This window comes from Prionailurus bengalensis, chromosome A2 (genome assembly GCF_016509475.1).
Source record: "Prionailurus bengalensis isolate Pbe53 chromosome A2, Fcat_Pben_1.1_paternal_pri, whole genome shotgun sequence".
Classification (NCBI taxonomy): Eukaryota; Metazoa; Chordata; class Mammalia; order Carnivora; family Felidae; genus Prionailurus; species Prionailurus bengalensis.
In genome coordinates this window covers 2,114,652-2,186,120 of record NC_057348.1, presented here as the reverse complement: position 1 = coordinate 2,186,120, position 71,469 = coordinate 2,114,652, and the positions used below count along the sequence as shown (strand labels likewise).

Here is a 71,469-nt window from a genome sequence, read left to right as displayed (position 1 = left end):
GAACGTCCTTGTAAATCGCATGTGTGGTAAGACTTTATCCTGCAGAATACACAAAGAACTCCTATCTGAATGACAAAAACTCATCGCCGTCAGAAAGGGAGCAAAACCTTGATCAGACATTTCTCTTAAGATGACGCACAAATGTCTAATAGACACATGAAACGATCCTCCCATCAGGACGATGCGAGTCAGAATCACGATGAGATGCCACTTCCCACTCACGAGGACGGCTAAGAGCCAGAATCCAGAAAGACGCGGCGGCCAGGATGTGGATGGAGAAAGCGGAACCCTGTGCTTGGCTGGTGGGAGTGTCAGGGCAGCTGATGTGGAAAAGAGTTTGGTGGTTCCTCAAAAAGTGAAACACAGAATGGCAGTGTGACCCAAGTGTTCCAGGCCTACGTAAACGGAAACAGACACTCAGATGTGTGCACACGAATGCCAGGTGCAAAACTGTGCGTTCCCCGCAAAAGAGGGAAACGTCCCAAGTGTCCCCGGTGTGTGGATGGATGAACCGGGTGCGGCATAGACACAGGACGGACAGTGATTCAGCCCCAGAGAGGAATGAAGGACAGACACATCATGCACGTGAACGTATGGTGACAGTGTTATACCACGTGGAAGACACCAGCCACACGAGGCCACGTGGTGTGAGTCACTTACATTAAATAGGCAGAGTGGGCAAATCCGCAGAGACGCGAAGTATTTCAACAGTGCCCAGGAGGCATGATTTCCTGGCTATTGTGGCCTTTAAATTTGTTTAGGAAAATGGAGATATTCACATCCCATAGGGCTCACGCTTTTAAGAGTAAAACTCAGTGTTCTTTTTTTTTTTTTTTTTTGTATGTTCTCAGAGCTGTCCCACATCAATGCACCACCTGAAGAAGGAAATGGAACCTTTACATTTCTCATTTACAGGGTCTGATTACAAACTGGATGTGCTGTGACTTTCCTTGCAGAATATAACGCAAACCTGAGGGTTGTAACGTGTCACACCTGTGGCTGTGGGCCGCTGGGGCCGCGGGGTCCCACGTCCCTTGATGGCTGAGGCCCCAGGACACTTTTTATTGACCTGAGGCCTGAGAAGTGGAGGTCGGTTCAGAGGGCGGGGCCTCACGCTTTCAAAGGGCCAGGTCAACACCCAAGGAGGTCTATTTCCCCTTAGGTGAGCTCACACAGTGAGCTGTTCTGTCTCTCTCTCTCTCTCTCTTTTTTTTAATTTTTAATGTTCATTTATTTTTGGAAGACAGAGAGCACAAGCGGGGGAGGGACAGAGAAAGAGGGAGACACCGAATCTGAAGCAGGCTGCAGGCTCTGAGGCACCCCATCGGTGAGCTGTTCTTAAACACAGGGGACAAGCGCACCGTCACCCTGTAGGGGCCATGGACTGAAGGCTCATCGGGTCCTTCTGTTCTGTCGCGTCCCGATGCGACGCTGGACAAGGGAGGCTAGTCGGAAACTGAACCAGATTCCTGACACAGAAGAAGGAGGCAGGCGGCTCAGCCGGTCCCGAGCGCATTCTGCTGAGAGCCGATCCTGGCAGGCGGATTGGACACGTGTCTACCGCCAGCCTGTCACTCAGGGGGCAGGAGGCGGGACTGCGGGGTGGGGGGTGGGGAATCTGCCCAATTTGCGGCCACAATGGGCGGTGCCAGGATTACCCTCCAATCACAACGTGAAGGGCCGAAGGCTGTCCTATCAGGGCGCGGAAGCGAAGTGTCTCGGTGATGTCCAATCAGGATCGGGGGAGTTATCTTCGGAGCGCCATCCAATCAGATCGCAGGTACTGAAGGATCGCCCAATTAGGGCACGGGACCTGTACACCACCCAATCAGGCCCGAGCGAGAGCCCGGTGGGTGTGATTCTCAGCTGGGGCGGCTGGCGCAGTAGGATCCTGCGCTGCCACGGTTGCGGGTGTGCGCGGCGTAGGAGGGCACCCCGAGGGCGCGGAGCGGGGCCCCGAGATGGTGAGTGCGTGGGCCGGAGGGGCGGATGGGACCCGCCGGAACTAGGTGGAAGCGTCCGCGGCGGGGTGTCCCCCTCCCTAGGGTTGGCACCTGGGTCCTGGGCGGATGGAACTGGGAAGGGAGGCTGGGGGAGGGCAGGGGGAGGCCTGGGATTCGGGGAGCGTGTGCGACGACCTGACTAAGCAGGAGTTTTGCTCCTCGGTGGGGGACAGTAGAGACTGTCCGGGTGAGTTGTCTCATAAAGGAAACTGTTTGCAGCCCTAAAGAGGCCGCAGGGAATAGCTTCCGAATCCGCGACTCCCCGGGGGGGGGGGGTCTTTTTTGGAGGGTGAGGATGAATATTCAGAAAGGGGAGCTTTGTCGGGGGCGGTCTAGGCGGGCGTGAGGTTGCTCGGGCCGAGCTGGAAGACGTGCCCAGAAAGCACGCGTGCAGTGTGACGGTCACGGAGCCTGAGCTGCTCGCGGGGGCTGAGACTTGGACGTTAGAATCCAGCGGAGGTAAGTGTGGGACGTGGGGCCGGGGCTGAGCGCGCGCTGAGGGAGCAGGTGCACGCGCATGGGGTCCTGGGCTGCGATCTCGGGTAAGAAATGCAGGGTTTTCTCGCTTTGGAAACGGCGCGGAGAGTTTCACGGGTTTGGCTGTTTCCTGGCCTGGTGCAGACACCCGCTGTTCCCTTCAAGTCGTAAATGGCTGAGATTGGTTTTCTGTTTTTCCATTCCTTTGTGATTGTGACCCGGACCAGGAAGTTCTGCAAGGGGTGTGCTGGGCAATTAGAGCCGGAGAGGCGTAGATCACGGAATGGAGCGGGGGTCCTAAAACGATTGCTTTTCTGGGCACCCCCTAAACCCGCTGAGCTTCCAGGGGGACCCACGGTGGACCTGTCACCCAACCAACCTGAGTTCTCTGCTTGGTGAGTCAGAAACTGCTCCACACTGAGCAGTCCCAGGCAGAAAACTTTATTAGCAGCAGATACAGAGATCAGTAGATCACAGGAAATAACTTCAAAGCCCTGACTCCCCGGAGGGAGGGTGGATGGGCTCTTCTGGTTTAGGGCTGGGATGGATATTTCCATGGGGAAGCCTCCTCGTCCTGTGTGGGGTGGGAGGAGGGGTGATGGAGGTGGGCCTTAGGGCCGCAGGCCTGTCCCCAGGAAGTAAGTCATGTACAGGAGGCTGTGCTCCTCCCCCAGTGGAGACTTCAGTGTGATAATGAGGTAAAGGTAATTGGTGGTCATTCCAGAGGTCCCTCCAGGTCCCTCTGCACAGACAGGAATCCCCGGGCTCCTCAAACTGGTCGGGGAGGTTGGGGCCCTGGAGGTCTGGTGAGGGCAGTGGGTCTGCTCCAGGGGCGGGTTCCTGTCATTTGCCTGCGTTAAAAGGACAGCTGGAAAGGACAGCTTAGAGAAACGTGGGGCAAAGTTCTGTGAGTACAAGCTCATCAGCTTGAGGTCTAGCTGAGGTGACAGACTTGGGAGATGACCTCAAATCTGCACCTGGCTGAGGACAGTTTATTACAATCGGTTCCAACAGGGACCAGCTCCCATCTCAGGGACCCTCCAGTGAAAGAGAACGAGGCTTGGCTGTTCTGCAGGAGGCGGATGGGCAGGAAGGCCCAGTGTCAGGATCCCACCCTTGTGGTGGAGGAAGGCCTCATTGGCTCAGGTCCCCAGGGCCTTGTTCCTCAGCTCAGTGGATGTTCAGAGTGTGGGCCACCTGCAGTTCAGGGATCTGTGGGGAGGACAGCAGCCTGGGTAAAGTTTGGGTAGGAAAGGGGTGGTTGTGGACAGTTGGTCAAACCAGGTTCAAAGGAAAAATACGAATTGAGTAAGGAGAGACATGTATTGACAACAATGATTGCAAAGGTGGGGGAGGGGATTGTTGCACTAGGGGGCAGGGGCCTTGCAGGGGACAGGGGCTGCTGCTGCCGGCAGTGTGGCCTTGTCTCCAGGGTAAATGCCTCATAAGTCCTTCTGTGCTGGGGGGGACATTGCATATTGTAGCTCGTGAATAAGTTACACGTCAGCAGGAAACGAGGAGCGGAGTGTGAACCATATGTCGGTTCTGGGTCCCGTCACTTGCGACTTCATGGTGTCCAGCTCGAGTGTGTCACATGGGGTCTCCTGGACGTCACACGTTGGTTTATCTGATTCCCTCAGGGCTGAACATTTCTCATGTGTGGGATTCCCTCTTCTGTGGGAGCATTTCCAGCATGTTGTGACCTGTAACTCACATGTCTTCTTCCTGATGTTCTGTTTCCTTCACGTCCTGGGGACATTCAGGCTGTTTCATTTCAGCATGTTGTGTTTTCTCCACGTCAGGGTGTATCCTTTCTCTGGGTTGTCTGCGTGGATGGATCCTTCACATTGTTAGTAGACTTGTACTTCCCCGTCTCTTCCTCTGTAGATGACCGTCTTTTGTTCCGTGCGAAAACTACATCACGCGGGTCATAATCACACATGCTGGAACTCTCTCTCCATGTGTTCCTCTTGTTTCCGCGACAGATAAATCCACAACACTCAGTTATTGTCTGTGGAGCTGATGAGTCCTTTTCCTCCACAGATGTCTAATCTTTCCTGGCCCTGTGTGTCCTAGTGTCTCCATCTCGGCCACTGGTCTTGGGCACCTGCCTGGTAGACATCCACTTGCTGAAACCAGGGGCGCATGATGTCTCCCCTTAACGATATATTACGGGAATCAATAGCAAATGGGAGATACTTGTTGTGGGAGATAAGGGCATCCCCACATGTGTCATCCAGTCCAAGATCAGGAATGTGATCCCATCTATTATTTCCACAAGTCCATAGTTAATCCCATGGAGTGGGGTATACTCTGGGTTTTAAGGAGTGATTTTCCTTACACATTCATGCAGAATTGGTCAAGGTGATAGTTGAGTCATGCATTTGGGGAGTCCTTCCCATTTTCCAGCTGTTCAAATAATCCTGTGTCCCTGGGGTCTTATTATTTTCCTGACAGAGTAACAAGCATGGAGATTCTCTATCATGAGCTGTTGTGGAAATTTCTCTAAATTTCACCTCAAGTTGTCTAGCATTGGTATTCAGAATTTTAAGAGAAACAGTTTTAATTTTTAATGACTTTAGGTCATGACAAAGGAAGATTCAAAACCTTAGTTTGGAGATCTATGGCCAGGTATTTGAGGAACCAGAAGAATTCAGGATCTAATCTGGTTTATAAGAAATACTATCAAATTCCAATATCTCCAAAGAGGTGGTTTTGAAACATAATTATTTTCTCTCTGAATTCACTCCTGTTTCCAAAGATAGCCAAATCAAGACTGATGGTTTGTGAAACAAGTTCAGTTTTAACAGTCATTGCCTAGTTACTTACAAAAGCTCAGGAAGAACAGTGATTGGCCAAAAAGGTTTTTCAAGAAGCTTGCTTTGCTCAAAATTGTTATCAGGAATCTCTGGATTGAACTTTTATAGCCCCTTGAGGCCAGAAGACAAGCCAAATATTTGTCACCAGACTTGTCTGCAAGACCTGTAGATTTATGTGATTTCTTCTTCTCAAGGTCCCCAAACCATCCTGAGGTTTCCGGCACCTGCCAGGAGTTGACTTGACTCACCTGGTAAGGCTGCTGGGAACTCTGTCAGCAAGGCATCAGGCCAGTATTTCCAGGGGGGTTGATTGGCTCCACAAAGTCCACCTTAATTCCTTCAAGCTGTCTGGTTATTTCTGGGTCTTTGCAGGTCTGTCTCAAATCCGACATTCCTGTCAAATCTTTGGTGAAATAACCAATGTGTCCAATGGTGTCTTGTTACAAGGAGAACAGATTCTCATTGTACTTAAGCAAAAAGGAGGGGAGGGCTCAGCACTCAGATGTGTAGGAATGTGTTTGCTTGTAGATCAAGATGGCAGCTGCATACATGGGAACCAAGGAGTTAAGGGGGGAATCTGACAGAAGCAAGGCTGCCGAGACTCAGCCAGCATCAGGAAAGGGTCCCAGCTGAGTCCTTCACATGTGCGGATTCACCACGGCCGAGCTGCCACTCGTTGGGAATAGACCTTGGGAACAGAGTGGAGAAGAGAGGAAAGGGGTCATTCGCCCATACAGGCCCGAATGGTCTGACCTTGTTCACCCTCAGACCCATAGACCATACCAGGGACCCCCTTGGATAGAGAACTTTGGCTGCCTGGTGAGGACTGTGGTTACACCTGCCAAAGGGCAAAAAGAAAGGAGAAGGAGTCAAGGATCCCCCCTGAAGGGCAAGAGGGGAAATCCCTCATCCTGTTGGGCAAGGGGTGCCCCATAGACGCCCCCTGGGACTTGGGATCCTCACCAAGGAGGAACCTCTCAGGTGGAGGTTGTCAGCTGCCCAGAGAACACTTAGAGTCAGTCCACCAAGGGAAACTCGCAAGAAATTCCTAGGAAATCCCAGGAGAGGCCGAGTACAGCAGAGGGTCCCTGTGAAGGCCATCAAATGTGGGGTGACCCGATCAGGGGGAGACCCGCAGCTCAGGGGGTGAGAGAATTCCCCCCAAGGCAGAACAGAAAAGATAGAAGTTTACTGAATACCCTGCGAGGGAGCAGCGGGCAGGACAGCAAAGAAGAGACCATCTGTCGGGAGGCGGGGCTACAGTTATGGGGTCATGAGGGAGCATGAGAACCTTTGGAATGCTCCCTGTGTGGGACCTGTGCCCGGTTGTAAGTATCCAGGGGTTAGTTAGGGCCTGTGGCCATTTCGAGGCAGGTCACTCAGGAGCCCGTGTGCATTCAGCTGTGTGCTCACTGCGCCCTTTGTTGCGTATCTTTCCATCACTCAGGCCTGTTGCCTAAAAACGGTCCATACACTGTGATTCTTCCTCCTGTGTTTAACGTGAGCGGTGGCTGTGTCCCCATCAATCCCTTAGGGACTCTTCCTTCTGGTGCCCTTTTCCTTGAATTCTGGGCCCTAGGTTAAATGTTTGAGCGGCCCTGCTGACTTCCACGTTTCTTAAGGCCCCGGACTCGTCTTACACATCAGGTGTGCCAGGCGCCTGGGCCCTGGCCTGTGTCCGTGCCCAGAGCCCAACTAATCTGGGGAAAGGGTCGTGTCTGCCTGTCGGAAGAGAGGGGACGCCACCAGGCTTCTTGCCCTTGTTCCTTCCAGGGCGAGAGCTGCTCCCATCAAGCAGCCCTGGAATCTGAGTGTCCACAGCATCCTGACATTCTGGTTCCAGTTCTTGGAGCTGATGATGAAGCATAATTGTCTTAGAGCAAGCCAAACGTGTGTCCTCTGGTCTGTGTGTTGTCCGAGTGAATATTTCAGTTTTCGGTCTGTACAGTACTGGTCTGCTCAGATCTGTCTCACTGTAAATGCCCCAGTAAATTGGGTGTGTATAAGTTCATGTCAGCTGTTGTCCTCACCCTCTGTTGTGACTCAGGGATCCTAGGAATGGAATGCAGCTCCCCGCCTGTCACCCTTCATCCTCCCACACACATGGGTGATGATGGTGCTTTGCAGCAATAGAGTATGTGGTATGTTTCAGGCCTCTGTGGTCTTTGAGGATGTGGCTGTGAAGTTCACCCCAGAAGAGTGGGCTTTGCTGGATCGTGGTCAGAAGAAGCTTTACAGAGATGTGATGCTGGAGACCTGCAGGAACCTGTCCTCCCTGGGTAAGGATGGCTCCATACCTTCACTGGTCTTTTCAGGAGGAGGAAGAAAAGCTCAATATTTGCAAATCACATGAGACTGTACATAGAATATCCTTAGGACTTTACCAAATACTAATAGAACTAATACATGGATTTAGTAACGTTGCAGAACACAAATTAATATTCCAAAATCTGTTCCATTTCTATATTTACTACCAGAACAGCAGAGAAATTAAGAAAACAAACCCATATTCAGTTACTTCAAAAACTACAGAATACTGTCTTAAAAGTAACCAAGGAAGTTGAAAGATTTGTACTCTGGCAGGTATAAAACATTTAATGAAAGACATTGAAGATGACACAATAAAGGGAATGTTACACCTTTGTCATGGATAGTATGGACCAATTGTTTTGCAAATGCCTGTACTATGAAAAGTGCTCTACATACTCAGTGCAATCCCTATCAATATATTGATAGTATTTTTCAAAGAACTATAGCAAGAAATTCTAAATTCTGTGTGGAACAGAAAAGATTCCAAATAACCAAAGCAGTTTTGAGAAGGCATACCAAAGTTGAATAAAACAGTCCCGATTTTAAACTATACTCAACAAAACAGTATAGTACTGGCACAAATCCAGACACCAACATCAAGGCAACAGAATAGAGAGTCCAGAAATGAACCCTTGTATATATGGTCAAAGAGTCTCTAAAGAAGGAGCAGAGAATATACACGGGGGAAAAGACTGTCTTTTCAATAAGTGGTGTTGGGAAAATGAGGCAGCTACTTGTAAGGAGGTGAAACTGGGCCAGCTTCATACCCCTTACCTGAAAGGAAACTCAATATGGATTAAACACCTCGGTGCAGGACTTGAACCCATACACGTCTTAAGACTAAACGGAGGCACTGAACTCATGGACATCAGCCTTAGCATTATTTTTGTGGACTCATCCCTTCAGGTAAGGGAAACAAAAGGAAAAATAAAAAATTGAAAGGGGAACATAACAGACATTTTCCCACAGAAAATAATAGAGATGGCCTCTTGGCACATGAAAAGCTGCTCAGTATCACTAATCCTCAGGGAAGTGCACATCGAAACCACAATGAGCTGTCCCCTCACAGCAGCCAGAACGGCTAGTGTCAACAAGACAGGAAATACGAGTTTGGTGAGGATGTGGAGAAAAGGAAACTCCTCGTCTGTGGGTTTTTTTTTATTTTAACGTTTATTTTTGGGACAGAGAGAGACAGAGCATGAACGGGGGAGGGGCAGAGAGAGAGGGAGACACAGAATCGGAAACAGGCTCCAGGCTCCGAGCCATCAGCCCAGAGCCTGACGCGGGGCTCGAACTCACGGACCGCGAGATCGTGACCTGGCTGAAGTCGGACGCTTAACCGACTGCGCCACCCAGGCGCCCCTCGTCTGTGGGGTTTAAATGGGTGCAACCAGCTTGGCAAACAGTTTGGAATTTCCACAATAAAATGAAACACAACAGTACCATGTAGTCCATAATTCCACTTCTGGATAGTTCACCAAAGAAAAAAAGCCAGCACGATAAGACATGTGCACCCCCTGGTTCACCAGACTTACTCGCTGTACTCAACATAGGGAAGCAATGCAGGTGTCCTTCAACAGATGAATGGATAATGAAGACGTTGTATCTACATACAAGGGACTATCCCTCAGTAATACAAAAGGGACAAATTTGTGATGTTTGTGACAACGTGGATGGACCTAGAGAGTATTATACCAAGTAAATAAGTCCGACAGAGAGACCAACAAAACACGTTACTTACATGTGGAATATGTGGAATCTAAATGACAAAATGAACAGACAACAGAAAATAGGAACAGACTTAAAACCGTAGACAACAAATTGGTGTTTGTGAGATTGGAAGGGCATTGAGAGACAGGTGAAATCATGGAGGGGATTGAGAAGAACAGATTTGCACTTAATTGAATAAGTCACGGGAAGGAAAAGTAGAGCACAGGGAATACGGTCGATAGTTGTGTAGTTGTGTATAGTGACAGCAGTTACACTTCTTACGGTGAGCATTTTGTAATGTATGGAATCGTTGAGTCCCCGTGTTGCACACCTGACACGAATATATAGGTCAGTATGCTTCTACCAAAAAATGAGTGAGTGAATGAGTGAATGAATGAATGAATAATAAAAGGTCCCACAATTATCAGTCATCATGACTGTGAAGACGAAAGTTAGGCCCATCTTCCAGATTGCTTGTTGCCCTTCAGATCCTCCCTTCTGCTGAGCTCTTTTCAGGGTCAGGGCAGCAGCCACACACACACCATCTAATCTCCTAATGGCAGCTGGGGCAGTGCAGGCAGCCTCCACTGAGGGCCTATGTGCCTTCAGAACAGGCCAACCGTCAGGTGGACCAGGTTCTGGAGAAGGGATTGGCGTTTGGACACATCCATTAGAAACGTGACTCAGTCTTTGTTTGAGCAGGGTGATGTCTGCCATTCACCTGTCCTCCCTGTTGGACTTTGCATCCACCGTAGCCCACGTGGCCAGTCTTTCTGTCTTCCTGTAGAGGTAGGGTGTGGATGTGTGTGTCTTGCCCAGTTCCTTCCTACTTGGCTCTTCTGATAATTCTTAACTCCACATTAGTGTCCATCTAGTTTGAAGTATTTCTGAATGAACGGGCTGCCATTTCAGACACTTTCTCTATTATTGCCAAAGTCTCGAGTCACAAGGGTCCTCGGAATTTTTTGGTCACATGACCATTCTTCCTCATGAAGTTCATTTCCATTTCGGGATCAGTATATAAATAGAGATACATGGTCTGTTTTCTTACCTTACATATCAGGTCATTTCCACGAAATTCAACTAGGCTCCCGATTCTTTTGGTTTTTTTAAAAATTTTTTTAATGTTTTTATTTATTTTTGAGACAGAGAGAGACAGAGCATGAGCAGGGGAGGGGCAGAGAGAGAGGGAGACACAGAATCGGAAGCAGGCTCCAGGCTCCGAGCTGTCAGCACAGAGCCCGACGCGGGGCTCGAACTCACGGACTGTGAGACTTGACCTGAGCTGGTCAGACGCCTAACTGACCGAGCCACCCAGGTGCCCCCTAGGCTCCCACTTCTTGTAGTTCCTCCCAGTCAAGGTAAAATGAGTGGGTCAGAGACTCAGCGGAATTCTTTGCAGAACGAGCCTCTGAGTGAAGAGAAGATACTAATGTTTACAAAAAACGATTCCCGTTCTGTGTTTGTAGAGAAGCAGGAGTTTCACAGCAGTGGAGATCTGACCCGAATGCAGCAAGGGCTTTTGAGGTGAGTGACACTTGTAAGGGAGGAAGGGGGGGATGTTGGCGATTGTGAGACTGACCTGAAATTAGAGAACAGTTGCAAACCTAGCGCAACAATCGTGTAGTCGAAATTTTCACAAGAAATTTTTATAAATTTATTCTAGGTATTGATCATGTGAAAAAACATTGCGTTGGAAAAAATGGTCAGAGAAAACTGTATGTACGAACCCCCAAATGTTATGACTCTGTTTGAGTTGTCAGCCAGAGATTATGGCATAAGCATGATGGGTTTTAGGCTTTTACCATTTTGTAAACATGCAGACAGTGCCACAAACATCACTATTCATTGACAGTGGCCATTATATAGTGCAATAATGATTAACAAACATCAATAGATCGTTAATTAAGAGATAGTTTCTAATCATCATTTCCTAACCATGTACCTTCCTATTTTGAACAGAAGTCCTTTGGTGGAGAGTGTCTGTGAACGTATTGAAGGAGATCAATGTGGAGAAACGCTGAACCCAAGTAACACAAGTCTTACTGTGCATGAGGGGTGTCCTACTGGAGGCAAATCCTGTGAATGCACTAAGTGTAGAGAAGCCTTTGCAGATGGTTCCTTACTAGAGAAGCCGCGAAAACCTCACCCACAACTCAAACCTAGTCCTAGTGAGGAGTGTGGGCAGGCTTGCAGCTCTGTTACAAGCCTCAACACTCATGTGGACACAGACCTTGTAGAGAAACCCTGTGAAGGTCAGGTCACCGGGAGAGCATCGGAGACATATGCGAAGAGTCTCCGTAGTAAAAAGTCTATAGAGTGCAAGAAATGTGGAAAAACTTTCACTTGCACAGCTTCCTTTAAACGTCATGTGCAAGGTCACTGTGGACAGAGAGTCCATGTGTGTGACACGTGTGGGAAAACCTTCGTGTATCACTGCTACCTTACACGTCATGTGAGAATTCACACTGGGGTGAGACCCTATGAATGTCAGGAGTGTGGGAGAGCCTTCGGGTATAAGTCAAGCCTGCAAAACCATGTCAGGACCCACGCTCGGGAGAAACCCTATAAATATCAGCCGGGTGGGAAAGCCTTCCCTGGTCAGCATTCCTTTCGAATACCTGAGAGAAAACACACAGGGTATGCACCCTTTGAATGTAAGGAGTGTGGCAAAACTTTCAAGAAACGTCTACATTTTGAATGTCACATGACCACACACAATGTAGTGAAACCCTATGAATGTCTGGAGTGTGGCAGAGCCTTTAGGCATCACTCAGACCTGCGAGTTCATATGAGGACACACACTGGGGAAAGACCCTATGAATGTAAGGGATGTGGGAAATCCTTCCGGAAGTATCATCATATTAAACGTCACATGGTTATTCACAGTATAGTGAAACCCTATGAATGTAAGGAATGTGACAGGGGCTTTGGGGATCAAACACACCTGAGAATACATATGAGGACACACACTGGGGAAAGACCGTATGAATGTAAGCAGTGTGGGAAAGCCTTCAGATATCAGTGGAATCTGCGAGGACATGTGACAACACACACCAGGGAGAGACCCTATGAATGTCCGGAGTGCGGGAAAGCCTTCAGGTATAAGTCATGCCTACAAGAACATGTGACAACACACACGGGGGAGAAACCCTATGAATGTCAGGAGTGTGGGAAAGCCTTCAGGTATAAGTCGTGCCTGCGAGAACATATGAGGAGACACACCGGGGAGAGACCCAATAAATGTCAGCACTGTGGGAAAGCCTTCCTTCGTCACTACACCCTCGTACTACATATTATGAGAAGACACTCAGGGGATGGACACTTGGAATGTAAGGAGTGTGGGGAAACTTTCAGGAAGCATCGGCCTTTTGAGCGTCACATGACCACACACAATGTAGTGAAACCCTACGAATGCGAGGAGTGTGGCAAAACCTTCAGGTATCACAGAGACCTAAGGATACATGCGCGGACCCACACTGAGGAAAAACCCTTTAAATGTCAGCACTGTGGGAAAGCCTTCCCATCTCCTTCAAACCTGGGAGTACATATGAGGACACACTCCGGAGGGAGATCTTACGAATGTCAGCGGTGTGGGAATGCCTTTACCTCTCCTGCTAGCCTGCGAGCCCATATGAGGACACATGCTGGGGAGAGACCTTTTGAGTGTATCGAGTGTGGGAAAGCTTTCAATCAGCTGCAAGTTTTTCAAAGTCATTTGAAAACACACAGCACCATTAAATCCTATGAATGTAAGAAGTGTGGGAAGGTGTACAAGTTCTCCTCGTCTCTTCGAGCGCATATGAAGAAACACCCTGGGGAGAGACCTTGACAGATCACCGCTCCCTTCAAGAACAGGTGAGGCTGCACAGTGGACAGTAAGCCTCTGTATGCAAGGACTCTGCTAAGACCTTCCAGTGTCCCAAAGTCCTGGGCAGAACCTTATGAATGACTGCTGTGTGGGAAAGCCTTCAGTCGTCCCTCTCCCCTTCGAGGACCCATGTGAACTTAAGCACCATGGAAAAGCCTTCAGGTATCCCAGGAATCTGTGAGCACAGACACACTGTGGCATAGCATTCATTCTCCCTTAAATTCTTACTGAAAATGTGAGCCAGTACAATGGAGATGATCCTGAATGGACACAATTTTGGGAAAACTTCAGGTATAGAACTTCATGTATTTTGTTCATGAAAATTCAGGCATGAGAGAAATCTTTTCATTGTTGTGAATATGGTTTTGAGTTTCCAGGTGCCTCGTCCTTGATTGGGATCCCAAGTGTATGAATTCCTAGTTCGTGTCACTGATGTTAACACTGATGGTTTTTTTTTTTTTTTTAATTTTTTTTTTCAACGTTTATTTATTTTTGGGACAGAGAGAGACAGAGCATGAACGGGGGAGGGGCAGAGAGAGAGGGAGACACAGAATCAGAAAGAGGCTCCAGGCTCTGAGCCATCAGCCCAGAGCCTGACGCGGGGTTCGAACTCACGGACCGTGAGATCGTGACCTGGCTGAAGTCGGACGCTTAACCGACTGCGCCACCCAGGCGCCCCAACACTGATGGTTTTAAGTGGCCTTCTTTGTCCTCTACATCTGCGTGACCTAGATGTTGTTACCTCAGACTTGAAGTAATCACACGGTTATGTACATGTCTCTTTCCCATTACAATGTCTTTTGGACCCATAGGTGATAAAAATGTGTATGTTGCTGGTGTGTACATATAACTTTATATACTCTTACAAAGAAAATTTATTGAGTTATACATTCCAAAATGTTCTTGTTACATTATCATGATATGAGACTTGTATTTTCGAAAGTTCTTTTCTGTCCCTCTGTTGTGAAACTGGAATATTCTCATTTTGTGTCTACTCTACTTTTCTGTCCTTATTATTGGGTGATATATTTTCATATCAATTCTGTCTTTTTATTCAGTTTTTTGAAAAATTTAAGAAATGTTTATTTTTGAGAGCAAGAGAGTACACACATGGGGGAGGGGCAGAGAGAGAGAGGGAGATATACAAGCAGGCGGCAGGTTCTGAGCTGTAAATGCAGAGCCCAGTGTGGGGCCCGAACCCATGAACTGTGAGATTGTGACCTGAGCTGAAATCGTATGCTTAACCAACTGAGTCAACCGGGTGCCCATTCTTCTTCAATTTTTAAAGCTGATGCTGGTTTTGTGTTTCTGGGAGTCATTATTACTGTCTTTGGTTGATTTTCTTCTAAATTATGACTTAGAAGAACATCCCTTTGAAAAGGGATTTCTTTGGTTGATTTTCTTCTAAATTATGACTTAGAAAAACATCCCTTTTTTTTTTTTCCACGAGCAGTGATTGTGGTGGAAATACCACTGGGGTGCTTTCCTCTGGCCCCGAGGAGGTAAAGTGTGGAATGACCAGTACCCTTAATATCAGCCACATCAGCCAGCCAAAGTATGCCATCTGATAAATTCTGGACATAGGAGCCTCTTCATTTTTATCCTTATTAGAGATAAAAACACTTCATCGTTTCCATAACATTCTGCAGTTCTGAGGTGCCCCAAAGACATTCCAGCTATGGGACGAAATGTTTTTGGTGGTACCCTTGGCTATGGTATTTGGTCATGCAATGGTGCATAACATCTTGTTGGGCTGGATGTCGAAGGGAAAAGTATTGCTGCTTTGGTGCCTTTAAAAGGATTTGCAGGGTATGTGATTGACTAGGTCAATAGAGCACGGTATTCTTGGTCTTGGATTGTGGGTTTGTGCCCCACATTGTGTGTAGAGGTGACGTAAGCAAATAATAAAATGGAATTTTTTTTTTAAATTTTTTTTAACGTTTATTTATTTTTGAGACAGAGAGAGGCAGAGCATGAACGGGGGAGGGTCAGAGAGAGAGGGAGACACAGAATCGGAAGCAGGCTCCAGGCTCTGGGCCATCATCAGCCCAGAGCCTGACGCGGGGCTCGAACTCACGGACCGTGAGATCGTGACCTGAGCTGAAGTCGGACGCTTAACCGACTGAGCCACCAGGCGCCACAATAAAATGGAATCTTAATGGGCAACTGGGTGGCTCAGTCGTTTTAAGCGTCTGATTTCGGCTTAGGTCATGATCTCACAGCTTGTGAGTTTGAGCCCCGCATTGCGCTCTGTGCTGACAGCTCAGAGCCTGGAGCCTGCTTTGGGTTCTGTGTCTCCCTCTCTCTTTGTTTCTGTCCCACTAGCACTCTGTCTTTGTCTCTCAAAAATAAAACGTGAAAAAATGAAAAAAAAAAAAAAAAGAAAATAATAAAATGGAATCTTAATTGGAAAAAAAAAAAAAGGATTTGCAAAAGTATGCCCAAGGTAATATGATCCTCTCTGGCTATAGGTATGGTCCTGGTGTTCTTTGGAGGTCTTTAACAAAGTCATTATCTTAGAGTTATTAATGTACTACAGTCATGCTAACGACAGTCTTGCGTATGCAAGGATTTTAAAAATTGACCTGAAGAGAAACAACCATACAATCATAATGTACCTGGTATTATGACCAACAATGCATGAGACTTTCAACTAAGAATTGTCTCATGGGAACTAGCCAGACAGATTTAACACCCCATAAGTGGAAACGCATATTTTGATAAAATCTCTCAGCCAATGAAAAGTAAAGAGAATTACATTCATTAGTATACAGGTGGTTTAAAATTGATTAACGAGTTTTCTTCTGGGCAACATGCATACAAACTTGTGTTTGACTAAACAAATGCACACCGTTTTTAATCACAATATAAAAAGTGAACACTTACTGAATTCTTGGCTTCAAGTAAGAGAAATCTCCCACATCCCGCCTGAGCTATGAGGAAGGTGCTCATTTCTCACACGGAAGGATACAACAGTGCAGACACTCAACAGGGCAGTAGAGGGTCAGAGTCCCATGTGGTTTTTAGCTGTGCCATTATATCTGTTGTCCTGGAATCAAGATGTCTGGTCTTCCACAATCACTGAGAGAATGGGTGCTTGCTCTACAAATGATACGTTACACATACTCAAGACTGTCATGAAGAAAAGGGGAGTCAAAGCACCAGAGAAATTCAAGAAGCATGACAGTTTAAATCAGTGGCTCAGGAGACACAGTGGGGCTGGGTGGAAAACTCAAAGCTGTGGCTTTCTGACCATGGCATCTGATCCATATTTGGGGGGGTCATAGAGACATGAGTGGAAGGCAAGACTGCTAAGAAAATAGGAGGGGAAAAGGTTAGTGTTTGGTTTGGTACATGCTTGATTGACAGGCTGCTAGTTAGAAACTTGGGCTGCAGGCTGTTGGCAAATAAGCCCCTATGCATTTGTCCATCTGTATGGTGACCCCAACACTAGACTAGGGCATCTTCACCTCTACTTTCAATACTCAGGCCATTGGTGAGTTGTCACCTAGAACCACGAATATGGGGATTCTGGGAAAAGTGGCTGTTAGCCTTACCCACAATAAAATAATTCAGCAGAACCATAATTACCTACGTAATTTTATTGACCTTTCACAGTCGCATGGAAAAATGGAGTACAGTGAAGGGACAAAAAGAAAAGGTATATGGAGATCATGTATTTCTTACAAATACATATAGTCTGAAACGGGTATATTTTAGAGAGATAGCTGTATATATGGTCAAAAGATCTAGGAAGACAAAGCAGTAAAATAATGATTTCAGGTAACACTGGAAGTCAATACCTAAATTCATGACAAGGTATATGCAGTACAAACATACACATACTCGGTTCAGTATTGTACCCCCCACATTTCATATCCACGTGGAACCTCAGAATACAGCCTTATCTAGAAATAAGCTGTTTGCACATGTAAGGAAGATGAGGCCACACTGGATTAGGGTAGGTCTTCCCCCAGTGATGGATGTCTTTATAAAACCTGGAAATTTGGACACAGAGGCCTGCACTGAAGACAGAGCTTGACCATGTGAGACAGAAGCAGGGATTGACATTATGTGTCTACCAGCCAAGGAATGCATAGGGTTGTTGGCAACCACCAGAAGTGGGTCAGAAGGTTAGAGCCTCCAGAAGGAACCAATCTTGCAGACAACTTGATCTCAAGCTTCCAGCCACCTCAGTTGTGACACCACAAATGTCTGTCCTCTCAGCCGCCCAGTGTGTGGCGCTGTTACAGCAGCCCCAGGAGAGGAATGCATTCTGAAGCAGGGAGGGGACCTTGGATATCCGAGGGACAGCTGGAAGCCACTGTGCCCACAGCAGAGTGAGGGGGCAGGATAGGGTGGGTCGCATGCACTGGCTGACCAGGAATACTGACTTTGGTGGTGGGTGGTGTAGGCCTTCATGAAGAGCTGTTGGGCCACCCTCACAGGACCCCACCGTTACCATGACAACAGAGCAGGACAGTGACTTCGCAAAAGCTGGTGGGTCACACTGGGCTGGTAGCAGTGGCAATGATGTGGAGGTTGGTGCGCAAAGAGAATTTGAAGTTGGAGCCATCAGAGTTGCCTGGCTTAGAGGTGGGCTGAGAGAGAGTCAAAGGAGACTCCATTGTTTTGTTCAGGAACAACTGGTATGATGGCGATGCATCCACTGAGATGTGGGTCCTCACGTGGACAAGGTCTTGGTGGAGCAGGAGGAGATCACTCTGGGGCCATCGAGATGGAGTTGAAATAGTGCAAATGAAAGGAGAGGACAGGTGCGTGGGGGCTCCGTGGGTTGGGTGTCCGATTTCGGCTCAGGTCACGATCTCGTGGTTTGTGGGTTCGAGCCCCCCGCGTCGGGCTCTGTGCTGACAGCTCGGAGCCTGGAGCCTGCTTCGGATGCTCCCTCTCTCTCTGCCCCAACCCGACTCATACTCTGTTTGTCTTTGTCTCTCATAAATGAATAAACGTTAATTTTTTTTTAATGGAGAGGATAATGTCTTCAAAATGTTAATGGATTAAAAAAATAAAACATTGAAAAAATGTTAAATCATTTTTCTGTAATTCAAAACAAATTTGCATAGGAAGTTATTGGGATCTTTGGTTTCATATGGATAAACTGGGGACCACTGAAACAGCTGCAAGTCATTGAATCAAGTCAGGAAAATTGCTGAGCCTACAAGGGCGACACAGTTTAATACAAACGAGTGAAGTACAGAAGTCCAAGCATTTTGGGGTGCCTGGGTCAGTCAGTTCCTATCAAGTCCAACTCTTGATTTTGATTCCAGTGGTGATCTCATGAGATCGAGCTCCGCATTGGGCTCTGCGTTGACAACATGGAGCCTGCTTGGGATTCTCTCCCTCCCTCTCATTTTGACCCACCCCTGTTGCTGCTGTCTATCTGTCTCTCAAAATAAATAAACATTAAAAAGAAAGAAGTCCAAACATTGAAACAAAGGAGATTTGATTTAAAATGGTACAAGCCTTTTGATTCTGCTTACATGCAATATGAAACCGGAGAAATTGTGCACACAGGTGATGAAAGTAAGGAAGCAAAAGGAAATGAAGTGTTCAATGCTGAGTTGTTGGAGCCCACAGGGAGGCAGGGTGCGTTTTTGGTCAGAACACCAACTCAAGTAGGATGTGGGACGCAGTGGCCACCTTTCTTGTTCATGTTGTGATGTCATTAATGCTCGTTGTTTAAATTTTATGTTAGGTTCATGTTTTGTGCATTTTTGTTCATGTATAATTTCCAGTAGAATGCTCAAAATCAATGACCACTACTCACCCCAGTGCCACATTAAAAAAAAAAAAAACAACTATGTAAAATTATCTCAGTAGGCAGAGAAAAAGCATTTTATAGTATGCAATATTCATGCATGACAAATATTCTTAGTCATTTAGGAATACATAAGAACTTTCAAGTCATTCTGAAGGACATCTCCAAACACGGTTTATGAAGGAATACATATGTATGTGTTACGAGTCACTTGTTGAGTAGAATTGTATACACCTCACGAATTCCCAGCACTGCAGTCCCCTTGAACAGCATTGTAGATCTCCCAGCCAGCGCCAGGACAGGAGGGCGTAAGGATTACAGTCAAAAAGAAGGAACGTGTCTTGTTTCCTAGCCAAAGGAATGTGTATATAGAACATCACCAACATATCAGGGTAACCAGAGAAAAAAATAATTAGAAGGTATTCAGGATGACCTTACATTTCTACTTCTATTCACTGTGAAAAAGCAAGTTTGAAAAATGACAACCAGTACAAGTGAGAAATGAAGTTACTATTCACAAATCAAAACAACTCTCATGAAGAGGAGAGAACCTTTTGTAAAAAGTGTACAAGTATTAGTCTTTGAGGTCAAGAGACCAAAACAAATGCAAATGTGGAGCATGTTCTAAGAAATGAGAAGCAGCATTGCCACCATATCAATACGGAAAGAGGAGCTGAATCATTACAATCCCGTCAGTACTATAACCAGGCTTTTCTTCACACTTCACAAATGATACTTTTAAGTTTTATAAATAGGAACAAATGTTCAATAATAGCCATCCTTTTCTATACAGTGCGCTGCAAGGACTTAGCCTAGAATGATCAATCATCAAGAACTTGTATGTTGGAAAATAATGATGAAGGTATGGATATGTAGAAGTACATTCACATGGGAATCAAAGGTCATCACTTAAATCAGAAACTCCATTACCTTAAACCCCATGGCCTTGCACATTAAACTGTCTAGGGACATATGTGTTCTCAGAGCATCTCAGTTCCAGGCCTTGGAAACATCTCTGCTGAGAATCCCCAGCCCTGGGGGCCTCCCCTGGGTAACCCAAGAGTGATAGAAACACAGGAAGAAACTTCATCAACTTGCATTCGGTAAGGTTTCTTAACTGTGACAGGATAACCACAGGGATCACAAGAAAGAGTAGGTAAATGAGACTTCAGCAGGATGAAAATATTCTGTGCATCAAAGGTCATTATCGAGAGATTGAAAGGACACCCATAAAATGGGAGAAGATCCTTGTAAGTGGCATGTATAAGATTTTATCCTGCAGAATACACTAAGAACCCCTATATCTGAATAACAAAAACTTGACCCAATTAGAGAATGAGGAAAACCTTCAATAGACATTTTTTAAGATGACGCACAAATGTCTAATAGACACATGAAACGATCCTCCCATCAGGATGATGCGAGTCAGAACCACGATGAGATGCCACTTCCCACTCACGAGGACGGCTAGGAGCCAGAATCCAGAAAAGAAGCGGCAGCCAGGATGTGGAGAAAGGGGAACCCTGTGCTTGGCTGGTGGGAGTGTCAATTAGGGCAGCTGACATGGAAAAAGTTTGGTGGTTCCTCAAAAAGTGAAACACAGAATTGCAGTGTGACCCAAGTGTTCCAGTCCTACGTAAACTGAAACAGACACTCAGATGTGTGTACAGGAATGCCAGGTGCAAAACTGTGCAGGCCCCACAAAAGAGGGAAACGTCCCAAGTGTCCCCCAGTGCGTGGATGGATGAACAGGGTGCAGCACAGACACAGGACGGATGGTGATTCACCCGCAGAAAGCAATGAAGGACAGACACGTTCTGCAATATGAGTGAATCTTGAAACAATTATGCTGCATGAAAGACACCAGACACACCAGGCCCCATAGTGTGAGTCTATTCATATAAAATATGCAGAATAGGCAAATCTGTAGAGACATAAAATATTTCAGTGGTGGCTGGGAGCATGGTTTCATGGTTATTTTGGCCTTTAAATTTGTTTTGAAAAATGAACGCACACTTTTAATTAAAGTGTTTTTTTGAAAGTTTTACATTAAACATTTTAAAAAGTCTTTTATTTACTTTTGAGGTAGAGTGCCCAAGTCGGGGAGAGACAGAGAGGCAGGTGAATAGAAGATCTGAAGCAGGTTCTGTGCTGACAGCAGCAAGCCAGATGGGGGTTTCAAACTCACAAACTAAGATCATGGCCTGAGCTGATGTGGGAAGCTCAACCAACCGAGCTGCCCCAGTGCTCCTGTGCTCACACTTTTAAAAGTAAAATTCAGGTGTTCTTTTATTTTGTATGTTCGCAGAGCTGTCCCACATGAATACACCATCTGAGGAAGGAAATAGAGCCTGGTTGGTTCCACATTCACAGGGACTGACTACAAACTCCCATCTGGGTCTTTCCTTGCAGAATATAACGCACACCTGGTGTCACACCTGTGGCTGTTCCTGGCTGGGACCACAGGGTTCCACGTCCCATGGAGGGGGGCACGTCAAAGGGTCAGGTCAAAACCCAGGGAGACCTTGCCTTCCAGGTGGTGATGTCACCATTCACTGAATTGTTCTTAAACACAGGGGACAAGGGCACCATCACCCTCCCCCCTGCACCTCGAACACAAGCATCAACCAGCCCTTCTGTTTAGTCACGTGCCCATCCGGCGCTGGACAAGGGAGACTTCGCGGAGAAACTGAGTCAGACTCCCGGGACAGGAGGATGCAGGCGGGTGAGAGGGCCAGGAGCGCATTCTGCAACCTAGGGGCACAGGGATCGGGACCGTGTGTATTGCCAGCCTGCCACTCAGGGAGCAGGAGGCAGGACTGGGGATGGGGATTGGGCATCTGCTCAATGTGGGGCCCCAGGGGCCCGGAATTACCGTCCAATCAGAACACAAAGGCCCGTTTGGAACACCATCCAATGAGGTCGCAGGACCTGAAGTATTGCCCAATCCGGGCAGAAGGGCCCGGGAACCATCCAATCAGGCCCGGGGGCGGGCGCAATCCCACCTCATGGACGTGAATCCGCGTTCCCCGCGGGCTCAGGCTCCCCTTTGCGGAGCTCGCACACGCCCGGGGCCGCAGTGTTGAGTGGAGGACGCCTGGAAACCCCGGAGCAGAGCCTCGAGATGGTGAGTCCGGCCCAAGTGAGACCCGGAGGGGCTCGTTCCCACCGGCTGGAACCCCTGGAAGGGGCCGCGGGCCCGGGTCTCCCAGACCCTGTGGCTCCCATTCCGACTCTCCACTTTTGGTCATGCAGTGGTGTTCCAGCGTCTGTCTCGTCTCCTTGAGTGTCCCGGGTTCCTGACCTGAGTCTCCTCTCTAGGCCGTGGGGTGCAGTTCCCTAGTCCTGTCCCTTTCCTGGTGCATGTCCTGCGGATCCCCATCCGATTCTCTGCCATGGGCCGCGGGATGCCGTCCCGGCCTGCTGTCCCCTCTCCTCCTTGAGTCCCCGGGTTGCGTCCAGATGTTATGCCACAGGGTGTGGTCCTAGCCCGTGTCCCCTCTCCTCCTTGATGTCTGACAGGATGTGTCCAGATGTTCTGCAGTGGGCCACTGGGTGCAGTCCTGGCATCCTGGCCTCTCCCCTTGAGGAGACCCCCAGGGTCCTGTCCCAACCCTTTGCCTTGGGCCAGGGATGGTGTGGGTGTTTGGTGTCTCATCACATGCCCACATGTGTTCCCGGGATTTTCCATCCTGAGTCTCTGCTCTAGATCGCGGGTGGGTTCCTGGTGTCCTGTCCCTTCTCCACCTGTGGGTCCCAGGGTCCCATCTCAAGACTCTGCTGTGGGTGGGGGGCGGGTGTCCATAGTCCTGTCAAATCCCTATCTGACGGTTTCCCTGTGATCAGCTGAGTCCTACCTGGTGAAAGGAGTCAGGACCACCACCTCCAGGGGTAGTAAAGCTTGGAATGAGGATCAGGGGACTCACAGTGGTCCCGGGAGAGAAACTCAGATCGAACTAGGCTGAGGACACTCAGTGTCCTCAAAAGTGAGGACAGGTGCTGACAAGAACCAAGTGCAGTCTCAGGGATCCTCCAGCATCTTCAGTGAAATGGGACCAGGTTTTGCTTTTCTGTGTGGCAGAGATGAGCAAGAAAGCCCCTTGTCAGGATCGGGCCCCTGTGGTGAAGGAAGGCTTTGTTGGCTCAGAGTATGGGCCACCCACAGTTCAGGGGCCTGTGGGGAGGACAGTGGCCTGGGTAAAGTTTTGGTAGGAAAGGGGTGTTGTTGGACAGAGTCAAATGAAGAATCTGAATTGAGTAAGGAGAGTCCTGTATTGAGAGGAATGATTGCATAGGCTGGGTGGGGGGGATAGGCACTGTTGCACTGGGGGCAGGGGCCCCCAGTAGTGGGAATGGGAGCAGAGTTGCTGTTGTATTAGGGGCAGTGGCTGCATCAATGGGGAGAACATGGTGAGCATAAGACCTGCAAGTGTCTGAAGGGAGGAGAGGAGGAAGGAAAGGAGGCATGAGCAGGTGTGATGCTGACGTGATGGTTCCTTGAGGCCAGCCTGTTCCCCTGTCCCCAGGAGGGGCTGTGTGTGGCTCAGCCTGAGAGCAAGCCCACATTCAGGGGTCTGGAGGAAGGAGAAAGCCAAAAAAAGTGGGACCAGCAAGCATTTTGTGCCCTTTGGTCAGGGGGACAAGCAGCTGAGCTAATCATGGGTGAGGCACAAAGTATGGATTTGAGGGCGGCTCTGCATGTGGCCCTGTCGTGCATGAACAAGGGGGACTTCTCTGTGAGTCTTCTCCTGGTCTGATGGGGAAGAGGGGCCCTCTCTGCAGCTTGCTGTTTTCCAGACTCCAACAGGATGGGGAGAGCGTGCGTTTCCCCTTCCACTGAGGTTTTCCCAGGAGCAAAGAGCTCAGGTTGATGTCTGCAGGTCACCTGTCACCTGTGAGCAGTGCTGTACTTAGGTAGCTCAGCACTGATTGTTTTCTTTGATGCCAGCCTCACGTTTAGCATGTGTAAAGTTACTGAATTTTTTCTGCCCCTTTCTTCCCCATTAGGTCAGTGGGTAGTAAGTGTGTTAGGTCATTCCTGTTCCTACTGACTTGTGTTTCTCTGACATATGCAGAGAATGTTCACTTAGGGAAAAGTGTCTCAGAACAGAAAATGTCTTTTTCTATTAGGGTGGGGTAAAATGCATGGATTCTCACACCTTCATGCCAGGTGGGTGTAGTCATGTATTAAAAGGATTCAACCGAAGGCTAGTGACTGTTCCATGCAGGGTACAGTTAAAAACCTGTGATACTTCTGGTTAATTCCTGGTGGTCATAGATACATGCAAATTCTGCAAACTGGGATGTAGTCAATTCTGACTTTCAAATTGCTATCACGTGGGTAAATTTAAGAGGTACCTGTTTTCTGAAAAGCATGGTTTCCTTTTTTTTAAACCATAAAGAGCCTGATAATTTCCCTTCTTTCTTTTATCTTGAGCACAGTGTAGAAGCTGTGATTCTGCACATTTTTCTTCATATGCTGAGATGGGGTCTTTGTGTCATTGAAATGACACAAGGTGCTCAAAGCAGATCTCAAGTTCATCTTCTGCTTTTGTTGGCAGTCCTGCTCAGTGGTTTCATGTCTCCAAATGTAAATGCATGTAATTTTTACACATTGGGGGAAATAGCATATTGCAGATGAAGATTAAGTTAAAATAAGGCAAGAAATGTGGATGCAGTGTGCGAATCACTCATCAGTGCTGATTCCTTTCACTTGTGGCACTGGATGTTAAATGGCTTCATTTTTTCCAGCTCAGGTGTGTGACGTGGGGTCTCCTTGAGAGCACACATTGATTTTTCTTATTCCCCTAGGGCTGAGCATTTCTCATGTGTGGGGTTCCCTCTTCTGTGGAAGCATTCCCAGCATATTGTCACCTGTAACTCAAATGTGTGCTTCTTGTGTCTTCAGTCTTCTTCACATTCTATGGATATTCATGCTGTTTCATTTCTATGTGTTGTAAGTATTTTCTCCAGGTCAGGGTGTATGATTTCTCTCTATTGTCCATGTGGAATGGCCCTTCACTCTGTTAGTAGACTTGACCTGTGTAGATTACCTTCTTTTAAAAAATATTTATTTATTTTAGAGGGAGAGAGAGAATGTGTGCATGCCTTTGTGCATGCCAACACCAGAGATGGACACAGAGGGGGTGAAGACAGAGGATCTAAAGAAGGCTCTGTGCTGACAGTAGAGAGTCTGATGCGGGGCTCAAACTCATGAACCCTGAGAAAATTACTTGAGGCTATGTTGGACACTTAACTGACAGAGCTACCCACACACCCCTAGATTACCCTTTTTTGGTTGTTGTTCTGTGAGAAAACTCTTCCATCGCTCAGGTCATAATCACACATGTGATAAGTTCCTCTCTGTGTTCTATTTGATTCCATGACAGTTAAATCCACATTACTTTGTTAGTGTCCATGAAGTTGATGAGGGAAATGATTCATTTTTTTTCTCTTAGTTAACCAGTCTTCTCTGGACCATGTGTCCACGTGTCCCCATCTTTGCTGCTGCCGCATGGCACCTGTTGGGTGGACATCCACTTCCGAAAATCAGGGGAGCCTCTGCATGCATTCCCTTTTATCCATCAGGGTTTTTGTCTGTCTGTGTGTTAATGCCAGTTGTTCCAGTTAGACCAAAATATAGCGAGGATCTATCTTTTTTTTTTTTTTTTTTGACCTCCAAAATGACAAGACAGAGGAATTCAACTCAAAAGAAAGAACAGGAAGAAGTCATGGCCAGGGATTTATTCAGTACAGGTACAAGTAAGATGTCTGAACTAGAATTTAAAACAAAAATTATAAGGATATTAGCCGGGCTTTAAAAAAGCATGGAAGACACTAGAGAATCCCTTACGCCAGAGAAGAAAGAACTAAAAACAAGTCAGGCTGAAATTAAAGTTGCTGTATCTGAGATGCAAACTGAATGGAAGCCATGACAATGAGGATGGATGAAGCAGAGGAATGAATCAGTGATATAGAAGACAAAATTATGGAAAGTAATGAAGCTGAAAGGAAGAGGGTAAGAAAGGCATTGAATCAAAAATGAAGACTTAGGGAATTAAGCAAGTCTTTAAAGCATATTAATATTCGTATCATAGGAGTCCCAGAAGATAAAGTGACAGAAGAAGGGGCAGAACATTTATTTGAACAGATTATGGCTAAAAATGTTCCCTAATCTGCTGAAGAAAACACCAGATTCTTGAAGTCCCAGAAATGCAGAGAACTTCCATTAATTTCAACAAAAGGCAGCCATCACCAAGACATATCATAGTCAAATTCACAAAATACACAGACAATGAAAGAATCCTGAAAGCAGCAAGGGGGAAAAAGTCCTTAACGTACAAAGGAAGACAGATCAGGTTCAAAGCAGGTCTGTCCATAGACAGGGAGGGAGTGGCTTGATATATTAAACATCCTAAATAGGAAAAGAAGGCAGCTAAGGATATTTTGTCCAGCAAGGCAGTCATTCAGAATAGAAGGAGAGATAAAGATGTCCCCAGACAAGAAAAAAACTAAAGGATTTTGTCTCCACTAAACCAGCCCTGCAAGAAATATTAACAGGGACTCTCTGGGGGGGGGGGGGGGGAGACCAAAAGCAACAAAGACTAGAAAGAAACAGAGAACATCACCAGAAACCACCAACTTTACATGAGACACAATGGCACTAAGTTCATATCTTTTAATAATCACTCTGAATGTAAATGGACTAAATGTCCCAATCAAGAAACATAGGGCATCAGAATGCATAAAAAGAGAAGTCCTGTCTTAATGCTGCCTTCAAGAGACTTGCTGTAGACATGAAGGCACATGCTTGAAAGTGAGGAAATGCAGGACCACCTATCATGCTGATGCACATCAAAAAAAAGATGTCATAAATGTAAATACTTATATATCCTTATATACATACTTATAGAAGGTAAAAAGATTTATTTTATTTTTTAAGTTTTATTTTTATTTATTCCAAGAGGGAAAGAGGAAGCAGGGGAGGGACAGAGACAGGGAGAGAGTCAGTGTCATTGCAGAGACCAACATGGGGCTCAAACTCATGAACTGCAGGATCTTGACCTGAACCGAAGTTGGATGCTTAACTGCGTGAGCTACACAGGAGGCCAGGCAAACTAGATTTTAAACCAAAAACTGGAACAAGAGATGAATAAAGGCATTGTATCATAATTAAGGGGTTTATCCATCAAGAATATTCAACAATTGTAAATATTTATACCCCCAACTTGGGAGACCCAGATATAGAAATCAATTAGTAACAAACCTAAAGAAACTCATTGATAAATATACAAAATGGTACAGGACTATAACACCCCACTTATAGCAATGGGTAGAGCCTATAAGGAGAAATGAACAAAGAAGCAGTGGCTTGACACACTGGACTGGATGGATGTAACAGAAATATTCAGAACCTGTCACCCTAAAGCAGCAGAATACATGTGCCTATCAAGGACACATGGAACATTCCCAGGGTAGATCCTTACAGGGTTACAAATCAGCCCTTAAGAAGTACAAAAAGATTGTCAATGCTATGAAACTTGAAGTCAACCAGAAGAACATTTTGGGAAGGCCACAAATACATAGAGATTAAAGAACATCCTACTAAGGAATGAATGGGTTAGCCAGGAAATTAAAGAAGAAATAAAAAATTACATGCAAGCAAATGAAAATGAAAACATGGTAGTCCAAAACACTTGGGATGTAGCAAAAGCAGCCCTAGGAGGAAATTATAGTGCAATACAGGGCTATCTCAAGAATCAAGAAAAGTCTTAAATACACAACCTAACATTATACCTAAGTGCTAGAACAGGAACAGCAAACAAAGCCTAATGCTGGTACAAGAAGGGAAATAATAAAGATCAGAAGAGAAATAAATGATACAGAAGCAAAAAAAAAAAAAAAGTAGAACACATCAACGAAACTAAGAGCTGGTTCTTTGAAAGAGTTAATGAAATTGATAAACCCCAAGCCAGACTTATCAAAACAAAAAGGGAAAAGACCTAAATAAATAAAATCATGAATGAAAGAGATTATAACTAACACTACAGGAATATGAACAATTAGAACACTATGAAAAAGTATATGCCAACAAACTGGACAACCTGGAAGAAATGAACAAATTCCTAGAAACATATAAACTACCAAAAGTGAAAGAGGAAGAAATAGACTAATTACTAGTAATTGAACTAATAATAAATTGAACTAGTAATAAAAAAGCTCTCTCAACTGGGGCACGTGGTGGCTCAGGCAGTTAAGCATCTGACTCTTGGTTTTGGCTCAGTTCATGATCTCACGGTTTTGTGAGTTCAAGCCCCATGTGGGGCTCCATGCCGACATTGTGGTTTCTTATTGGGATTCTGTTTCTCTCTCTCTCTCTCTCTCTCTCTCTCTCTCTCTCTGCCAGTCCCGCATTCACAGTGTCACACTGTGTCTCTCAAAATAAATAAACTTTAAAAAATCAATCAAAAGAAACCAATGTCCAGATCCAGATGGATTCTCAGGGGAATTCTACCAGATAGTTAAAGAAGGGTTAATGCCTATTCTTCTCAAACTGTTGCAAAAAATAGAAAACGAAGGAAAATTTCCAGACTCATCCTATGAGGCAAGCATTACCTTGATTCCAAAGCCAGTCAAAGACCCCACTAGAAAGGAGAATGACAGGCTAATATGCCTGATGAACACGGAAGCAAAATTTCTCAACAAGATACTAGCAAATTGACTACAACATTACATTAAGAGAATTATTTACCATGAACAAGTGGGACTTATTCCTGGGCTGCTGGAATGATTCAATATTTTCAAACCAACCAATGTGATAACACTACAGTAATAAAAGTAAGGATAAGAAGCAAATGATCCTATCAGTGGGTGCATTTGACAAAATATAGGATTCATTCTTGATAAAAACCCTCAACAAAGTAGGTATAGATGGAACACACCTCACATCATAAAGGCTGTTTATAAAAGACCCTCAAGTAATATCATCTCAAATGGGAAAAACAGGGAGATTTACATCAATGGTCAGGGTGAAGACAGGGATGTCCATTCTCACTGTAACTCTTTAACATAGTACTGGAAGTCTTAGCCTCAACAATTAGACAATAAAAAGAAATAAAAGGCATCCAAATCAGCGAGGAAGAAGACAAACTTTCACCATTTGCACATGACATGATACTCTATGTAGAAACAAAAACTCCAAGTAATCCACTTAAGAAATGGACAGAAGACATGAGCAGACATTTTTCCAAGGAAGATGTACAGATGGCTATCGGACACATGAAGAGATGCTCAACATTACTCATCATCAGAAAAATACAAATCAAAACCTTGATGAGAGTGGTGCCTGGATGGCTGAGTTGGTTAAGTGTCCAAATTCAGCTCAGGTCATGATCTCACAGTCCATGGGTTAGTGTCCCACGTTGAGCTATGGGCTGACAGCTCGGAGCTTAGAGCCTGGAACCTGCTTCGGATTTTGTGTCTGTCTCTCTTTCTGCCCCTCTCCCATTTGACTCTATCTCTCTTTCTTCCAGAAAGAAATAAATATTTAAACATTTTTATTTATTTTTTATTTAAATTTTTAAAAAAATGTTTATTTATTTTTGACAGAGAGAGAGAGAGAGAGAGAGACAGACAGACAGAAGATGAACGGGGGAGGGGCACAGAGAGAGACACACACAGAATCTGAAGCAGGCTCCAGGCTCTGAGCTGTTAGTACAGAGCCTGACACAGGGCTCGAACTCACAGACCGTGAGATCATGACCTGAGCCAAAGTTGGACGCTCAACCGACTAAGCCACCCAGGCCCTCCAAAAAATTTTAAATTCACAATGAGAAACCATCTCATACTCATCAGAATGGCTAAAATTATCAACACAAGAAACAACAAGTGTTGGCGAGGATGCAGAGAAAGGGGAGCCCTCCTGCACTGTCGGGAATGCAAATTGATGCTGCCACCCTGGAAAACAGTATGGAGGTTCCTCAAAAAGGTAAAAATAGAACTACCCTTCAATCCATAAATTATACTACTAGGTATTTACCTAAAGGATATAAAAATACAGATTCAAAGAAGTACATGCACTCCAATGTTTATAGCAGTATAACCAACAATAGCCAAACTATGGAGAGAGCCCAAGTGTGAATTGACTGATGAACAGATCAAAACATGTGGCATAGAGGTACCTGGGTGGCTCAGTTGGTTAGTGTCTGACTCTTGGGTTTGGCTCAGGCCATGATCTCATGGTTCTTGAATTGGAGCCCTGCTTGGGATTCTCTGTCTCCCTCTATCTGCCCCTCCCCTCTTTGCTTTCTCTCTCTGTCTCTCTGTCTCTCTCTGTCTCTCTGTCAAAAAAAAAAAGACGTGGTGTACACAATGGGATATTTCTCAGCCATCAAAAAGAATAAAATCTTGCCATTTGCAGTGACATGGATGGAACTAGATGTATTATGCTAAGCAAAATAGTCAGAGGAAGACAAATACCATCTGATTTCACTCACGTGGTTTTTAAGGAGCAAAGCAGATGAATAGGGGGAAAGAGAGAGGGAAACAAACCATAAGAGACACTTAACTCTAGAGAACAAACCGAGGGTTGATGGAGGGAGGTGGGTGGGGAATGGGCTACATGGGTGATGGTTCTTATGGAGGACACTTGTGAGGAGCACTGGGTGTTGTATGCAAGTGAGGAATCACTGAATTCTACTCCTGAAACTAATATTGTACTGTATGTTAACTAATTAGAATTTAAATAAAAACATTTTTTTTAATGAAATAGTGTTTTGTAAAGAGGCACACATAGTTTCTTGAAAATATTTGGAAATCTATACAGGTACCCATTGAAATGCGTACCAAATTCAGTGTTTCAGAATTATGACTTCCTAATTTAATTATCAATAAAACAGGTTTGGGGAGATTGGAAGTTCCCCATAAAGGCCACTGTAGTTTTAAATTACATTTGGCTCTGTTGGTTCACTTTGTTAGAAATGCACATTACGAGAGACCTTGGTTCCCAAACCTAAAACTGTCCAGGGTTCCAGTTGGGGGTTCCTGCACAGTGCTTTGATGACTGGAATCCCTTTCTTAGTTGTTTTCCCTAGAAAAATAAAAATTTCTAAACACTGGTTTCTACAGGAGTAGCCTCTTTGCAGAAGAAATCAGACTGAAGTCGAGTGCATTTCCAACAAGCACAGTTCCAAGGTGAATAGTCCAGTTCTGAAAGGTAGTCAGCATAAAAGACAAATGGGTTCTCTCAGAAAGGACAAACCCATAAAACAGATTCGAAATAACCTTGGACAGTATAGTCACAGAGTGTGGCTGTGATCCCAGGACAAAACTTACATTCCATTTCAGGTTGTGAGAAACCATGAGCTCAATGGGCTCTGTGAGACCTGCACCTGTTTGCTCACGAGCTCGAAGTGGTTTGGGTCTTCCCTGGGTCCACTCGTGATCACCAAGTAACGTTAGCCTTAAAAAGAAAACCGTCTTTGTGACCATCCTAGTGAATGGGTCTCTGCTTGTAGTTTGATGAGCATTTTCCTGATGACTGTCCAGCATCTTTTAATGGATCTATTGACCATTTGCATATCTTGTTTGTAGAAGTGTCTGCTGAAATGTTAGCTGTGGACTTTTCCTAGCTGCCCCTTACCTGGGTGAGGAAGTTCCCTTCTGTTCTTGATTGGCTAAGTATTTTTGTCAGAAAGGGTGGTGGGTTTAGTCAGATATCTTTTCTGTATCTGTTGACATGATCATGGGGTTTTGTTTCTATTCTGTTCATAAGGTTGATGACTGCTATTTTCTTGCTGAACCAACCATTTTATTGGCAGATAAATCCCACTTGGTCAAGTTGTAGAATCCATTTTACATATGACTAGATGTGGTATCAGATGAATTGACTCATAGAGTAGGTTGGAAGTGTCTGTACACAGTTGAATTTTGCATATGGATCCCTGATGATGGGTGACATTGAGCATTGTGTCATGTGCTTTTGGCCATTTGTATATATTCCTGGGGAAAATACACTTATATTCTTTGTCCATTATTTAGTTGTATTATTTGCCTTTATGTCTTTTTTATTGTTGTTATATGAGTTTTAAAAAACCTGTTTAGATCACAAACCCCATATCAGCTGTGTGACTAGCAAACCCACGCTGCAGCCCCAGAGGAAGGGGTGTTTCCTTCATTGTAACTGATGTAGCTGGGTTTCTGCATCCTTAGATTTTGAGAACATGTCTTTGTTAAGCAACTGCTGATAATTTTATCATAATTGTTTGCTCTTTATTTCAATGATATGGTGTCCTGTCATATTGCTTCAAAGATATTCTGTGTGTGGGTTCTGATTCTTATTCAGCTCAGTTTTATGAGCTTGATGATATCAAATACCTGTATTTTTGAAAACAACAACAAAAGACTTCTTTTCATGAATCTTGTTTAAGACCAAACTCATATTGCAAGAGTATCACAAAAATCACTGTAAGTTACAAAATAAAGAAATGGTGGGGCGCCTGGGTGGCTTGGTCTGTTAAGCATCCGACTTCAGCTCAGGTTATGATCTTGTGGTTTGTGAGTTCGAGCCCTGCATCGGGCTCTGTGCCAACAGCTTGGATACTGGAGCCTGCTTTGGATTCTGTGTCTCCCTCTCTTTCTGCCCCTCCCCATTCTCACGCTCTGTCTCTCTCTCAAAAATAAATAAACATTAAAATTTGTAAAAAGTCCCCTCAGAAATGGCCATGGCTAAAGATTTGATATGAGACATCAATATAATGTAGCTGACAACGAAATCTGGTTAATTCTGTGACACCTAGCATTTTAATAATTAGAATGTCAAACAATGACATTATACCATGACATATTAAAACTTTATGGATTATATGTAATTTCTAAAACAGTTATGGCATTTACCAGTGTGGGAAAGCTTTCAGCAAGTTGCAGAGTTTTCAAAGTCATTTGAAAACACACAGCACAATTAAACCCTGTGAATGTAAGAAGTGTGAGAAGGTGTACAAGTTCTCATCTGTTCGAGTTCATATGAAGAAACACCCTGGGGAGAGAACTTGACAAATCACCGCTCCCTTCAAGAACACGTGAGGCTGGGGGCACAAGGGTGACTCAGTCAGTCTCACTCTGTCTCTCCCTCTCAAAAATAAACATTAAAAAAGATTTTTAAAAATCCCAAATGATAATAAAATAAAATCTTTAAAGAAAATAAGGATTTGGAATAGCACACCCAAGCTAATATTTACCACTTTGATCTTTTTAAAAAGACTCATCAGTAAACTATGCAAAATCTTTAGTGTTTAGAGGAGTGGCATGTAAATTGCCATGGGGAGTCAAAAGGGGACGTGTCAGCATTAAGCAGTCATGAGGGGTTTTCTTTGGATCCAAATGAGGTCTGGTTCCACGATCAAGTGCCCTAAGTATTGGTCCTGAGTTTGAGCAAACTGCAGATTTTTGAGGCTTTATGTCCCTTTAAAGCCAAAAGTTGCAACAGGTACATGATGTCTTCCACTGGGGGGAAGCAGACAATGAAACTACCTGTGTACTGTAACTAAGTAGAGATGCGGAAGACTCTCTCTTCCAGATCAGCTTTAGTGGTTTGTGAAACGACAGGAAGACCGTCAGTCCCTGGGGCAGTGTATTTCTGTGCCTCCAAGAGAGAGTAAAACCTCGCTACACTTACCAACTGGAATAGGAAAATCCTCTGCATAGATAAGTCCCAGTGAAGAATTTGTTCTCAGGGGCAGTGGGTGTCTGTAGCCAGTGGGGGTTGGGAACAACGGTGTGGAGGGAAGATGTCATTGACTTCTGATGGGTCCAGGACAGACATCCACCGTCAGCCACTGGATGTCCTCACAGTTAAAACAGAGGTGTTTCAGGGAATACCGCAGGGCATCAACACCATCTGAGCCTTCTAATCTTCCATCATGGGCTTGATGCCCTGAACAGCCTCCATAGTTAGAGAGTATTTATCACATTGTGCCAAGAGGGCTTGGAAATTATAATGTTATCTTCATGGGAGATGCATTGTAGATTCTGCCAATATCAGTGGAGGATTTTGCCCATAAAGAAAGAGCATGGAAGCCGATCCAGTGGGAACAAATGACCTGTGTTCCCACCCCCTGCTGTAGTGCCTCAAAGACAGAGCATAGAAGAGAGGACCCGGGGTCACATATTTCCTTGGTTGGAATTTTGATTACTACCTCCAAATTCTAGAATTATTTGCCCATGTTGAGGGAATCAAAATCTGGCAAGACGCTTTTATAAGAAATATCAGCCCCATAAATGAATAGAGAAGTAGAATAGAGAAGGACAGGGTGAGTATCTCTCAAAAGGCCTAGACAAAAGGCTCAGAGGCAGGAACCTGTTGTGATATTTTAGAGTCCCCCCCACTCCCCCACTATTGAAACAGTTTTAGTCCTTCCAGTCAGGAACTGTGTTACAGCCGGGGGTTGGGCACCAAGAGTGTAAGACAGAGACTCATTCCCAGTGTGGAGGTGGTTCCGCAAGCTGAGTCAGAGGGAGGACTGGGAAGAACCCCTATGATTCCCCGGAGTCCTGTCACTGGGGATGAGGAGGACACTGGAAAGGCCGGCTGGGGGGATACAGATGGGCCGAGTGCTTATGTTTGTAAACAAGCTTTTCCCCAACATCCCGGCTCTTTGTAATGATAGCAGAAACTACGTGTTTTTAAAATTTTGTTTAGAGAGCTTTCATATGCTGTCAGTAAAGATTGAGAATTTTCTTGAAACGCACTTTGGAGTCCGTTGTCATCATCCTGGAAACGCTCATCAGGTTGTGATGTGCAAGTCTGAGTTTTGTGCCCCTCCCCAGGCTTAAGGGAAGATGTTGTAATTGGGTCAGTAGTATTTCCAGCGAATGTTCTAGCATCCTGGCCAACACGTAGGTGTCTGATTCCCTAATACTCTTTAGGGTGTTCCCACTGGGCTAGCTTCATCCAGTGTTTGGCCTGGCCGTCTCCAGCAAGCATGTGATCCAACTGGTATAAATCTGAGAAACCAGGGTGGTGAGTTTGAATAACTGTTAAATTCTTCAGCAAACCACTGGGGATCCTCAGTCAGTTTGGGAAAGTCTAACTCTGGCTCCCAGTTCACCCTCTGACCACCAGGCTTCACCTCGGGCTTTATTTGGATCCCCACGGGGGTGTGTTTTAAAAGGTTCAGGAGAGCAAGGATTGGGGAGAGAATCAGAGGAAAAGGACCTTCACTGAAAGGATTAGGAGGAGGGTGGGGGTACACAGGTGGTAGGGAGGGAGCAGAGGGAAGAGAGGAAGGGGGCACTGATGGCCTGGTCTGCACTGGAAGGGGCACCCACGTGTCTGGAGACAAAGAAGATGGGGAAGGAGACGGAGACTCGGAAGCCATTTTGACACCTTTCAGTGGTTTGTCTCTGATAATTTAGAAATAGTGTTTTGCAGAGAAGGGAATTTACATTCTGATAGTGTTTGGAAGCTTCCAAATACCCATTAAAGTAGGCACCCCATCTGTTTTTGACAATTATAGGGTCATGACTGTCCAATTCAATTTTGATAAGAGTCATCTAGGGGAGATAATTCCTGCTGAAGTGAGTTAGAAATTTAGTTAGAAATTCACGTGGGGTGAGACCACAGTTTTTAAGCACAAAACCTGAGGGGACCACTGAATGGGGGCTGAAGGACTCACAAATTTTGATGACTGGGGTCCAATTCCACAGCTTCTTCTTTAGAATGAAAAGAGCACATCCTAAGAAACCCTGTTTCAACAGGAAAAGACTGGTTCCAAAAAGACATGGTCCCAAGGCCCACACGGTTCCAGGCAGGAACAGTCTGAGTCCACACAGGAGTAGGTCTGAAGGCCAGCATACTTCTCATGGGCACAGCTTTTGATGCCAAGTAGGTCAGCCTTAATTGTCTGGTATTTTACAAGCAAACCCGGATTGATTGGGAATAGCAAGGATTGCAAATCAGGACACACAAGAAATGGCAAAACCGTGGGCAAGTTCAGAGGAGAAAGGAGAGGATGCTCTTTTGCAGGGAACAGGAGAATTGGGGTGGGTTGTTGTAAAGAAAAGGCCCATTGGGACAAAAGGGGTGGGGTGGGGGTTTGAAGATGGTGCCTCCTCATCGGCTGGTCTGTGACCGCCTCTCAGCTGGTCTGTGTCTATCTCTCAATGGCTGGTGTGCCTCTGTCTCATTGGCTGGAGTGTTCCTGGTCGGAGGAAAGTTTTGTCCACTTCCACTGCTTTTTTTCATCTGCAGGGTCCACAGCTGACCAGGGTTGGATGGGAAAGAGGCTTCTGCTGGCCTCATGCCTTCGTTTTAGGAAGGGTTCCCTTTTGTATTTTCACAAGACTTCTAAACTTTGACTTTTTAGTTCTGTTGTGGTTTGCTCTAATTCCTTTGCAACTATCACCTTTTGTTTGTAAAAATGACATTGTCACTCCTAATGTTGAAAACCTAACTGTTGCTTATGTAATGGCCTTGGACAAAGAACACCAGGAGTCACGATCTTGCAGCTCAAGAGTGTGGGAAGGGGAGCCAGACACACGCGTATTTCTTGCTTGTCTGTAAACAACTAGAAGAAATAGTGTTCACAAAGTCAATGAGAACGACAAACACAGCCTCAGGCAGCGGCATCTGGCCTGGCACTCAGTACTGGGCTGTGGCTTTCTCTCCATGTCACCTCGCCCTCAGACAAGGCACTTTCATTGCCCCCACCTGTCCTCCCATGAGGCACTTCCTTGTCTGTGATGAGTCAAGGCACTTGAAAACCTTGCTATGGTCACGTGTGTAAACAGGGTAGAAAATAGAGTCTGGGGTGGGTGGGGGGCATCTGGGTGGCTCAGTTGGTTGAGCGTCCAGCTCTTGATTTCTGCTCACATCATAATCCCAAGGTCATGGGATCGAGGCCCATTTCAGATTCATCACGGAGTGTGCAGCTCTGCTCCTTTCCCCTCATCACAGTCTCTCTCCCTCTAATATAAGAGCAAAAATTAAAAACATTTCAAAGAGCTTGCTGTGTTGGAAGCATAATGATGACAGTATTGAGTATCAAATTATACTCAGATTGGAATCAAAAGTCATCACTTAAGGTAGAAAATGAGTTACCATAAACTTCATGTTTTTTCACATTAAACAACTGTCTAGGGACATGTGCGTTATCAGAGCTTCTCAGTTCCAGGCCACGGAAACAGTTCTGTTGAGAATCCCCAGCCCTGAAGGGCCCTGTCCTGGATAATCTGAGAGTGATAGAAACTCAGGGAGAGGGGCGCCTGGGTGGCGCAGTCGGTTAAGCGTCCGACTTCAGCCAGGTCACGATCTCGCGGTCCGTGAGTTCGAGCCCCGCGTCAGGCTCTGGGCTGATGGCTCGGAGCCTGGAGCCTGTTTCCGATTCTGTGTCTCCCTCTCTCTCTGCCCCTCCCCCGTTCATGCTCTGTCTCTCTCTGTCCCAAAAATAAATAAAAAACGTTGAAAAAAAATAAAAAAAAAAAGAAAAAAAAAAAGAAACTCAGGGAGAAATCTTGATGAACTTGCATTCGGTAAGGTTTCTTAACTGACAGGATAATCACAGGGAACACAAGAAAAAGTAGGTAAATGAGGCTTCAGCAAGATCAAAGTCTTTGGTGTCATTATCGAGATTGAATGGACACCCATAAATGGAAGAACGTCCTTGTAAATCGCATGTATGGTAAGATTTTATCCTGCAGAATACACAAAGAACTCCTATCTGAATAACAAAAACTCATCCCCGTCAGAAAGGGAGCAAAACCTTGATCAGACATTTCTCTTAAGATGACGCACAAATGTCTAATAGACACATGAAACGATCCTCCCATCAGGATGATGCGAGTCAGAATCACGATGAGATGCCACTTCCCACTCACGAGGACGGCTAGGAGCCAGAATCCAGAAAGAAGCGGCGGCCAGGATGTGGATGGAGAAAGCGGAACCCTGTGCTTGGCTGGTGGGAGTGTCAGGGCAGCTGACGTGGAAAAAAGTTTGGTGGTTCCTCAAAAAGTGAAACACAGAATGGCAGTGTGACCCAAGTGTTCCAGTCCTACGTAAACGGAAACGGACACTCAGATGTGTGCACACGAGTGCCAGGTGCAAAACTGTGCAGGCCCCGCAAAAGAGGGAAACACCCCAAGTGTCCCCCAGTGCGTGGATGGATGAACAGGATGCAGCGTAGACACAGGACGGATGGTGATTCAGCCCCAGAAAGGAATGAAGGACAGACACATCATGCACGTGAACGTATGGTGACAGTGTTATACCACGTGGAAGACACCAGCCACACCAGGCCACATGGTGTGAGTCACATTAAATAGGCAGAGTGGGCAAATCTGCAGAGACGCGAAGTATTTCAACAGTGCCCAGGAGGCATGATTTCCTGGCTATTGTGGCCTTTAAATTTGCTTAGGAAAATGGACATATAAGTCGCATACCATAGGGCTCACACTTGTAAGACTAAAACTCAGTGTTCTTTTTTCTTTCTTTTTTTGTATGTTCTCATAACTGTCCCACATCAATACCCACCTGAAGAAGGAAATGGAGCTTTTAATTTCTCATTTACAGGGTCTGATTACAAACTGCATCTGCCGTGACTTTCCTTGCAGAATATAACGCACACCTGAGGGTTGTAACGTGTCACACCTGTGGCTGTGGGCCGCTGGGACCACCGGATCCCATGTCCCTTGCTGGCTGAGGCGCCAGGGCAGGTTTGATTGCCCTGAGGCCTGAGAAGTGGATGTTGATTCAGAGGGCGAGGAGGCCTCGCTTTCAAAGGGCCAGGTCAAAACCCAGGGAGACCTATCTCCCCCTAGGTGAGGTCACAGATCAGTGAGCTTTCTTCTGTCTCTTTTATTTTAATTTTTTAAATATTCTTTTATTTTTGAGAGACAGAGGCAGAGCACAAGAGGGGGAGGGGCAGTGAGAGAGACACACACACAATCCCAGGCAGGCTGCAGGCTCTGAGCCACGCAGGCTCCGCGTCACTGAGCTGTCCTTAAACACAGCAGACAGGTGCACCATCATCGGATGTGGACCAGAAACACAAGCGTCACCAGGCCCTTTTGTTTGTCGCGTCCCATCCGCCGCTGGACTAGGGAGGCTCCGCAGAGGAAGTGAGTCGGATTCTCGGGACACAATAGGAGGCAGGCGGCTCAGGCCACACGGAGCGCATTCTGCTTGAGTGAGACCTCCCCAAAGAGGGATCGGACACGTGTGTACCGCCAGCCTGTCACTCAGGGGCTAGGAGGCGGGGCCTGGGGGGGATCTGCCCAATTTGTGGTCACGGGGGCGGTGCCAGGACTACCCTCCAATCAGAACGGGAAGGGCCGAAGGCTGTCCTATCACGGTGAGGAAGCGAGGTGGCTTGGTAACGTCCAATTGGGTTGTGGGGGGATTATCTTCGGAACCCATCCAATCAGGTTACAAGGACTAAAGGATCGCCCAATCAGGGCCCGGGACCTGTACACCATCCAATCAGGCCCGAGCGAGAGCCCGGTGGGTGTGGCTCTCAGTCGGGGCGGCTGTTGCAGTGGGATCCTGCGCTGCCGAAGTTGTGGGTGTGCGCGGCTTGGGAGGACGCCCCGAGGGCGCGGAGCGGAGCCCCGAGATGGTGAGTGCGTGGGCCGGCGGGGCGGGTGGGACCCGCCGGAACTAGGTGGAAGCGTCCGCGGCGGGGTGTCCCCCTCCCTAGGGTTGGCACCTGGGTCCTGGGCGGATGGAACTGGGAAGGAAGGCTGGGGGAGGGCAGGGGGGAGGGCAGGGGGAGGCCTGGGATTCGGGGAGCGTGTGCGACGACCTGACTAAGCAGGAGTTTTGCTCCTCGGTGGAGGACAGGTAGAGACTGTCCGGTGAGTTGTCTCGTAAAGGAAACTGTTTGCAGCCGTAAAGAGGCCGCAGGGAATAGCTTCTGAATCCGCGACTCCCCGGGGGGGGGGGCTCTTTTTTGGAGGGTGAGGATGAATATTCAGAAAGCGGAGCTTTGTCGGGGGCGGTCTAGGCGGGCGTGAGGTCGCTCGGACCGAGCTGGAAGACATGCCCAGAAAGCACGCGTGCAGTGTGACGGTCACGGAGCCAGAGCTGCTCGCGGGGGCTGAGACTTGGACGTTGGAATCCAGCGGAGGTAAGTGTGGGACGTGGGGCCGGGGCTGAGCGCGCGCTGAGGGAGCAGGTGCACGCGCATGGGGTCCTGGGCTGCGATCTCGGGTAAGAAATGCAGGGTTTTCTCGCTTTGGAAACGGCGCGGAGAGTTTCACGGGTTTGGCTGTTTCCTGGCCTGGTGCAGACACCCGCTGTTCCCTTCAAGTCGTAAATGGCTGAGATTGGTTTTCTGTTTTTCCATTTCTTTGTGATTCTGACCCGGACCAGGAAGTTCTGCAAGGGGGTGTGCTGGGCAATTAGAGCCGGAGAGGCTTAGATCACGGAATGGAGCGGGGGTCCTAAAACGATTGCTTTTCTGGGCACCCCCTAAACCCGCTGAGCTTCCAGGGGGACCCACGGTGGACCTGTCACCCAACCAACCTGAGTCCTGTGCTCTGATGTGGGAAACAAAGGAGGCTGTGGGCACAGTACAAGCAGACAGCCCACCCCCCCACTCCCAGCAGGTGGGGTATGTGTGACATTCCTCAGGCACCTTTAGCCGCCCAAGAATGAAGGAAAGAGAAAAACAAATGGTTAAATGATTGAGATCACAGTCTCCAGGATGTGAGTTGCCATCAGCTTACAAAAGTCTCAGGAAATTACAAGGAAAAAGAGAAATCTCCAGGAACCTACATCCACAGGGGGACACTGAGCATAAGACCCTGGAGTGTCTCAAGAGCCCTATAAAAGGAAAGAAACCAGGCAAGAGCAAGTGTGGTGCTGACGTTGGGGTTCCCTGAGGCCAGCCTGACCCCTGTCCCCCAGGAGGGGCTGTGTGTGGCTCAGGCTGAGAGCAAGCCCACGTTCAGGGGTCTGGAGGAAGGAGAGAAGCCAAAGCAAAGTGGGACCAGCCAGCATTTTGTGCCCCCTGGTCACAGGGACAAGCAGCTGAGCTGATCACAGATGAGGCACAAAGTGTGGGTGTGGGGGGTCTGCGCGTGGCCCTGTCCTGGGTGAGCCAGGGGGACTTCCTGTCAGTCTTCTGCTCTGACGGGGGAGGGGCCCTCGTGCAGCCTGCTGTTTTCCAGACCCCAACAGGGTGGGGGAGGGAGTGCCTTTCCCTTCCACTGAGGTTTTCCTGGGAGCACAGGGCTCAGGTAGGCGTCTCCATGTCACCTGTGAGCAGGACCTGTCACCCTGTCCAGCTCAGCACGGATGGCTCTGTCCTCCGCCAGCCTTGCGTTGAGCAGGTGTAAAATGCCCGAGTTCTTTCTGCCTCCTTTCTTCCCCTTCAGGGCAGAGGGTGGTAAGTGTGTCAGGTCATTCCTGTCCCTGCTGACCCGGGTTACTGGGGGCTTTATCCAGAGAGTGTCCCCTGGGGAAAAGTGTCTCAGGACAGAACTGTCCTTCTCCATGAGGGTTGGTGGGGGGGGTCTGCAGGGGGCTCCACACCTTCATGCCAGGTGGGTGGAGTCACGGATCAGAGGATTCATCAAAATGCTGGTGACGGTTCCACGCAGGGTCCAGAGGTGGAAAACTGTCTTCCTGATCTGTCCCCTGGGAATTGCCGGTGTCAGAGACGCACACAAATTCTGTGAACTGAGACGGGTTCAATTCTAACAGTACCAGGTCCCTGTTCTCTGAAAGGGATAAACCGCTTCCATTCTTGTGAAACCACGCAGGTGCCCTGGAGCCGCCCCTCCCACTGTGGCCTTGACCTCAGGGTGTAAGCCGTGATGCTGTACCTGGTTGTTCACACAGCAGCTTGGGGTCCCCGTGTCATTCGGATGACCCGGGTTGCTGGAAGCTGGGGCCTCCTCTGGGCTGGGGACCGGCCACCCCCAAAGCTGGGCCTGGTGGGAGGCGAGGGAAGGTGCGGTGGGGTCTCGCTCACCTGCAGGTGGCCTCCAGCCCCCGAGATCAGTGGGGACCAGTGGGGAAGGGGCTGGGGCCGCCCTGGGGTGTCTCCCGAGGACCGGTGTTGGCATCGTCCAAGGGGTTGTGGGGTTAAGTGGGATCTGTGGAAACAGGAAGTCTGTGCAGGTCAGACTGAGGGAAGTCTCCTCGGGGTCAAGTTGGAAGGGTCATGAACACAGAGCGTGTAGGGTTCAGATCCTAAACTGGGAGGGTTTCCTCTCTGGTGAGAATTGTGGCCCCAGAGGAGGAGGTGCAGGGCATGTGGAGCTCAGAGTTCAGTCCCCAGGGGTCTCTAGTCCCCTCCTTCCATCCCAGAGGACCGGTGTCAGCAGGGAGAGCTTGGCCGTCATGGGGGGACTGGGTGTCACCCTCTGCACTGGGGTGTCATGTGTGGTGTGGGTGCCGTGGGTGACCAATCTGAGCGGCTCGTGCTCTGGTGCTCGGCCCGTTGTTCCTGGAGAGGCTCTCGCTGCCCTGGGAATCCAGTGTGGGTGACACTTAGGACTTTTGTCCCTTGGCCATACCTCTTTGTGCTGGCAGCTTTCCGTGTCGTCACCCCCCAGCAGGCGTCACTCGACCTGATCTCTGTTGCGGTGCGAGAGGGGAATGTCAGCAGTGCCACCGGTGATGTGGCTGCCCAGGGCTCGTCTGTGTCTCTCGGGCGGGTGCTTGCGGCTCAGTGTGTCCGGTGAAGCCCTCCGTCCCGGGATGGTGGGTCGTGGGGTCTCCAGTTCATGTTTTCCTTTTGTGGGCTTTGCTGCTGCCGGCAGTGTGGTCTTGTCTCCAGGGTAAGTGCCTCGTAAGTCCTTTGTGCTGGGGGGACATTGCATGTTGTAGCTTGTAAGTTACATGTTAGCAGGAAACAGGGTGCGGAGTGTGAACCACGTGTCGGTTTTGGGTCCCGTCACTGGCGACTTCATGGCGTCCAGCTTGAGTGTGTGACACGGGGTCTCCTGGACGTCACACGTTGGTTTATCTGATTCCTCCAGGGCTGAGGATTTCTCACGTGTGGGTTTCCTCTTCTGTGGAAGCATTTCCAGCGTGTTGTGATCTGTAACTCACATGTCTTCTTCCTGATCTTCTGTTTCCTTCACGTCCTGGGGACATTCAAGCTGTTTCATTTCTACGTGTTGTGTTTTCTCCACGTCAGGGTGTATCCTTTCTCTGGGTTGTCTGCGTGGATGGATCCTTCACGTTGTTAGTAGACTTGTACTTCCCTGTCTCTTCCTGTGTAGACGACCGTCTTTTGTTCTGTGGGAAAACTCCTCCATCGCTCAGGTCTGATCACACGTGCTGGAACTTTCTGTCCGTGTGTTCCTCTTGTTTCCAGTTAAATCCACCAGACTCGGTTATTGTCCGTGAATCTGATGATCCCTTTTACCCTTTAGAAAACCAGTCTTGGGGCGCCTGGGTGGCGCAGTCGGTTAAGCGTCCGACTTCAGCCAGGTCACGATCTCGCGGTCCATGAGTTCGAGCCCCACGTCGGGCTCTGGGCTGATGGCTCGGAGCCTGGAGCCTGTTTCCGATTCTGTGTCTCCCTCTCTCTCTGCCCCTCCCCCGTTCATGCTCTGTCTCTCTCTGTCCCAAAAATAAATAAACGTTGAAAAAAAATTAAAAAAAAAAAAAAAGAAAACCAGTCTTCCCTGGCCCCATGTGTCCTGGTGTCCCTGTCTCTGCCACCGCCCTGCGGCACTTGCTGTGTGGACAGCCACTTGCCTAAATCAGGGGCGACTGATGTCTCCCCTTAACTATATCCTTATTATGGGAATCGATGGCAAGTGGGAGATACTTGTCCTGGGAGATAAGAGCATCCCCAAATGCATCCTCCAGTCCGAGATAAGGAATGTGATCCCATCCGTTATTTCCACAAGTCCGTATTAAGCGTATGGAGTGGGGTACGCTGTGGTTTAAGGAGCGATTTTGAGATCCCAGTCACACAGGATTGGTCAAGGTGATAGTTGAGTCATGCAGTTGTTGGGGAGTCCTTCCCGTTTTCCAGCTGATCACAAAATCCTGTGTCCATGGGGTCCTGTCATCATCCCTCTAGAGACACAAGCATGGAGATTGTGTCTACGTGAGCTGTATGGTGGTTTCTCTGAAGCTGACCTCAAGTTGTTCAGGATCGGTTTTCAGGACTTGAGGAAAAAGGGCAGATTGGTTTTTAATGACTTTAACTCAAGAGAATGGGTGATGGGAACCCTAGTTTGGAGAACTGTAGCCAGAAATTTGAGGAAACCAGACGAATTCAGGACCTAGTCTGGTTTCTAAGAAATAGTATCAAAGTCTAATGCCTACAAAAATATGTTACTGAAACATAATTTTTTTCTCTCTGCATTCACTCTTATTTCCAGAGATAGCCAAATCAAGAACAAGTCATTTGTAGAGCAAGTCCAGTTTTAACACAATGGCCTACTTACTTACAAAAGTTCAGCAAGAACAGTGATTGCCCATTTCAGGGTTTCTTTCTTTCTTTCTTTCTTTCTTTCTTTCTTTCTTTCTTTCTTTCTTTCTTTCTTTCTTTCTTTTTGAGAGCTTGGTTTGCTTAAAAATTTTATAAGGAATTTCTAGATTGAACTTTTAATAGCCCCTTGAGGCCAGAGGACAAGTCAAATATTTTCTTTCTTTATATATATATATATTTTTTTTTTTTAAATTTTTTAATGTTTATTTTAGAGAGAGAGAGTGAGAGCATGAGCAGGGGAGGAGCACAGAGAGAGGGAAACAGAATCCGAAACAGGCTCCAGGCTCTGAGCTGTCAGCACAGAGCCTGATATGGGGCTTGAACCCACAAACCGTGTGATTGTGACCTGAATCAAAGTCGGACGCTTAGCCGACTGAGCCACCCAGGTGCCCCTCAAATATTTTCATTAGACTTGTCTTCACGACCTGTAGATTTATGTGATTTCCTCTTCTCAAGGTCCCCAAACTATCCTGAGGTTTCCTGCACCTGCCTGGTGTTGACTTTCTTTACTCACCTGGTAAAGCTGCTGGAACTCTGTCAGCAAGGCATCAGGCCAGTATTTCCAGGAGGCTTGATTGGTTCCAGTAAGTCTACCTTAATTGCTTCATGCTGTCTGCTTATTCTGAGTCTATTCAGGTCTCTGTCAAATCTAACATTCCAGTCAGAGCCTTAGTAAAATAACCAATGTGTCCAATGGTGTCCTGTTACAAGGAGAATACATTCTCATTGAACTTATGCAAAAGGAGGGAGGGAGTCAGCACTCAGATGTGTAGGAATGTGTTTGCTTGTAGATCAAGATGGCAGCTGCATACATGGGAACTAAGGAGTTAAGGGGGGAATCTGACAGAAGCAAGGCTGGTGAGACTCAGCCAGCATCAGGAAAGGGTCCCAGCTGAGTCCTTCACATGTGCGGATTCACCACGGCCGAGCTGCCATTGCCACCTGTGCCACTCGTTGGGAATAGACCTTGGGAACAGAGTGGAGAGGAGGGGAAAGGGGTCATTTGGCCTTACAGGTCCAAATGGTCCAGCCTTGTTCACCCTCAGACCTACAGACCATACCGGGGAGCCCCTGAGATAGAGAAATTTGCTGCCTGGTGAGTAAATATGGTTGCACCTGCCAAAGGGCAAAAAGAAAGTGGCGGGAGTCAGGGATCCCCCTGAAGGGCAAGAGGTGAAATCCCTCAGCCTTTTGGGCAAGGGCAGTGCCATAGACACCCCCCGGAACCGGGGATCCTCACCAAGGAGGAACCTCAGGTGGAGGTTGCCAGCTGCCCCGAGAACGCTAGAGTCAGTCCATCAAGGGAAACTCCCAGAAAATTCCTAGAAAATCCCAGGCGAAGCCCTTTTCAGCAGAGGGTCCCTGTGAAGGCCAACAAATGTGGGGTGACCTGATCAGGGGGAGGCCCGCAGCTCAGGGGGTGAGGGAATTCCCCCCAAGGCAGAACAGAGGAGATGGGAGTTTGCTGAATACCCTGCAAGGGAGCAGCGGGCAGGATGGCAAAGGAGAGACCGTCTGCCGGGAGGCAATGCTGGGGGGCTACAGTTATGGGGTCACGAGGGAGCATGGGAACCTTTGGAATGCTCCCTGTGTGGGACCTGTGCCCGGTTGTAAGTCGCAGGGGTTAGTTAGGGCCTGTGGCCATTTCGAGACAGGTCACTCAGGAGCCCGTGTGCATTCAGCTGTGTGCTCACTGCGCCCTTTGCTGTGTATCTTTCCATCACTCAGGCCTGTTGCTAAAAATGGTCCATACACTGTGACTCTTCCTCCTGTGTTAACGTGAGCGGTGGCCGTGTCCCCATCAATCCCTCAGGGACTCTTCCTTCTGGGGAGGAATTTCCTTGAATTCTGGGCCCAGGGTTAAATGTTTGAGCGGCCCTGCTGACTTCCACGTTTCTTAAGGCCCCGGACTCGTCTTACACATCAGGTGTGCCAGGCGCCTGGGCCCTGGCCTGTGTCGGGGCCCAGAGCCCACCTAATCCAGGGAAAGGGTCGTGTCTGCCTCTGTCGGAAGAGAGGGGACGCCACCAGGCTTCTTGCCCTTGTTCCTTCCAGGGTGAGAGCTGCTCCCATCAAGCAGCCCTGGAATCTGAGTGTCCACAGCATCCTGACATTCTGGTTCCAGTTCTTGGAGCTGACGAGGCATAATCGTCTTTGAGCAAGCCAAACGTGTGTCCTGATTTCTGGGTTGTCCAGAGAATATTTCATTTTTCTTTCTGTACAGTACCGGTCTGCTCAGATGTGTCTCAGTATAAATAACCCAGTAAATTGGGTGTGTGTAAGTCCATGTCAGCTGTTGTCCTCACCCTCTGTTGTGACTCAGGGGTCCTAGGAATGGAGTCAGCTCCCTGCCTGTCACCCACACCCTTCATTCTCTAACCCACACCCTTCATTCTCCCACACACGTGGGTGCAAATGGCGCTTTGCAGCAATAGAGTGTGTGGTATGTTTCAGGCCTCTGTGGTCTTTGAGGATGTGGCTGTGAACTTCACCCCAGAAGAGTGGGCTTTACTGGATCATGGTCAGAGGAACCTCTTTAAAGATGTGATTCTGGAGACCTGCAGGAACCTGTCCTCCGTGGGTAAGGATGGCTCCATACCTTCACTGGTCTTTTCAGGAAGAGGAAGAAAAGGTCAATATTTGCAAATTATATGAAACTGTACATAGAATATCATTAAGGCTTCACTAATTAGTATTAGAAGTAAGAAATGAATTTATAAAAGTTGCAGAACACAAATATTGTAGAATCTGTGCATTTCTGTATTTACTACCAAGATAGCTGAGAAATTAAGAAATCAAACCCATCTTCAAATAGTTCAAAAACAATAAAATATTATGTTAAAAAGTAACCAAGGAAGTTGAAAGATCCATACTCTTGTAGGTATAAAACATTTAATAAATACATTGAACATGACACAGCAAAGGGAAAGCTATACCATTATCATGGATTGTATGGACTAATTTTTTTGAAAATGCCTATACTATGAAAAGCACTGTATATATTCAGTGCAATCCCTATCAGTCATTTTCTGAATAGCATTTTTGAGAGGACTAGAGCAAGAAATTCTAAAATTTGTATGAAAACAGAAAAGATTCCAAATAAAGCTATTTTGAGAAGGCATACCAAAGCTGAAGATATAACAGTCCCAGATTTCAAACTACACTCAACAAAATAGTATAGTACTGGCACAAATCCAGACACTAACCTCAAGGCAACAGAATAGAGAGTCCAGAAAGAAACCCAGGTTAAAAAAAAAATTTTTTAGGGGCGCCTGGGTGGCGCAGTCGGTTAAGCGTCCGACTTCAGCCAGGTCACGATCTCGCGGTCCGTGAGTTCGAGCCCCGCGTCAGGCTCTGGGCTGATGGCTCAGAGCCTGGAGCCTGTTTCCGATTCTGTGTCTCCCTCTCTCTCTGCCCCTCCCCCGTTCATGCTCTGTCTCTCTCTGTCCCAAAAATAAATTAAAAAACGTTGAAAAAAAAAAATTTAAAAAAAAAAATTTTTTTAACGTTTATTTATTTTTGAGACAGAGACAGAGCATGAATGGGGGAGGGCCAGAGAGAGGGAGACACAGAGTCCGAAACAGGCTCCAGGCTCCGAGCTGTCAGCACAGAGCCATACGCGGGGCTCGAACTCACAGACTGTGAGATCATGACTTGAGCCGAAGCTCAACCGACTGAGCCACCCAGGCGCCCCAAGAAACCCAAGTTTATATGGTAAAATAAAATCTACAAGGAAGGATCTGAGACTGTACAATGAGGAAAAGACTGTCTCTTCAATAAGTGGTGCTGGGAAAATGAGACAGCTACCTGCAAGGAGGTGAAACTGGGCAGCTTTGTACCCCTTACCTAAAAGGAAACTCAGTATGGATTAAACATCTCGGTGTAGGACTTGAACCCATACATGTCTTAAAACAAGATGGAGACACTAAATTCATGGATATCAGCCATAGCATTATTTTTGTGGAATCATCCCTTCAGGTAAGGGAAACAAAAGGAAAAATAAAAAATTGAAAGAGGAACATAATACACATTTTCTCACAGAAAATATACAGATGGCCTCTTGGCACATGAAGAGCTGCTCAGTATCACTAATCCTCAAGGAAATGCAAATTAAAACCAGGTGAGCTAATGGCTAGTATGAAAGAAACAGGAAGTACAAGTGTTGGTGAGGATGTGAAGAAAGGGAAACGCCTCATTGGTGGGATTTCAATGGGTGCAGCCAGCTTGTCAAACAGTATGGAGTTTCCACAACAAAAGGAAACACAACAATACCATATGGTCCGTAATTTCACTTGTGGGTAGTTCACCAAAGGTAAAAACCAGGACAGTAAGATACGTGCACCCCCACGTTCACTGTGCTCAAGATACCTTAGCGACACAGGAGTCCTTCAACAGATGAATGGATAATGAAGATGTGGTATCTATATACAAGGGACTGTCCCTCAGTAATATAAAAGGGACAAATTCTTGATGTTTGTGACACCATGGATGGAGCTAGAGAGTATTACACCAAGTAAATAAGTCAGACAGAGAGACAAACAAAACAGGTTACTTATATGTGGAATCTAAATGACAAAATGAACAAACAGCAGAAAATAGGAAGACTTAAAACTCTAGGGAACAAATTGGTGTTTGTGAGATTGGAAGGGCATTGAGAGACAGGTGAAATCATGGAGGGGATTGAGAAGAACAGATTTGCACTTGTTGAATAAATAAGTTACCAGAAGGAAAAGTAGAGCACAGGGAATACGGTTGATAGTTGTGTAGTTGTGTATAGTGACAGCAGTTACACTTCTTACGGTGAGCATTTTGTAATGTATGGAATCGTTGAGTCCCCGTGTTGCACACCTGACACGAATATATAGGTCAGTATGCTTCTACCAAAAAATGAGTGAGTGAATGAGTGAATGAATGAATGAATAATAAAAGGTCCCACAATTATCAGTCATCATGACTGTGAAGACGAAAGTTAGGCCCATCTTCCAGATTGCTTGTTGCCCTTCAGATCCTCCCTTCTGCTGAGCTCTTTTCAGGGTCAGGGCAGCAGCCACACACACACCATCTACTCTCCTAATGGCAGCTGGGGCAGTGCAGGCAGCCTCCACTGAGGGCCTATGTGCCTTCAGAACAGGCCAACCGTCAGGTGGACCAGGTTCTGGAGAAGGGATTGGCGTTTGGACGCATCCATTAGAAATATGGCTCAGGCTTTGTATGAGCAGGGTGATGTTTGCCATTCACCTGTCCTCCCTGTTGGACTTTGCATCCACCGTAGCCCACGTGGCCAGTCTTTCTGTCTTCCTGTAGAGGTAGGGTGTGGATGTGTGTGTCTTGCCCAGTTCCTTCCTACTTGGCTCTTCTGATAATTCTTAACTCCACATTAGTGTCCATCTAGTTTGAAGTATTTGTGGATGAACGTGCTGCCATTTCAGACACTTTATTATTGTCAAAGTCCCAAGTCACAGGGGTCCTCAGAAATTTGGTCCATGACCATTCTTCAACATGAAGTTCATTTCCATTTCGGGATTAGTATATGAATAGAAGCAGACATATGGCCTGTTTTTTAACCTTCCGCATCAGGTCATTTCCACGAAATTCAACTAGGCTCCCGATTCTTTTTTTTTTTTTTTTTTTTTTTAATTTTTTTAATTTTTTTAATGTTTTTATTTATTTATTTATTTATTTATTTATTATTTAAAAAAAAATTTTTTTTTTCAACGTTTATTTATTTTTGGGACAGAGAGAGACAGGGCATGAACGGGGGAGGGGCAGAGAGAGAGGGAGACACAGAATCGGAAGCAGGCTCCAGGCTCTGAGCCATCAGCCCAGAGCCTGACGCGGGGCTCGAACTCCCGACCGGGAGATCGTGACCTGGCTGAAGTCGGATGCTTAACCGACTGCGCCACCCAGGCGCCCCAATTTATTTTTGAGACAGAGAGAGACAGAGCATGAGCAGGGGAGGGGCAGAGAGAGAGGGAGACACAGAACCGGAAGCAGGCTCCAGGCTCCGAGCTGTCAGCACAGAGCCCGACGTGGGGCTCGAACTCACGGACTGTGAGACTTGACCTGAGCTGGTCAGACGCCTAACTGACCGAGCCACCCAGGTGCCCCCTAGGCTCCCACTTCTTGTAGTTCCTCCCAGTCAAGGTAAAATGAGTGGGTCAGAGACTCAGCGGTATTCTTTGCAGAACGAGCCTCTGAGTGAAGAGAAGATACTAATGTTTACAAAAAACGATTCCCGTTCTGTGTTTGTAGAGAAGCAGGAGTTTCACAGCAGTGGAGATCTGACCCGAATGCAGCAAGGGCTTTTGAGGTGAGTGACACTTGTAAGGGAGGAAGGGGGGGATGTCGGCGATTGTGAGACTAGCCTGAAAGTAGAGAACAGGTGTAAGCCTAGCGCAACAATCGTGTAGTCAAAACTTTCACAAAACGAAGTTTTTATAAATGCATTCTAGGTATTGATCATCTGAAAAACCATCGCGTTGTTAAAAATGGTCAGGGAAAACTATAGGTAAGAAACCCTGAACGTTATGACTCTATTTGAGTCCTCAGGAGAACAGTAAGCTTGAACCATTTTGCAATCATGCACACAGTGCCACAACCATACTCAGTCATTGAAAATGTCCATTATGTAGTCCAATAATAATTAATAAGCATCAATAGATCATTAATTATTAAAGAGATCACTTGTAATCACTATTCCCTTACCGTGTATCTTCCTATTTTGAACAGCAGTCCTTTGTTGGAGAGTGTTTGTGAACGTTTTGAAGGAGATCAATGTGGAGAAACCCTGAACTCGATTACAAGTCTTACTGTGCATGACGGGTGTCCTACTGGAGGCAAATCCTGTGAATGTGCTAAGTGTAGGGAAACCTTCACAGATGGTTTTTTCCTAGGGAATCTGCAAAGATCTCACCCAGGACTCAAACCTAGTCCCTATGAGGAATGTTGCCCAGCCTGCAGCTCCATCACGAGCCTCAGCACTCAGGTGGGTGCAGACCTTGTAGAGAAATCCTATGAAGGTCAGGACACCGGGAGAGCATCGGAGACATACGCAAAGAGTCTGAGTAGTAAAAAATCTCTAGAGTGCAAGAAATGTGGAAAAGCTTTCACTTGCATTTCTTCTTTTCAGGGTCATGTGCAAAATGACCGTGTACAGAGGGTCCATGCGTGTGACGTGTGTGGGAAAACCTTCTTATATCACTCCTTCCTTACACGTCATATGAGAACTCACACTGGGGCTAGAACCTCTCAATGTCAGGAGTGTGGGAGAGCCTTTGGGTATAAGTCAAGCCTGCAAAAACATGTGCGGACCCACGCTCGGGAGAAACCCTATAAATATCAGCCGTGTGGGAAAGCCTTCCCTGGTCAGCACACCTTTCTTGTACCTGGGAGAAGACCTACAGGGGATAGATCCTGGGAATGTAAAGAATGTGGGACAACTTTCAAGATACGTCTACAGTTTGAACGTCACATGACCACACACAATGTAGTGAAACCCTATGAATGTGGGGAGTGTGGCAAAGCTTTCAGGCATCACCCAAACCTGCGAGTACATATGAGGACACACACTGGGGAAAGACCCTATGAATGTAAGGAATGTGGGAAATCTTTCCAGAGGTATGGTCATATTAAACGTCACATGACCACTCACAGTACCTTGAAAACCTATGAATGTAAGGAGTGTGGCAGATCCTTTCGGGATCAATCATACCTGCAAGTACATATGAGGACACACACTGGGGAAAGGCCCTTTGAATGTCAGCAGTGTGGAAGAGCCTTCCGGAATCAAACAGACCTGCGAGTGCATATGAGGAGACACACTGGAGAAAGACCGTATGGATGTCAGCAATGTGGGAAAACCTTCAGATATCATTGGAATCTGCGAAATCATGTGAAGATACACACGGAGGAGAGACCCTATGAATGTCAGGAGTGTGGGAAAACATTCAGGTATAAGTCATGCCTGCGAGAACATATGAGGACGCACACTGGGGAAAGACCGTATGAATGTCAGGTGTGTGGGAAAACCTTCAGGTATCATTGGAATCTGCGAGAACATGTGACAATACACACAGGGGAGAGACCCTATGAATGTCAGGTGTGTGGGAAAACCTTCAGGTATAACTCATGCCTACGAGACCATGTGAGGACACACACTGGTGAGCAACGCTATAAATGTGTGCATTGTGGAAAAGCCTTCAGTCGTAAGTGCACCCTTGTCCTACATACTGTGAGAAATCACGCAGGGGTGGAAACTTGGAATGTAAGGAGTGAGGGGAAGCCTTCAGGAAACATCGACCTCTGAACATTACAGGACCACACATAAGGTAGTGAAACCTATTAATGTCAGGAATGTATCAGAGCCTTCATGTATCACACTGATCTATGGATACATACGCAGACACACACTGGGGAAAAACCCTGTAAATGTCAACACTGTGGGAAAGCCTTCACATCTCCTTGAAACTTGGGAGCACATATGAGGACACCTGCTTGGGAGAGATCCTATGAGTGTCAGCAGTGTGGGAATACCTTCAGGTGCCCGTCACTGTGGAAGTACACATACGGACACATGTTGGGGAGAGACCTTTTGAATATATAGAGTGTGGGAAAGTTGTCAGCTGCAAAATGTTCAAGGTCATTTGAAAACACACAGTGCAACTAAACCCTGTGAATGCAAGAGGTGTGGGAAGGCATACAAGTTCTTCTCATCTCTTCAAGTGCATATGAAGAAACACCCTGGGGAGAGATCTTGACAAATCACCGATCCCTTCAAGAACACACCAGGCTGGGGGCGCCTGGGTGGCACAGTCGGTTAAGCGTCCGACTTCAGCCAGGTCACGATCTCGCGGTCCGTGAGTTCGAGCCCCGCGTCGGGCTCTGGGCTGATGGCTCGGAGCCTGGAGCCTGTTTCCGATTCTGTGTCTCCCTCTCTCTCTGCTCCTCCCCCGTTCATGCTCTGTCTCTCTCTGTCCCAAAAATAAATAAACATTGAAAAAAAAATTAAAAAAAAAAAGAAGATGTAGTATAGAGGCACCTGGAGGCTTAGTTGGTTAAGTGTCTGTGTCTTGGTTTGGGCTCAGGTCATGATCTTACAGTTCATGAGTTCAAGCACTGTATCGGGCTCTGTGCTGACAGTGCAGAACCTGTTTGGGATTCTCTGTCTCCCTCTCTCTCTGCCCCTCCCCTGTTTGCTTCCTCTCTCTCTCTCTCTCTCTCTCTCTCTCTCTCTCTCAAAAAAAAAAAAAGATGTGGTAGATACATACAATGGAATATTAGTCATCAAACAGAATGAAATCTTGCCATTTGCAGTGACGTGGATGGAGCTAGATGTATTATGCTAAGCAAAATAGTTATAGGAAGACAAATACCATGATTTCACTCATGCGGTTTTTAAGAACCAAAGCAGATGAATATATGGGAAGGTGGGGAAGACAGAGAGGGAAACAAACCATAAGACACACTTAACTCTAGAGAACAAACAGGGTTGATGGAGGGAGGTGGGTGGGGAATGGGCTACGTGGGTGATGGTTCTTATGGAGGACACTTGTGAGGAGCACTGGGTGTTGTATGTAAGTGAGGAATCACTGAATTCTACTCCTGAAATTAATATTGTATTGTATGTTAACCAACTAGAATTTAAAAAAAATTAACAAAACAGTCTTTTGTAAAGAGGCACACTTAGATTCCTGAAACCATTTGGAAGTATGTACAGGTACCCATTAAAATGTGTATCAAATACAGTGCTTTAGAATTATGACTTTCTAATGTAATTTTCAATAAAACAAGTTTGGGGAGATTGGATATTCCCCATAAAGGACGTTGTAGTTCTAAATTATCTTTGGCTATGTTGGTTCATTTTGCTAGAAATACACATTAGGAGAGACCTTGGTTCCCAAACCTAAAACCGTCCAGGGTCGCGGTTGGGGGTCCCTGCACAGTGCTTTGATGACTGAAATTCATTTCTTGGTTGTTTTCTCTAAACAAAATAAAAATTTCTTAACACTGGTTTCTACAGGAGTAGCCTCTTTGCAGAAGAAATCAGACTGAAGTCGAGTGCATTTCCATCAGGCACAGTTCCAAGGGGAACAGTCCGGTTCTGAAAGGTAGTCAGAATAAAAGCCAAATGAGTTGTCTCAGAAAGAACAAACCCATAAAACAGATCTGAAATAACTCTGGACAGCATAGTCACAGAGTGTGGCTGTGATCCCAGGACAAAACTTACATTCCATTTCAGGTTGTGAGAAACCATGAGCTCAGTGGGCTCTGTGAGACCTGCACCTGTTTGCTCACGAGCTCGAAGTGGTTTGGGTCTTCCCTGGGTCCACTTGTGATCACTAAGTAACGTTAACCTTAAAAAGAAAACCGTCTTTGTGACCATCCTAGTGAATGGGTCTCTGCTTGTAGTTTGATGAGCGTTTCCCTGATGACTGTCTAGCATCTTTTAATGAATCTATTGACCATTTGCATATCTTGTTTGTAGAAGTGTCTGCTGAAATGTTAGGTGTGGACTTTTCCTAGCTGCCCCTTACCTGGGTGAGGAAGTTCCCTTCTGTTCTTGATTGGCTAAGTATTTTTGTCAGAAAGGGTGGTGGGTTTAGTCAGATGTCTTTTCTGTCTGTTGACATGATCATGGGGGTTTGTTTCTATTATTTGTGTTCATAAGGTTGATGACTGCTATTTTCTTGCTGAACCAACCATTTTATTCCCAGATAAATCCCACTTGGTCAAGTTGTAGAATCCTTTTTACATATAACTGGTTTTGGTATGGGGACTAACTGGCCTCATAGACTAGGTCAGAAGTGTCTGAGCACACACACATAAGATCATTTTCTAAAGCTTTGCCGCCAGAAACTTTGTGTTTTTAAAATTTTAAGTCTGTTTATTTATTTTGAGAGAGAGAGAGAAAGCACGGTTGGGGGAGGGGCAGACAGAGAGGGAGAGAGAGAATCCCAAGCAGGCCTCCCACTGTCAGCACATAGCCTGATGTGGGGCTTGAACTCATGAAACCTGAAATCATTACTGAGCCGAAGTTGGACGCTTAACCGACTGATGACCCAGGTGCTCCTGTTCCCCAAACTTTCTACAACATTCTTTTACACTCAGATTTTGTCCTCAGATTGTCATCATTTTAAGACAACCTCATTTTAAGACAAAATTACTTTCTATCACAACAAAATGTATTCCCATTCCTTACGTCTTTCTTATCATCTCCTTTACTATATGCAGACTTGTTTTCCTCATTTCCGTCAGTCATAATTACATTGGTACAATTTTAACACTTAGAAACCTTGTTCTCCAGTAAAACTAATTGTAAACTGTCTATTACACCAGGATTCTTTAGATGACATACTTACGAATACATCTTACAGTTTTTAGCAATGTGCCTTTTTTGTCGAACAGTCTTATAGTGAGGTACAAAACTTGTTTTCCAGTTATCCTGATCATCTTTGGTTTCTATGCAAGAAGAAGCCAAAAGCTCTTAAAACTTATGCTTGATAATTAACATGTCAGTATTTTATCTTCTTTAGAAAAGACTGCAGCGCCTGGGTGACTCGGTTGGTTAAGCATCTGACTTTGGCTCAGGTCATAATCTCACAGTTTGTGGGTCCGAGCCCCATGTCAGGCTCTGTGCTGACAGCTCCAAGCCTAGAGCCTCTTTGGATTCTGTGTCTCCCTCTCTCTCTGCCCCTCCCACTTGCACTCTGTCTCTCTCTCAAAAATACACACTTAAAAAAAAAAGACATATGCCCAGTGAATTCTACCCGATTTATCATTGAACTTAGGGAAACTTCAAAGTTTCAGGTTATGAAAGATTTGAAATCTATCTTAACATTTACCCAGGAGAACTTCATGAGATAGACAAAACGGACTATGATTTTAAGCTATCTTTTCCTGACAAATTACAATAAAGATAATGTGAGCTCATTTGATGTTTAGTAAACCTTGGTAGAATATAAGTGTTATGTGTGATGTGGATAACTCTAACAGAATGTCTATTTAATTATATCACAACCTTACATTAGCTTTAATACCAAAAAGTTTGTAACTGTGTCCACACAGGTCAATCACATTGTTCCCCATTGTCAGTTTTTACCTTGGGTACCCATACATTATTCTAAAGGTGACAGATTAAGTCCATTAGAAGCCCCCTGCAGGGGCTGAAACTAGAAATACTTATATGAGATAAAGCAGACTTCAAAACAAAGACTGTGGTAAGAGACACAGAAGGCGAATGCTTGACAATAAACAGATCAATCCAACAAGAGCATAACAATGGAATATAACTACACACCCTGCCAAGGAACACCTCAATATATAAGCAAATATTAATAGAAATAAAGGCAGAATATGACAGTAGTACAATAATTGTAGAAGAATTTAACACTCCACTAATGTGAATGTGTAGAACATCCGGACTGATAATCAGTAAGTAAAGGGTAGATTTCAGTGACACATTAAATAAACCTGGTGGACTTAACAGATACATGTGGACAATCCACCCCAAGCAGCAGAACACACATTCTTTTCAAGTGCACATGGAACATTCTCCAGGATAGATCATATGTTAGGCCACAAAACAAGTCTCAGCAATTTTAACAAGACTGAAATCATACTAAGCATGTTTTCCGTGCACAGCAGTATGAAGTTACAAGTCAAGTACAAGAAAAGAATAGGAAAAAGCTCAATCATGTGGAGGATAACAGCATGCTACTAAAAACCAACAGGCCAACAGAGAAATTAACATGGAATCATCAAATACTTGGAGCCAGATAAAAATGAATGAATACCGTGATGGAAAATTTTTTGCACGTGTAGCACACACAGTCCTAAGAGGGAAGTGCATACTGACACAGGCCTACCTCAGGAAACAAGAAAAATCTCAAACATTCTAACCTCACACCTAGAGTAACTAGAAAAAGAAGAACAAGCAAAGCCCAAGTCACAGAGAACAGAGCAGAAAGAGATGAAATGGAGATTTAAAAATAGAAAACATCAAGACAACTAACAGCTGGTTCCCCACCCCCTTTTTGGTCTTAATTAGGCCATGAACCCATTTTATTGTAGAAAGAAACAAACATACAGATAAAACAATTATTTCACTTAGTCCCACTATTCATAGTTAATTAGTTAACACCAAGTATGTGTCTTTCCAGATTTCTGTGGACAAACACACATATAAATACTTTTACAAAGATACATACTATGAATATCTTGTTGTCAGCTGAAAGCTGTATGTTTTTTCTAATACAAGTTGCTTTAAAATTTTTTTTTAATATTTACTTAGTTTTTGAGAGAGAGAGCATGAGCGCGGGAGGGAAGACAGAGAGAGTGAGACACAGAATCCGAAGCAGGCTCCAGGGTCTGTACTGTCAGCACAGATCCCAACGTGGGGCTAGAACCCACAAACCGTGAGATCATGACCTGAGCTGAAGTTAGACGCTCGATCAGCTGAGTCACCCCGGTGCCCTGTAAATCTGTATCTTATTTGATGTGCATATAGGTCTGTATCATTAAGACTCCACTGGGGCTCCTGGGTGACTCCATCAGTTAAACATTTGACTTTGGCTCAGGTTATGAATTCCCAGTTCATTAGATTAAGCCCTGCGTCAGGCTCTGTGGTGACAGCTTGGAGCCTGGAATCTTCTTTGGATTCTGTGTCTCCCTCTCTCTCTGCCCCCACCCCACATTCTCTCTCTCTCTCTCTCTCTCTCAAAAATTAAAAAAAAACATTAAAAAAGAAAAGTCTGCATTACTTTCTGCTGTAGGGATCCACCAAAATTTATTGAATTACTTGTCACTGGACCTTTTTGTTTCACTAATATTTACATATTGTAAACTCACCTAAAACAACATCTTTGTCTCTGGTATAGGTATTTCCTTAGGATACAGTCCTAGCACGGGAATGGTAAGGTCTAAGAGATTATGAGAATTTGTAAGGCTTTATGACCTTGTCTTCAGGTGTATCTGTTATATCTTGCTTCCAAACCAGTTCCTCTGTGTAGCCAATCCCCTGTCTACAGCTTTCAACACAGGTGGAGACAGCCAGAACACCCCAATCAACACTCCTGCCGAGTCTGTTGGCCTTTAGGTGGTTGAGCCACTGAGGCATGACCTGGAATTCAAATATTCTCTTGGCCCCACAGGGGCAAACTGGAATATCCTTTTCTTGAGGGACATTTTCACCAGAGATCCAGATGGGTACAATCCCTCTGGCATATCTAAGAATCTGTTCTGGCTCTAGGGCTATTTTAGTTTTAAACTTCTGGAATTTTTATCTTCCTTGGGTTCATGTTTTGCCATGGAATCCAATTCTTCATCAGGTGCTTCACCCATGCTTCCTGTAATTTCTGCTTCCCTTCCCTTTTCAACATCTTCAAGTGTAACCTCATCTTCTGTTCTTATTACAATTTCAAATTCTGATTGTCTACAAGCCTGCTTATGTCCCCATCTCCAGTCTGGAGTATGATGCTCCTTACTTCGGTAAGGTGCCTCGTGACATCTGAAGCATGTTTGGGGGCTTAAACTGCCACCAACCCTGCAGAGATGAACCCCAGACTTGAGCTGGAGGCACACAGACTCTCCTGTCTCTGGAGGAGGGTCCTCAGAAAGTGGCTGATATGAGTAAAAGTCATTTTTCCTGGTAGCTGATTTCTAAGAACTAGCTTGGGATCCATGCTGGCGCTGCTTCCATGAAGCTCTGCTCAGCTGGTCTGGCTGAGGTGACAGCCACAGAGAAAGAGCGGAGGACTGCTCATGTGCTCGCACTCTTAAGAGCTGGTTCTTTGAAAAGGTACAATTGATAAAATCTAACAAAACTAATCAAGAAAACAAGAGAGAAGACTCAAGATCAGAAGTGAAAGAAAATTACAGTCGACACCACAGAAATAAATGGATTAAAAGAGATTACTTTGAGAAATTTTATGCCAACAAATTGCACAATGTAGAAGAGATATACACACATTTAGAGGCTATAATCCTCAAGAGTAGATCAGGATGGAACAGAAAATGTAAACAGATCTATTACGAGAAACAAAATTGAATTACTAACCAAACCACTTCCTGGAAAAGTTCAGGACCACCCAGACAACCTCTCAGGGGCATTCTACCAACATATATAGAAGATGTAGGAGCCACACCACCCAAACTATCCCAGACTGTAGGAGAGGGAGGAATACTTCTAAACTCTTTCAAGAGGCCAGAATTCCCCTCATATTAGACACCATACAAAAAAAATTATAATATATAATATAATATGTCTACATATTAGACTACTACATATACAGACTACTACATATTAGATATCTGTACAAAAAAATTATGGATGAATTTCCCTGATGAAGATGGATAGAAAAATACCAAGCAAAATATCAGCAAACTGAATTCAAAATACATTCAAAAGAGGGGCGCCTGGGTGGCGCAGTCGGTTAAGCGGCCGACTTCAGCCAGGTCACGATCTCGCGGTCCGTGAGTTCGAGCCCCGCGTCGGGCTCTGGGCTGATGGCTCAGAGCCTGGAGCCTGTTTCCGATTCTGTGTCTCCCTCTCTCTCTGCCCTTCCCCCGTTCATGCTCTGTCTCTCTCTGTCCCAAAAATAAAATTAAAAAAAAAAAAAAGAAAAAAAAGAAAATAATATACATATATCAATCAACATGAGATACCACATTAATGAAATAATTTACAAAAATCATGTGATCATCTACATAGATGTAGAAAATCATTAGACAAAATTCAACCTCCATTCCATTGTTTTTTTTTTTTAAGTTTATTAATCTATTTTGAGAGACAGAGTGAGTGCGAGGTAGGGGAGGGCAGAGAGAGAGGGAGAGAGAGACCCCAGGAAGGCTCCCTGCTATCAGCGTGTAGAACCCACCAACAGCGACATCATGATCTCGGCTGAGACCAAGAGTCAGAGGTTCAACGGACTGAGCCACCAGAGCGTCCCAATCTCCATTCCCAATAAAAACTCTCAAAACGGAGTGTACACAAGGAATGTACCTCAAAGGCCATATATAACAGACTCACAGCTAACATACTCAATGGTGAAGAGCCAGAAGCTTTTCCTCTACGGTCAGGAACAAAGCAAGGATGTCCACTCTCACCACTTTCATTCAACATAGTCCTGGAAGTCCTAGCCATACTAGTCAGAGAAGATAAAGAAATAAGAAATATGGAGACTGTTAAGAAGGAAGAGAAAATTATCAGTATATGCAGATGATAAGAAACTATATATAGAAAGTCCCTAAGACTTTACAAAATTATTAGAAATAATAAATGAGTTTAGATTCATTACAGAATACAAAATTAATACACCCAAATCTGTTGCATTTCTATTCCTAATAAAAAAATAGCAGATGAGAAATTAAGAAAACAAACTCATGTTCAATGTCTTCAAAAACAATAAAAGACAGTAAATGTATCCAATGAAGTTGAAAGACCTGTACTCTGAAAGGTATAAGACATTCAATGTACAAAATTGAAGATGATAAAATAAATTCAAAGATATACTATTGTCATGGATTGCAAGAATTAATATTGTTAAAAATGCCCATAGTATGAAAAGCACTCTACATATTCAATGCAATCCCTATCAACATACTAACAGTATTTTTCAAAGATCTAGAGCAAGAAATTCTAAATTTTGTATGGAAACAGAAAAGATTCCAAATAACCAAAGCAGTTTTGAGAAAGCATACCAAAGCTGAAGATATAACAGTCCCAGATTTCAGACTCTATTAAACAAAACAGCATAATCCTGGCACAAAAACAGACACCGAGCTCAAGGCAACAGAATAGAGAGTCCAGAAGTCAACCCATGTTTATATGGCCAGATTATCTACAAAGAAGGAGCTGAGAATATACAGTGGGGAAAAGACTGTCTCTGCAGTAAGTGGTGTTGGGAAAATGAGACAGCTACCTGCAAGATGAAACGGCCAGCTTCGTACCCCTTACCTGAAAGGAAACTCCGTATGGATTAAGTACCTACATGTAAGACTTGAACATGTACACCTTTTAAGACAAAACAGAGGTGCTGAACTCATGGACGTCAGCCTTACCAATATTTTTGTGGAATTATCCCTTCAGTTAAGGGAAACAAAAGGAAAACTAAAAAATTGAAACAGCATAACAGACATTTTCCCACAGAAAATATAACATTGCACTTAATGCATGAAAAGCTGCTCAATATCACTAATCATCAAGGAAATGCACATCAAAACCACAAGGAACTATCTCTTCACAGAAGCCAGAATGGCTAGTATCAGAAAGATAAGAAATAACAAGTGATGGTGAAGGTGTGGAGGAAAAAATCTCCTTATTGTTGTTGGGATTTAAATTGGTGCAGCCACCTTGGAAAACAGTATGGAGTTTCCACAAAAAAGTAAACACGACTACCGTATGTCCATAATTCCACTTCTGGGTAGGTAAACTTACCAAATTGGGGTGCCTGGGTGGCTCAGTCGGTTAAGCGTCCGACTTCAGCTCAGGTCATGACCTCACAGTTTGTCAGTTCGAGCCCCACGTCAGGCTCTGTGCTGACAGCTCAGAGCCTGGAGCCCGCTTCATATTCTGTTGTCTGTCTCCCTCTCTGCCCCTCCCCCACTCACACTCTGTCTCTGTCTCTTGCTCAAGAATAAATAAACATTAAAATTTTTTTTTAAAAAGCTTGCTATGAGGGAAGCATAATGATGAATGTATGGACATATAGAAGTATATTCAATAGGAGTCAAAGTCATCACTTAAGACAGAAGTTCCGTTACCACTAATTTCATGTTTTTTCACATTAAACAACTGTCCAGGGACATGTGTGTTATGTGGAGCATCTCAGTTCCAGGCCTTGGAAACATCTCTGCTGAGAATCCCCAGCCCTGAAGGGGCCTGTCCTGGATAATCCGAGAGTGAAAGAAACTCAGGGAGAAATCTTGATGAACTTGCATTCGGTAAGGTTTCTTAACTTACAGGATAATCACAAGGAACACAAGAAAAGTAGGTAAGTGAGGCTTCAGCAGGATGAGAGTCTTGTGCATCAAAGGTCATTATCGAGAGATTGAAAGGACACCCATAAAATGGGAGAACTAAATCACATCCATGATAAGATTTTATCATTCAGAATACACAAAGAGGTCTTAAGTGAATAACAACAACGTGGCCCAGTCAGTGAGCAAAACCTTGAAGAGACATTTCTCTTAAGATGACGCACAAATGTCTAATAGACACATGAAACGATCCTCCCATCAGGACGATGCGAGTCAGAACCTCGATGAGATGCCACTTCCCACTCACGAGGACGGCTAGGAGCCAGAATCCAGAAAGAAGCGGCGGCCAGGATGTGGATGGAGAAAGGGGAACCCTGTGCTTGGCTGGTGGGAGTGTCAGGGCAGCTGACGTGGAAAACGTTTGGTGGTTCCTCAAGAAGTGAAACACAGAACGGCAGTGTGACCCAAGTGTTCCAGGCCTACGTAAACGGAAACAGACACTCAGATGTGTGCACACGAGTGCCAGGTGCAAAACTGTGCGTTCCCCGCAAAAGAGGGAAACGTCCCAAGTGTCCCCGGTGTGTGGATGGATGAACCGGGTGCGGCATAGACACAGGACGGACGGTGATTCAGCCCCAGAGAGGAATGAAGGACAGACACATCATGCACGTGAACGTATGGTGACAGTGTTATACCACGTGGAAGACACCAGGCACACAGGCCACATGGTGTGAGTCACTTACATTAAATAGGCAGAGTGGGCAAATCCGCAGAGACGCGAAGTATTTCAACAGTGCCCAGGAGGCATGATTTCCTGGCTATTGTGGCCTTTAAATTTGCTTAGGAAAATGGAGATATAAGTCGCATACCATGGGACTCACACATGTTTTTAAATGTTTGTTTATTTTGAGAGAGGGAGCAGGGGTAGGGGCAGGGAGAGATGGGGACAGGACAATATACTGACAGCAGTAAGCACAATATTGGGCTCCAACTCACTAACCAGGAGCTCATGACCTGAGCTGAAGTCCTTGGCTCAAGCGACTGAGTTGCCCAGGTGCTCCTGTGCTCACACTTTTAAGAGTAAAACTCAGTGTTCCCCCTCCCCTCCCCTCCCCTCCCCTCCCCTCCCCTCCCCTCCCCTCGCGTGTTCCCAGAGTTGTCCCACATCAACACACCACCTGGAGAAGGATGTGGAGCTTTTACATTCCACGTTCACAGGGACTCATTACAAAGTGGATCTGCGTGACTTTCCTTGCAGAATATAACGCACACCTGAGTGTTGTAACGTGTCACACCTGTGGCTGTGCCCGAGAGACCTTGCCTTCCGCTTGGTGACGTCACCGGTCATTGAGCTGTTCTTAAACACAGTGGTCCAGTGTGGACCACGGACACAGGGTCACCGGGCCCTTCTGTTCTGTCGCATCCTGATCCAGCGCCGGACAAGGGAGCCTCCGCGGAGAAACGGAGTCAGATTCCCGGGACAGAAGAAGGATGCGGCGGGGGAGGGGGGGGCGGGGGTTCAGCTCGCCCGGAGCGAATTCCGCGGCGAGTGGAGCTGGGCGCGGACTGGGCGCAGGGGGTTGGGACACGTGTGTACCGCCAGCCTGTCACTCAGGGGGCAGGAGGCGGGGCCTGGGGGAGCTGTCCAATCTGGGGCCACAGGGGGGTTACCCTCCAATCAGACCGTGAAGGGCCGCAAGCCGTCCTATCACGCGCGGGGGCCGCAATTATATCCCGGGAACCGTCCAATCAGGCCCGGGGGCGGGCGCGATCCCACCTCGTGGACGTGAACCCGCGTTCCCCGCGGGCTCGGGCTCCTCTGCGCGGGGCTGGCACCCGCCTGGGGCCGCAGTGCCGAGTGCAGGACGCCTGGAGAGCCCGGAGCGGAGCCGCCAGGGGGTGAGTCCGGCCCAAGTGAGACCCGGAGGGGCTCGTTCCCACCGGCAGGAACCCCTGGGAGGGGCCGCGGGCCCGGGTCTCCCAGACCCCGGGGGTCTGGACCCGACTTTCAGCCCTCGTCGGCGGGGCGGGGTTCCGGCGTTCTGTCCCCTCCCCGCGTCTTGGTTCTGGGGTCCCCTCCCGATTTTCTGCCGTGGGTCTCGTGTTGGGCTCCAGGTGTCCCGTCACCTCCCCGCGTGCGGGTTTTCCTGTGACCACCTGAGTCTCTTGCTGGTGGAAGGAGGCGGGGACCACCACGTGCGGGGGCAGTAAAACCTGGGAATCGGGGTCGGGGAACTCGCGATGGACCTGAGAGATCAATTCAAATCTGCGCCTGGCTGAGGACGATTTATTACAATCATTTCCAGCAGGACCAGCTCCCATCTCAGGGACCCGCCAGTGAAACAGAACGAGGCTTGGCTGTTCTGCGAGAGGGGGGTGGGCAGGAAGACCTAGTGTCAGGATCCCGCCCCTGCGGTGGAGGAAGGCCTGGGTGGCTCAGGTCCCCAGGGCCTCGTTCCTCCGCTCAGTGGATGCTCGGCGTGTGGGCCTCCCACAACTCAAGGGAGGACAGTGGCCTGCGTAAAGTTTGGGTGGGAAAGGGGCGGTGGTGGACAGGTGGTCAAACCAGTGTCAAATGAAGATTCCCAATTGAGTAAGGAGAGTCCTGCATTGAGAAGAATGATTACAAAGAGGGGCGAGGGGACTTGTTGCATTGGAGACAAGGGCTGTGCAGGGGGGCGGGGGGCTGTTGTATTAGGAGCAAGAGATACATCCACAGAGAGGACACTGTGAGCGTAAGACCTGCGAGTGTCTCAAGAGTCGTGTAGAAGGGAGGAGAGGAGGAAAGAAACCAGGCATGAGCAGGTGTGGTGCTGACGTTGGGGTTCCCTGAGGCCAGCCTGTCCCCCTGTCCCCAGGAGGGGCTGTGTGTGGCTCAGGCTGAGAGCAAGCCCACATTCAGGGGTCTGGAGGAAGGAGAGAAGCCAAAGCAAAGCGGGACCAGCCAGCATTTTGTGCCCCCTGGTCACCGGGACAAGCAGCTGAGCTGATCACAGATGAGGCACGAAGTGTGGGTGTGGGGGGTCTGCGCGTGGCCCTGTCGTGGGTGAGCCGGGGGACTTCCTGTCAGTCTCTTCTCTCTCTCTTTTTATATTTATTTTATTTATTTTGAGGCAGAGGGTGTGAGCCGGGGGAGGGGCAGAGAGACAGGGACAGAGAATCCCAAGCAGGCTCTGAACCCTCAGCTCAGAGCCCGATGTGGGGCTCGAACCCACGAACCATGACATCACCACCTTAACCAAAATCAAGACTCACATGATTTAACACTTAACCAACTGAACCACCCAGGAGCACAGGGCTCAGGTAGGCGTCTGCAGGTCACCTGTCACCTGTGAGCAGGACCTGTCACCCTGTCCAGCTCAGCACGGATGGCTCTGTCCTCCGCCAGCCTCGCGTTGAGCAGGTGTAAAATGCCCGAGTTCTTTCTGCCTCCTTTCTTCCCCTTCAGGGCAGAGGGTGGTAAGTGTGTCAGGTCGTTCCTGTCCCTGCTGACCCGGGTTACTGGGGGCTTTATCCAGAGAGCGTCCCCTGGGGAAAAGTGTCTCAGGACAGAACTGTCCTTCTCCATCAGGGTTGGGGGCTCCACGCCTTCATGCTGCTGTGGTGACTCCAGTGTTCACAAGCACTTAAGACCTTTGGGCCGCATTTGCAGGTGTATGATTTTTTCTCTTGTAGTGTGTGGGTGTGCTGTCCCTGGGGACTGCTGCTTTCCTTTCTTTGCAGCTCTACCTCTGTTCTCATCACCAAGCAGTGCACGGCTTGATTTTGCCCCTGTTGAACTTGCAATAAGGGAGTAATCCTAGAATAGTCTTTGATGTCACGGGAGCGTGCGGTTTCAGAGCCCTGCTCCGTCTCACCTGGGCAGGTGTCTGAGGCTCAGGTGGTTCGGCCAGCCTACTCCTTTCTAGTGCTTCTGTGCCTTGGGGCACTTCACGGTTGGTCAGTGCTACTGCCTTCGTTCTTATTTTTGTATCCAAGCGCACAATGCAACTAACATTTCTATACTTTAGGGAAAAATTGTGGGATGGTACGTTGTGGCTAACTTCAGTTTACCAGGAAATGCTGCTGGGTCGTAGGAGTTGTGCCCTCTGTTCCCCCACTTTGTGCCTTCCACGTGATTGCCAGCACGTAGAAATGCCTAGCGTGTTTCTCTCCATCTAACATGTGAGCCAGGATCTCCCTGTTTGGACATATAGTCCTGACTTACAATTAAGGTAGTGCAGGCATTTTCTCCTGGAGGGTGGTTTATACTTTCACTCTCTTTATTCAGTGCTACTGAATGGGCTCTTTTTTTTTTACATATTTATTTTGAAAGCGAGCACCAGGGAGAGGGGGCAGAGAGACAGAGAGAGAGAGAGAGAGAGAGAGAGAGAGAGAGAGAGAGAGAATCCCAAGCAGGCTCCCTACCGTCAGCACGAAGCCAGAAGTGGGGCTTGAACTCACGAACACGTGAGATCACAGTCTGAGCTGAAGTATGACAGTCAACTCACTGAGCCACCCAGGCACCCCCTGGGCTCCTCTTAATTTTAAGACAATCATGATTATCAGTGCCTTCCTTTAGAACTTACTCTTCTTCCCTTTATATAAGGTAACCTTGTAATAGGAAGTCCTAGAACACTTGTGTTGACTTTCTTCTGGCCTACTGCACTGTCCCAATTCTTTGGTTATTTAAATGCCTTAATGTGTTTTAGGGAAAGTCTCTTCCCCCTTTTTCTGTGGAAAACTCAGCTATTTATGGACATTTGCCTTCAATTTCAGGCTTTCAAAGTAGTTTATCTTTTTTGATGTTTATTTTTGATAGAGACAGAGCATGGGTGGGGGGAGGGGCAGAGAGAGAGGGAGACACAGAATTTAAAGCAGGCTCGAAGCTCTGAACTGTCCACACAGAGCCCTACACAGGGCTTGAATTCAGAACCGTGATATCGTGACCTGAGCCAACGTCAGACGCTTAACCAACTGAATCACCAGAGACGCTCCTTAAACCAGTTTTCCATAAACTCAAAACTAAAAAGTCCAACCTGGTTTGGATTTAATGGAATTTCATCAAAGGTCTAGAGTTGCTGTTGTGGTGGGTGGTTCTCTTTCCGAGATCGGGTGCCGACCTTCCACTTCTGCCTTTCCGCTTTGGTGTCATCCAGTAGCATTTTATGATTTTTCCTTTATGGTCATTTTGTGTTTTCATTAGACCCTGCATCTGCAAAGCCTCTGATTTTCCTATGTCTTTCAACTTTACTCAGAACATCAGCTCTGACCCTTCTGGTCACTGCACTGGTGGGGATTTGCCCCACCTCAGGCAATGCTGGGCACCAGCTGGGTGTCCTACAATCTAACTCAATTCCAACACTTCCTACCTTGAGACAGTGTCAGACCCCACCAGAGAGGGGCTCAGTCCCATAAGACTCCCCACTCCACATGCCTACTGTGGTTAGTAGAGCTCTAGGTCACCCACAGCTGCCCCTTGGCTGCGGACCAGAGGTTCCCATGATCCCTTCCTTGGATTTATTTGCCAGAGCATCTCACAGAACTCAGGGACCAAACACTTAACACTTTCCAGTTTATGAAAGAATATGATAAAGGATACAGATGAACAGCCAGAGAGAGAGGTGCATAGGGGAGGACTGGGAAGGTCCTGAGCCCATCATCTTCCGGGTGTGGTTCAGATCACCCTGGTGGATGCTTTCTGAACCCCATACTGTTGGGATTCTAAAGGCTTCCTCACCTCAGCATACTCAATGATTAACTATGATTCCAGACCCTCTCCTGAGACTGGAGGATGGGGTGTAGGGGTGAGAATTCCAGGCTTGCATTCATGGCTTGATCTTTTTTTTTTAAGTAAATTTTATTTAATTTATTTTTTAATTATTATTATTTTTAATTTATATCCAAGTTAGCATATAGTACAACAATGGTTTTCGGAGTAGATTCCTTAATGCCCCTTACCCATTTAGCCCATTCCCCCTTCCACAACCCGTCCAGTAACCATCTGTTTGTTCTCCATATTTAAGAGTCTCTTATGTTTTTGTCCCCCTCCCTGTTTTTATGTTAGTTTTGCTTCCCTTCCCTTGTGTTCACCTGTTGTCTCTTGAAGTCCTTATATGAGTGAAGTCATATGATACTTGTCTTTCTCTGACTAATTTCGCTTAGCATAATACCCTCCAGTTCCATCCACATAGTTGCAAATGGCAAGATTTCATTCTTTTTGATTGCCGAGTAATACTCCATTGTATATATATACCACATCTTCTTTATCCATTCATCCGTCGATGGACATTTGGGCTCTTTCCATACTTAGGCTATTGTCGATAGCACTGCTATAAACATTGGGGTGCATGTGCCCCTTCGAAACAACACACCTGTATCCCTTGGATAAGTACCTAATAGTGCAATTGCTCGGTCATAGGGTAGTTCTATTTTTAATTTTTTGAGGAACCTCCATACTATTTTCCAGAGTGGCTGCACCAGTTTGCATTCCCACCAGCAATGCAAAAGAGATCCTCTCTCTCTGCATCCTCGCCGACATCTGTTGTTGCCTGAGTTGTTAATGTTAGCCATTCTGACAGGTGTGAGGTGGTATCTCTTTGTGGTTTTGATTTGCATTTCCATGATGATGAGTGATTGAGCATTTTTTCATGTGTCGGTTGGCCATCTGGATGTCTTTGGAGAAATGTCTATTTATGTCTTTTGCCCATTTCTTCACTGGATTATTTGTTTTTTTGGGTGTTGAGTTTGATAAGTTCTTTATAGAGTTTGGATACTAACCCTTTATCTGATATGTCATTTGCATATCATTCAATGGGAGTTGACAGAACTCCCATTCTGTCAGTTGCCTTTTAATTTTACTGATTGTTTCCTTCGCTGTGCAAAAGCTTTTTATTTTGTTGAGGTCCCAGTAGTTCATTTTTGCTTTTGTTTCCCTTGCCTCTGGAGACGTGTTGAGTAAGAAGGTGCTGCAGCCGAGGTCAAACAGGTTTTTGCCTGCTTTCTCCTCGAGGATTTTGATGGCTTCCTGTCTTCCATTTAGGTCTTTCATCCACTTTGAGTTTCTTTTTGTGTAAGGTGTAAGAAAGTGGTCCAGGTTTATTTTTCTGCATATCTCAGAAAATTGCACCACTTGCTGAAAATACTGTCTTTATTCCATTGGATATTCTTTCCTGCTTTGTCAAAGATTAGCTGGCCATACGTTTGTGGGTCCATTTCTGGGTTCTCTATTCTGTTCCATTGATCTGAGTGTCTGTTTTTATGCGAGTACCATACTATCTTGATGATTACAGCTTTGTAATACAGCTTGAAGTCCAGGATTGTGATGTCTCCTGCTTTGGTTTTCTTTTTCAAGATCGCTTTGGCTATTCGGGGTCTTTTCTGGTTCCACACAAATTTTAGGATTATTTGTTCTAGCTCTATGTAGAATGCTGGTGTTATTTTGATAGGGATTGCATTGAATATGTAGATTGCTTTGGGTAGTATTGACAGTTTAATATTGTTTGTTCTTCCTATCCAGGAGCATGGAAAATGGTATATTTTTCCTTTTTTTTTTTTGGTGTCTTCAATTTCTTTCATAACCTTTCTATAGTTTTCAGTGTATAGATTTTTCACCTCTTTGGTTGGATTTATTCTTGGTATTTAATGGTTTTTGGTGCAATTGTAAATGGGATCGATTCCTTGATTTCTCTTTCTGGGGCTTCATTGTTGATGTATAGGAATGCAACCTATTTCTGTGCATTGATTTTATATCCTGCAACGTTGCTGAATTCATGGATTAGTTCTAGTAGTTTCTGGTGGAATATTTTGGGTTTTCCATATAGAGTATCATGTCATCTGGGAAGTGTGAACGTTTGACTTCCTCCTGGCCGATTTGGATGCCTTTTATTTCTTTGTGTTGTCTGATTGCTGAGGCTAAGACTTCCAATACTATGTTGAATAACAGTGGCAAGAGTGGACATTCCTGTCGTGTTCCTGACCTTAGGGGGAAAGCTCTCAGTTTTTCCCCATTGAGGATGATATTAGCATTGGGTCGTTCATATATGGCCTTTATGATCTTGAGGTATGATCCTTCTGTCCCTACTTTCTTGAGGGTTTTTATCAAGAAAGGGTGCTGTATTTTGTCAAATGTTTTCTCTGCATCTATTGAGAGGATCACGTGGTTCTTGTCCTTTCTTTTATTGATGTGATGTGTCACATTGGTTGTTTTGTGGATATTGAACCAGCCCTGTGTCCCAAGTATAAATCCCACTTGGTCGTGATGAATAATTGTTTTTAAATGTATTGTTAGATGCAGTTGGCTAATATCTTGTTGAGGATTTTTGCATCCATGTTCATCAGGGAAATTGGTCTATAGTTCTCCTTTTTAGTGGAGTCTTTGTCTGGTTTTGTAATCAAGGTAATGCTAGCTTCATAGAAAGAGTTTGGAAGTTTTCCTTCCATTTCTATTTTTTGGAACAGTTTCAAGAGAATAGGTGTTAACTCTTCCTTAAATGTTTGGTGAAAGCCATCTGGCCCTGGACTCTTGTTTTTTGGCAGATTTTTGATTACTAATTCAATTTCCTTACTGGTTATGGGTCTGTTCAAATTTTCTATTTCTTCCTGTTTCAGTTTTGGTAGTGTATATGTTTCTAGGAATTTGTCCATTTCTTCCAGATTGCCCATTTTATTGGCATATAATTGCTCATCATATTCTCTTTTTTTTTTTTTAATTTTTTTTTTCAACGTTTATTTATTTTTGGGACAGAGAGAGACAGAGCATGAACGGGGGAGGGGCAGAGAGAGAGGGAGACACAGAATCAGAAACAGGCTCCAGGCTCCGAGCCATCAGCCCAGAGCCTGACGCGGGGCTTGAACTCACGGACCGCGAGATCGTGACCTGGCTGAAGTCGGACGCTTAACCGACTGCGCCACCCAGGCGCCCCGCTCATCATATTCTCTTATTATTTTTATTTCTGCTGTGTTGCTTGTGATTTCTCCTCTTTCATTCTTGATTTTATTTATTTGGGTCCTTTCCTTTTTCTTTTTGATCAGACTGGCTAGTGGTTTATCAATTTTGTTAATTCTTTCAAAGAACCAGCTTCTGGTTTCATTGATC

General features: G+C 46.2%; 3 protein-coding genes across 3 annotated transcripts; 2 read left to right on the top strand and 1 right to left on the bottom strand.

The window, feature by feature from the left end:
• The first annotated feature begins 1,869 nt into the window (after nucleotides 1-1,869).
• LOC122486667 (zinc finger protein 77-like) lies at nucleotides 1,870-13,629 on the top strand. Its single transcript, XM_043586097.1, has 4 exons — nucleotides 1,870-1,964; nucleotides 7,452-7,578; nucleotides 10,789-10,846; nucleotides 11,282-13,629. The coding sequence occupies exons 1-4, from the start codon at nucleotides 1,962-1,964 to the stop codon at nucleotides 13,149-13,151; spliced, it is 2,058 nt and encodes a 685-aa protein (XP_043442032.1). The 5' UTR covers nucleotides 1,870-1,961; the 3' UTR covers nucleotides 13,152-13,629.
• Nucleotides 13,630-39,264: 25,635 nt separating this feature from the next.
• On the top strand, nucleotides 39,265-53,205 carry LOC122486668 (zinc finger protein 709-like). Its single transcript, XM_043586098.1, has 3 exons — nucleotides 39,265-39,575; nucleotides 46,875-47,001; nucleotides 50,673-53,205. The coding sequence occupies exon 3, from the start codon at nucleotides 51,640-51,642 to the stop codon at nucleotides 52,723-52,725; it is 1,086 nt and encodes a 361-aa protein (XP_043442033.1). The 5' UTR covers nucleotides 39,265-39,575; nucleotides 46,875-47,001; nucleotides 50,673-51,639; the 3' UTR covers nucleotides 52,726-53,205.
• A 4,892-nt stretch (nucleotides 53,206-58,097) lies between these two features.
• LOC122486533 (programmed cell death protein 2-like) lies at nucleotides 58,098-61,823 on the bottom strand. Its single transcript, XM_043585893.1, is given in 3 exon segments — nucleotides 58,098-58,694; nucleotides 58,697-59,061; nucleotides 61,813-61,823. Coding segments are annotated over 3 exon segments (726 nt in total). The 3' UTR covers nucleotides 58,098-58,344.
• Between the last annotated feature and the right edge of the window lie 9,646 nt (nucleotides 61,824-71,469).

Bases quoted from the DNA above. Each gene is read 5' to 3' on its own strand.
- LOC122486667 (XM_043586097.1), top strand. The intron at 7,579-10,788 runs GTAAGGATGGCT...CTGTGTTTGTAG, and splicing joins CAGGAACCTGTCCTCCCTGG to AGAAGCAGGAGTTTCACAGC. The intron at 10,847-11,281 runs GTGAGTGACACT...TATTTTGAACAG, and splicing joins ATGCAGCAAGGGCTTTTGAG to AAGTCCTTTGGTGGAGAGTG.
- LOC122486668 (XM_043586098.1), top strand. From the start codon at position 51,640: ATGAGAACTCACACTGGGGCTAGAACCTCTCAATGTCAGGAGTGTGGG.